Source organism: Lepidochelys olivacea, assembly GCF_965140295.1.
Source record: "Lepidochelys olivacea isolate rLepOli2 genome assembly, chromosome: 14".
NCBI classification, from domain to species: Eukaryota; Metazoa; Chordata; order Testudines; family Cheloniidae; genus Lepidochelys; species Lepidochelys olivacea.
The window spans coordinates 42,883,621-42,954,999 of NC_140424.1; the positions used below are offsets into that span (position 1 = coordinate 42,883,621).

A 71,379-nucleotide genomic window follows, 5' to 3' on the forward strand; every position below is an offset into this window, starting at 1 on the left:
GGCTCAGTCCCTTTGAATTATGTTTGGAAGGGCATGGCCTATGAATGGCACCCCGGTTCTGTCAGGGGAATGGGAGTTGGGTAATGTTTTTTTGTCACAGTATACGTGTTCCCTGTCTGCTGTTCTCTTGTCTCTTCACAGGTATACCAAGGATTCCCAGCCTCTCCCCTTGGACTCTCCCGTTCACTCCTTACAGCCCGGTGACTCTGTGCTTGTTCGCACCTGGAAAGACGAGCCTCTCCAGGAAAAGTGGAAAGGACCCTATACCGTCCTGCTGATCTCCCATACAGCGGCAAAGATCGAGGGACACAAGAACTGGATCCATCACTCTCGTCTGAAGGCAGTACCTGCCCCCTCGTCAGCAGAACAGTGGACCGTCCAACCTGCTGACTCCTCATCTAGTGACGATCTCGGGCTAAAGCTACTGTTTAAAAGACACAAATAGCGGTCACCTTAATGCTAAAATGGGCCCACCCAGGTACTGGAGACCCTGGGTTGGGAAGACTCTGGTAATAATTAATTGGGTAACATTGTTATTCTTTGTATTGGTATTTCCAAATTGTGCATATCGGGAGCATAACTCCTTTGTTTTGCTTGCGCACCATGTTGCTACTTTAACAAACCAGACTGATTGCTGGGTGTGTGCTCCAACTCCACTGTCCCCCAAAACGGGAATGCCCCTTGACATGCTGCCCTTGACCCTAGCAGAATTAGCCACCACCAAAGAGCAGGAAAGAACGGACTCACTGTTCTGGAACAAGACCTCTTTACAGCAAGCCACCTATCAGGACCAGGAGTATTCAGTTGCAGTACTCACTGAGGGAGTGTTATGTTTTACCCGAAACCAATCTGATCCCTATGGGCATCCTGTGGGAAAGAGCTCCTGTGTTATTACACAGTGGGCTGATGGGTATTGGATAAAGACCAACAGGGGAGGCCAACGGTGTGGGTGTAATGGTTCCTCCCCTTTTAGGGAAACACTTACAAATAATCTTACCACAAAAAAGGGGTTTGGAAATGTAACTTGCCGTCCAGTTAATATCTCCAATGTAGCAAGCCAATGGTGGGTTTGTAGTGGTCCCTATGGCGAGTGTAATTTGAACGGCACAATTAGAAATGCCCCCACTTGTACCCAATCAGGAGGATGGGATGCCCCCCTAGGGGCATATGAACTGTTTGGAAAAGCAGCCTTAAATATCCCAGGAATCCCCTTAAGAAACAGTCCTTACTGGGCCCTACAGGGTCACTATTTTGTATGTGGCCGAAAGGCTTACAAGGTGCTGCCAGCCAACTGGACAGGTAGCTGTTATATAGCTCATGGAGTTCCTCATCTTTCCATAACTGCCACACTGCCCAAAGGAAAGATTAGAAATGCCCGAGACACCTCTGTTGAGTCACGAGAAAAGACCCTGCGGCGACTGACTAAGGCATTGGCGGGCAATATGAAGAATCCCCTCACAACCGAGAAGCTGGTAGGGTGCTCTGTACTGGGAATAGCGCCACTGTTTACCGGGCCAGCCCTGGCATGCATAGGCCGCTATACTGTAAGGCTGCAGATGGTACTTGAGAAAGTGGCCTTAGAGTTAGAGGACTCGGACTCAGTTAGTGATTTAGGGTCAGCAGTAAAAACATTAAATAAAAAGGTACAGCAGCTCAGGACGTTTTCCCTCCAAAACAGGCTGGCTTTGGACTATCTCTTGGCATCCCAAGGAGGGGTTTGTGCCCTTATCGGGCCCCGATGTTGCGTATATGTAAATGATAGCAGTTATGAGATCTATGAAAAGGTGGTACAGGCTGAAGCCCATGCCCGAGCCGGAGCACAGGTTGCCTATACTGCCCCAGAGAACGATTGGTTGCAAACCTTGTTTTCAGGCTGGGGTTTGTCGTCTTGGCTTGGTGGTTTATTTAGCCTGCTATTGTAACTTCTCTTTCCTGTACTGCTTGTATTACTGGTATTATGCTGTGCGGTATCATGTGTCAGGGCCCTTTTGCAAAAGTTAATAAGTCATTCTCTTCAGGGCTATCACAAAGTGCTTATGCAAAGTCCTATTGTAAAGAAATAAGTAGCCCAAGTGAGAAAACTCAGAGCCAAGGCTGTTGAGTGTTCTCAAAGGGGGGAGTTGTTGGGAACACTGGGGCATGGCCACTAGGTAACTCGAGGGGATGGAAGACCACAAGTGTCGATGAAGCCCCCTCGCACTAGGCCCCTGTGTCCTTGCCCCACCCCCTCCTGCCTGGAGGCACTCGCAGCAGCTCTGCGTGATAGGCCCAAGTGTCCTTGCCCCCCCCCCCGCCTGGAGGCATACACAGCAGTTATGCTGAGAATCTGCAACAGTATGTTGCAGAGTCAGACTGCCTGAAACTAAGCAAGGCCAAACAGGGGAGATATGGAAGAACAATGCTGAATAAAGCAGCTTTATGTATAGTTTAACAAATGATACAGAGAATCAGGGAACTAGCTGGGAACTGGATTGGCTGGCTATATGGATACTTGGAGCAGCTTGCTATTGGATAAGTATGCTGGAAAAAAGGATGTATAAAAGCCTGTGTAACTTCCTGCTCTGGTGTGCAGGATTTGAGATTTTATTCTCCCTGTACCTTTTTGAAGCTTCAAATAAACTTTTCTACTTCTCCACCCCGTTGTGATTATTGGGTGTAGCACACCGGGTAACGAACCAACTCAAGCTGTTGTTCAGCCTCTCGGCACTGGGTGCCGGCAACACGGGGACAGGGGCACTTGGCAGTGTGGGCCCAGCCAGCGCTCAGCAGGGGGCAGAGCGGGGGTGGGGATGGGGGGCAGCTTGAGCTCCTGCCACCAGAACATGCTCACCAGGCTCCTGCCACCCTGAGCTCACCAGGCCCTGTGACAGCCTGGCTGGGAGTGCCCAGGGAGGGCACTGGGCTGAGGGGAAGGAGGGATTGTTCTGCCAGCCCCAGCCGGCCTGACCCTCCGGGCTCCTCTCCCAGAGCGTCTGAGGGAAGGAGCAATCGGCAGAACGGTGCATGTTCTAGGGCAGCTCCAGCCCTGGTGCTCTCAGCGAGATGCGTCCTCGCAGCCCTGCCTGACGGGTCTTTCTGTTTCAGAACCTCGTTGTAACTGCAAGAAACATACAGTCAGTCTCGCAGTCACCCTCGCAATTGTGTTCTTAGTTCTCATCATCACTGTTATTGTCCTGGCAGGTGAGTTCTCAGCCCTCCTCTCTGTGCATCCCATTCCCCATGGAGACACCACAGTCAGTCTCTCCTCCTGGCCTGTCTGGCTTCTGCCCCTGGGACAGAGGATTCCTGGGGGATGTTCCTCCAAGATCCCCCTCCTGCTCCCTCCCAGACCCCTGCAGCTGGGCACTCTCTGTGTCGGGACTGAAATTAGCTCCCCCCAGCCCATCTCTGAGCACTTTGGACCCAAGTCTCTATTGCCGGGCCCCAGGCACAGTCACCGATACCTGTGCAGAGTGGGGGAGATTGATGGGGCTGGGTGCAGGGCAGCAATGAGCTGGGCCCTCTGCCTGCAGCGTGTCGCCCTGAGGTACCAGCCTGGCCTTCCTGCATCCCTAGGTCATGCCCAGGGTGGGGCTGGCAGGTGCTGGCGTGTCACTGAAAGGAGCCGTGGAACGCAGTACCGACAGCCCCGTTAACGCAGCGTGAAACCCACCCACTGGTGACCTCGGGAGGGCAGGGTCCCATAGCACTATTGCCTTCACCACCTGCACAGACAGCGTGTGCTAAGGCAGAGGGCGGCTGTTCATGGTGAACATGAACCCTACTGTATCTGCCAATAGTCTGGGGAAGGGGCTGCTGTAAGATTGTCAGGGTTGGGATTTATCTGTTGCCCTGGGATCTGATCACTGGGCCCCAGGAGGGTTTAGCAGCTGGCTGAGGGGCGTGAATCCAGGTCTGTCTGCATTAGGAATCCTCTGTGCAATGTCATGACATTAGTGCAATTGAATTGGTGCCCGCTGCTAACGTAGATGGGCTGCAGTGGTGCAGAAAGGGGCTTCCCCTGGTGCCGTTCACTGCAGTAAGTTACCAGCACATCTGTGTGAGGGGTTTTCGCAGATGTATCTTCCTCCCCATCAATACACGGGTGCCAGCTGCCCTGCTACAGGGGGGCTGTGAGTCCCAGCTCCCTGCTGGATGGGCCGGCTATTGGAATGGGCAGCATTGGCTCACACAGCGCAAGGTGAGATCTGAGAGCTTGGGGTTCCCCACCTGCGGGTCAGGGAGCCCCCAGAATGCAGTGGGGGCAGATGGTGGAGACGGCACCAGTCAGGGGCTCCCAGAACTGCAAGGCTCCTTGCTGTGCCCTACCCCTCCTAGGCAGTTCTGGAAAGGGCCCTGCAGGTCTGGGAGCCTTTCTCCCGGGGTCCTGTGTATTTCCTGTACAGGGTGTGAAACGTGAAATTGTGGCCCACACAGCTGCAGCCGCTCCCTGAAATGAGTGACACATCACACACTGAGCAGGACTATAAAGCGTCATACGCACTGAGTGCCCTGCTCCGTTCTGTGTGTGAGCAGTAATGTGTACAGCACACTGCACCCATTACTCATCTTTCCCCCCAAAATCCCCCCAAGCCCTACACCCCCTTTCCTGGGGAAGGCTTGATAAAAATCCTCACCAATTTATATAGGTGAACGCAGACCCAAACCCTTGGATCTTAAGAACAATGAAAAATCAATCAGGTTCTTAAAAGAGAAATTTAATTAAAGAAAAAGTAAAAGAATCACCTCTGTAAAATCAGGATGGTAAATACCTTACAGGGTAATCAGATTCAAAACATAGAGAATCCCTCTAGGCAAAACCTTAAGTTACAAAAAGACACAAAAACAGGAATATACATTCCCTCCAGCACAGCTGTTTTGCGGCATGTAGGAAACTCCGGGAGGGAGGGGGAGGAGCAGGGATGGTGTACGCTTGGGGGAGGTGGCAGGAAAGAGCGGGGATGGGGCAGAGCGGGGGCTTGGGTGAAGGGGTGGAATGGGGGCAGAGCGGGGCGGAAAGAGGAGGGATGGGGGCTGGGGCTTGGGTGGAGTGGGGGCTCAAGCACCCCCCAGCTAAAGTGGAAGTCGGTGCCTATGCCGGGAGCCTCAGTAAGCGCTGCTTGGACCCCAAACCGCCTACCACACCCCAACCCCCTACCCCAGCCCCTTCCTGCACTCCAAACCCCTCATCCCCGGCCTCACGCCACAGCTCACACCCCCAGCTGGAGCCCGCACCCCCTCCTGCACCCAAAGCCCGTGCCCCAGCCCAGATCCTGAACCCCTCCCACACCCTGAACCCCTCATTTCTGGCCCCGCCCACAGCCCGCATCCCCAGCCCAGTGCCCATAACCCCTCCCAACTCCCTGCCCCATCCCAGTGAAAGGCAGGGAGGGAGGGGGAACGAAGTGAGAGAAACCCCTCCCATGTGTGCAGGGAACAGACAGGTTGGGCCAGCGCAGTGTGTAGCAACCTCCCAATGCAGGAAAGGACCCAGGGGATCACACCTCAAACCAGTGTCTAGCCCCATCCTGGGCAGAACTAACCTAGCACTGAGAGGGCTGCGTCTCTGTTACATTGCACTGAGCTGCACTGTGCCTGGGTTTAACCAGCCCCCTTATAGAAAATCTCTTTACTAAGAGCCAATGGTAGTGTGAGCAGGGCAGAGGAGAACTTCCAGTTCTATCTAGCTGGAAATCTCAGGACACTGCAGGAAGTTGGGGTGTAGCATGTCAGCGAAATGCCCTTTCTTTCTCCCACATTTTTTATTTTGACCTCTGAACCTCTTGACCTGCAGAAGAGCTCTGTTGTATCTCCAAAGCTTGTCCCTTCCACCAACAGAGGTTGGTCCAATACAAGATATTACCTCACCGACCGCGTCTCTGTTTTCAAATTCTTTCTTTGGATTTGACACTGAGGGCTTGTCTACAGTGGTAATTTGCAACACTACAACTTTCTCGCTCAGGGGTGTGAAAAAACATTTAAGCATTGCCAGTGTAGACTAGCCCTGACTCAGTGTGACATTCTGTACCGCGTGGGACCACTCTACACCCCCATGTTCATCTTTATAAAGTGATTGTGTGGTATCCAATGCAAAGTTTGTTGGGTGTCTTTGGAAGGCTCATAATGCACTGAGCACTGTTGTTATAGTGATGTTATAGTAATTGTTGTTACAGCAGCGTTATAGTAATGTTATAGGTTATAATTTCATGTATGTAGTTATGAGGCTGAAAATGTTTCTTCATGGCTTAAAATAAGCCCAGGAAAAAACTCTCCAAGAGCAGAGAGGCAGTTCACACCTCATCAGGGCATGTAAGGGACAAACCCAGCCCAGCCTCACAGGAACAAAGGACGCTGGCCTAGGCAGCAACAAAAGGATCTGTTGGACTCTCCAGTGAGTCACCCCCCCTTCTGTTGGTCAGTTTGGGACTGGGATGAGGTAATGCTCACCTGACTCTGAAGGGGGTGGGCAAAGCCAAGAGGGAAGAAAGAACATGATAAAAGGAAGGGACATTTGCCATGCTCTCTCTCTTCCACCTACATCTACAGACACCACCACCAAGTGACTGAAGCGCTGATCAAAGTGGAGAACCTGGCTGAAAAGCAACCAGCCAGCCTGTGGTGAGAAGCATCTAAGTTTGTAAGGGCACTGAAAGTGTTAAGATCAGCTTAAAATGCGTTTTGCTTTTATTTCATTTGACCAAATCTGACTTGTTATGCTTTGACTTATAATCACTTAAAATCTATCTTTATACCTAATAAATCTGTTTATTTATTCTACCTGAAGCAGTGCATTTGATTTGAAGCGTGTCAGAGACTCCCCTGGAAATAACAAGCCTGGTGCATATCAATTTCTTTGTTAAACTGACAAACTCATATAAGCTTGCAGCATCCAGTGGGCATAACTGGACACCGCAAGACGGTTCCTAGGGTTGTGTCTTGGACCGGAGATTTTGGCTAGTGTAATTTGGTTGCACAATCCAAGGAGCAGCTTACATGCCAGAGGCTATGTGTGAACAGCCCAGGAGTGGGGGTTCTCACAGCAGATCAGGGTAAGGCTGGCTCCCAGAGTCAAGGATTGGAGTGATCTAGCAGATCACTGGTCCAGATAACACCAGGGGAACGTCACACTCAGATCATGGAGATTTTTAGCTGACATCCCAGTCAGGCGTTTTCTCCCTCACGCCCATAAAATGTTGGATTCTGAGGATGGAGGGAGAAAATAGCTCCTTATTCTTATTTTATTTTATTTTTTTTTTTTTTGCATCCCTACTAGGGTGTTTCCCTGATTTAACTAAGCTGATTTTGAAATTGATTTAGTTAAACCGGTCCCAAGTCCGTCTGGGGACCAGAACTGAAAGTGTCTGATTGTCCTCCCAGTCACACTGGTGTTACAGCAGTGTAAACTACTGACATCAGTAGGACTACACCCTATGGAAGTGTGAGTCAGAGCAGGTTGTTAACAAAACTAGCAGTTGCTAGAGCTTTTCTAACTGATTAGATTTCAAATTGACGGTGTCCTTTAAAATACCGGTCTCTCCCCAAAATTTGCACATATTCTGCCATCAGTGATAAAAGTGAAGCAACCAATGGGCAATATAGTGGAGTCTCTCTCCTGCCATTGGTGGGAAGTTTTAGCCACTCCAGGAACGATGCTGTAGCCATTCTTTTTAGGTGACAAATCTGAGGAACTGTCCCAGACTGAGGTGTCAATAGTGGAGGTTTTGGAATTTGCCCAAGAGTTCTGAAGGAACTCAAATGTGAAATTGCAGAACTACTGGTATATAACCTATTGTTTAAATCAGCTTCTGTACCAGATGACTGGAGGATAACTAATGTGATGCCAACTTTAAAAAAGGGCTCCAGAGGCCATCCTGGCAATTACAGGCTGGTAAGCCTGACTTCAGTACCAGGCAAATTGGTTGAAACGACAGTAAAGAACAGAATTATCAGACACATAGATTAACATGATTTGTCAGGGAAGAGTCAACATGTTTTTTGTAAAGGGAAATCATGCCTCACCAATCCACTAGAATTCTTTGAGGGGGTCAACAAGCATGTGGACAAGGATGATCCAGTGGATATAGTGTACTTAGATTTTCAGAAAGCCTTTGACAAGGTCTCTCACCAAAGGATCTTAAGCAAAGTAAGCTGTCATGGGATAAGAGGGAAGGTCCTCTCATGGACCAATACCTGCTTAAAAGATAGGAAACTAAGGGTAGGAATAAATGGTCAGTTTTAGGGATGGAGAGAGGTAAATAGTGGTGTCCTCCAGTGGTCTGTACTGTGACCAGTGCTGTTCAACATATACAAAAAATGATCTGGAAAAAGGGTTAAAGAGTGAGGCAGCAAAATTTGCAGAGGATACAAAACTACTCAAGATAGTTATGTCCAAAGCTAACTGTGAAGGAATTACAAAGGAATCTCACAAAACTGGGTGACGGCTGGGCAACAAAATGGCAGCTGAAATTAAATGTTGATAAATGCAAAGTAATTAGCACATTGGAAAATATAATCCCAACTATACATATAAAATGGTGGCATCTAAATTAGCTGTTATCACTAGAGAGAGATCTTGGAGTCATTGTGGATAGTTCTCTGAAAACATCCACTCAATGTGCAGCGGCAGTCAAAAAAGCAAACAGAATGTTGGGAATCATTAGGAAAGGGATAGATAATAAGACAGAAAATATCATATTGCCTCTATAGAAATTCATGGTACGCCCACATAGAATCATAGAATATCAGGATTGGAAGGGATCTCAGGAGGTCATCTAGTCCAACCCCCTGCTCAAAGCACGACCAATCCCCAACTAAATCATTTCAGACAGGGCTTTGTCAAGCCTGATCTTAAAAACAACTAAGGAAGAAGATTCCACCACCTCCCTAGGTAACCCATTCCAATGCTTCACCACCCTCCTAGTGAAAAGTTTTTCCTAATATCCAACCTAAATCTCCCCCACTGCAACTTGAGAACATTACTCCTTGTTCTGTCATTTGGTACCACTGAGAACAGTCTAGATCCATCCTCTTTGGATATTGCATGCAGATGTGGTCACTCCATCTCAAAAAAGATATATTGGAATTGGAAAAGGTACAGAAAAGGGCAATACAAATTATTAAGGTATGTAACATCTTCCATATGAGGAGAGATTAATAAAACTGGGACTTTTCAACTTGGAAAAGAGACAACTAAGGGGAGATATGATCGAGGGGTCTATAAAATAATGACTGGTGTGGAGAAAGTAAATAAGGAAGTGTTATTTACTCCTCATAATACAAGAACTAGGTATCACCAAATTAAATGAATAGGCAGCAGGTTTAGAACAAACAAAAGGAAGTATTTCTTCACATAACACACTCAGCCTCTGGAACTCCTTGCCAGAGGATGTTGTGAAGGCCCAGCATGGACGGCAGGTATTAAAGGCCAGGGTAGGTTAAGCCAACTGAATCTTATCTTGGATGATGTCTTGATAAAGGTCCCGGTGCTTTAAATGTCCTTTATCTGCATAATTTTCCTTGATATAGGCATGGAAGTGCTTTATTTCCCCAGTGAGGTTAACATCAACATCTTCAGGATAGTTTTTCATCAGGAGCATTACTCTTTCATTTGCTGTTTCTCCAAGGCATCTAAATCAACCAAAAATGAAAATTTGTTTGCAACATTTTCATATACGATTTCTCTTTTCTTCAAATTGGTTTCAAGTGCATCTGTTACAGGGATAAAGGATTTCACCCGAAATTTGTCTCTTGAAGAAAATGTTTCACCAGCATTAGGTGCATCACCATCATTGACTTCTTTTTTTTTAACTCTTCTGGGTTTATCTACACATTTGTAATCTACATCAGACAGGTTTTCTTTTGCTTTACGTTCAAATTAGTCTTTCACGGGTTTCTTTCAAGAAGTGGGGGAGTGATGTGTAAAGTTTTGCACATGAACTAAGAGCTCTCGGTGCATCCTGTAGGGCCTTGCTGGTTTTGTGGAACTGATTCAACAGACGATTTCAAAGTTCTAACATGAACACAAACTCTAATTCCTCCATATTCTGGTTAACTAAGAGTTATAATTATCAATGGAATACCAATTTTCAAAGAATGAGAATACAGTAAAATGAATAAACTATAATATAGTAGACAGGTACTCACCAATCCAACAGTAGTACTGCACTGCAGAGTGGTTGGAGTCTTGAAGTACTTAGGTGTGTACAGTAAAGTTTTCTATACAGTAGGTTATCACTAAAAATACACTTAACACTAAAACCCCACTGAACGTAATTTAATTTTTCTTTGATGATTCAGAAGGCACTTCAGGATCTTGCAGTGCCTCAGGGTCATCATTATCAACATCAATTATCGTTGTAGATGTAGAAGGTGTAAGAGATTGGGCTGAACCTGTACTTACCCTATAACACACCCTGGAAGCTGCTTTTTTAAATAAATCCCTGATATCAGCTTGCTGACTTGTCTTCTGCGTCTTTTGCATAAAAGCAGAATGCAGCATGTGCAATTGCATAACCTCTGGGGCAGTATACTAGTCCCGGTTACTAGATTGAAGATTTGTATTGGGAGATATCAGAAATGCCAGTTAATAGAGCTTTCCAGTTAATAAAGTGCCGGATAATACAGCTTTTACTGTATCACCTTTTTCACCGTCATCAGTATGAAGATGATTAAGCACTTCAATAATTGAACCATAACTATCTGCTGTAGCCTTTGCATGTGCTTCCCATCTAGTGTCAAAAAGACATTTTTGTACGGTGAACTCAGGACCCAAAAATGATTTGAGCACTGCCCAGCAATGTGACGAAGCAGAAAAGAATGTGTATATCTGTTGCACAATAGCAAAAAAATTAACTGCATCAGCAATCAGCTGCAGCACGGCCAACAAGAGCAAGTGAATGTCCAGCACATGGAATATATATAGCATGCTTATTTTTCTCTAGAAGTTTTTGCAGCATGCCATTATACCAACCTGCCATGTTAGCTGCATTGTCATATGACTATCCTCTGCACTTACTGAAGTCAACTTTGCAGTCATTCCATGGATAATCCAGCACTATGTTGGCCATATTTTCACCACTATGATTTTTCAGTTCAAGGAAAGTTAGAAAGCACTCAGTGGGAAAAACCATCATCGGGTGACACATATCCTACAATAACAGTTAGTGATCTACGTGTGAAAGATCTAGTATAGAGTCGACACACAAACTGAAATATCCTGCTTCTCTTAAGTCATCCAAAATGGATCCTCTCACTTTTTTAGCCATAAACTGGATGAATTCATCACATATTGTTTTAGACAAGTATGAAGGTTTCCCATATCCTCTGCTTCCATAATGTTTTATATGGTTAGACAGAAATGGATCAAACTTAATTTTTTTCTCAGCCCTGGCCTCCTGCCTGTCAATAATGAACAATTAGTGAAGGGTAAGGGTAGGGTAAGGGTATTTGTGTAGCTAGATGTGTATATTTTTGTCATATTTGAACAAAAATCTCTATATTTAGAGAAAATCTTCTTTTTCCCATACCTCCTTTATTTATCAACGGATTTTGATAAAATTTAAATGGAGTATGCTTTTTCTTTTTTAGAGGCTTCGCAGATTCATAGACTCATAGACCTGGAAGGGACCTCGAGAGGTCATCTAGTCCAGTCCCCTGCACTCAAGGCAGGACTAAGTATTATCTAGACAGATGTTTGTCCAACCTGCTCTTAAAAGTCCCCAATGATGAAGATTCCACAACCTCCCTTGGCAATTTATTCCAGTGCTTAAACACCCTAACAGTTAGGAAGTTTTTCCTAATGTCCAACCTAAACCGCCTTTGCTGCAATTTAAGCCCATTGCTTCTTGTCCTAACCTCAGAGGTTAAGCAAAACAATTTTTCTCCCTCCTTCTTGTAACAACTTTTTATGAACTTGAAAACTGTTACCAGGAGGGGGGTGGGTGGTGAGACCAGGCCAGGGTCACATTCTCTCGGGTTTCCATTCAATAGGGATGCAGCTGACAAACAGCTCATGCCATGAAACCCAGCACAGAGAGCTGGGCCCAAGCCCAGTGTTACAGCCGGGGGTGGGCAGGGAGCTGCAGAGGGAGGGGACAGTTATTGGGGGGCCTGCAGGACAATAATTAATAGATAAGAGGTCGAGTTCAACACGATTTGTCAGGTCTGTTACCTCGACGACTCCTGCTAGCCTGGGCCGCTGCCCCCCTCTCCCTGCTCTGCGCTTGGCTTCCCAGGAGAGGCAGGTTGAGATGAAGATGGAAACAACCCCTAGCGCATAGCGCTTTACCTGCAGGCCATGTGTTTACTTAGCGCTCCTAGAGTGGTGTGGGGGGGTAGGGGGGAGCAGAGAGAGGTGCGAGCCCTTGGTTGGGAGCCTGGGGGGAGGGGCTGGAGAGGCGCGATCGTGGTTGGGAAACTGGAGGGAGGGACAGAGCAGAGATGAGAAGAGGCAGCGGGAAAGGGGAAGTGGAACCAGGAGCTCAGGGTGGCTGGCCGAGGGGGTGGGGAGCTCAAGTCACCTCTTACTGAGCTGCTTGTTTTCAGGCGGCTTGGGCTTGTTTTTGAAAGGCAGAGTCACATATTTATCTCGTGAGACTTGGCAACTTTCTGTATATTTCAGTCCAGCAGCAAGCACACCACAACAAACACAAACACACACACACAACAGACGACAAAGGGATGCAGTAGATTTTCCATCACTTTAAATCAAGACTGGATGCTTACGTCACTGGGTGAAATTCTCAGGTCTGCGTTATGCACGAGGTCAAACAAGACTAACACAAGGGTGCCTAGTGGCCTTAACATCTATGACAGCTTTAATGCCCTTTGATATCCATTGAGAGAAGCTGCCCAGAGGGTCAGAGGCTTCTTTGAGACTTGAAAACAGAGGAGTCCCACTGCTAGGGGGGTGGAAGCAATCGCCCAGGGGCCTAGTTCTGAGGCGTGTTGCTAGGCCCTTGCTGGGGATTGTGGGGCCTGCACTGAAGAACGCTGTATGTGCTAAGTATGGATTCTGTGGAGATCTGGTGAAGGACAGTATGGAACATTTCCCCCTTTTACACTGAAGTCCCCAAATGGAGACTGTAAAGTTCAGAATTCTGCGGCTGCTGCCACCCCACTCTGCGGCCCGTATTCTCCTTCTCATGCCTTTCCTGCTAACTCCATTGGTTAGTCCGTAGGACGAGCTCATGGGCAATACCGAGCCAACAGTTACACTGGAAGCAGGGACTTGCCTGAAGGACAGCTGGAGCTCTGCAAGGCATCGGCAGCCCTAGCTCCACTCCCAGGGCCTATAGTCGGCCCGCACAGCCCACCAGCCGTATTGGAGCCTTGTGCATTATTGCCTCTCCAGACAGCCATCAAGAAAAGCTAAAGTTGCGAGTGTAACGCAACAAGTGTCCGTATTGCATCAGGCGTCACCGTTCTGCCGCAATGTTGTGAAACCCCGTTGTGTCAGCATTACACGCTCCGCATTGCAGCAGGGGGCGGGGAGTGTCTGCAGCAGCCTGATGAGCAGAGGAGATACTGATTGTCCGCGAAAGGGCAACGAAATGGTTCTCCTGCGGCTCTGCAGCATTTCAATGTCGGCAAGCCCTAGCTCACCCAAGGGCGCTGTTAGTTCTCTGAGTCCGTACAGAGCTGTCCCCCGCCCAGGCCACAGGAGAGCCAGGCTGGCCCCGAGCTGCAACCGGCTGAAGGGAGACGCCATTTTGGGACAGGTGAGCACCCTGAACTGATCAGCTCCCCCAGCTGGCAACCCACAGACAGCCCATGGGCTGTGCCCTCGTCCCCCGCCCCCAGCGCGTGCATGCAGCCCCCCAGTTCTATCCTACTACTCGCTAGAAGCAAACACAGCCGGAAGTTACCCTGGAACCCCACCCACCACCACAGCGGGTACTGGGGGTGATGCAGCCCTCCCCTCGCAGCGTGTCACCCCCTCACCCCGCGTCCCTTCTCTCCCCCAGCTCCCTCCTCCCCACCCCATTTCCCCTGCACCCCAAGATGGGTCTCTAAGTCCCCACCCCACCCATCTTCCCCCATCCCCTCCCCTCAGTATCTCCCTTCCCCAGGCCGGTCTATGGGGCTGGGTCTCTCCCCTCTCCTCACTAGCCCCGGAAATCAGACACTCGCTGGCCAGTGTAGTGTTGGAAACTGCTCCCCATAGGAATGTGCTACCTGGAGCAGTTACTGATATGTAATAGATTGTAAGAAACTGCTGTCTGATGTAGCAAATGCCTGCGGGTAGCACTTTTTCCCCTGCACTCCTTTGTTGTCCCCTGCACTCATAGTAGGACAAAGTATTATCTAGACCATTCCTGACACGTGTTTGTCCAACCCGCTCTTAAAAATCTCCACTGATGGAGATTCCACAACCTCCCTAGGCAATTTATTCCAGTGCTTAACCACCCTGACAGTTAGGAAGTTTTTCCTAATGTCCAACCTAAACCTCCCTTGCTGCAATTTAAGCCCATTGGTTCTTGTCCTATCCTCAGAGGTTAAGGAGAACAATTCTTCTCCCTCCTCCTTGTAACAACCTTTTATGTACTTGAAAAGGGTTATCATGTTTCAGTCTTCCCTCATAGGTCATGTTTTCTAGATCTTTAATCATTTTTGTTGCTCTTCTCTGGACTTTCTCCAATTTGTCCACATCTTTCCTGAAATGTGGCACCCAGAACTGAACACAGTACTCCAGGTAAGGCCTAATCAATGCGGAGTAGAGCGGAAGAATTACTTCTCATGTCTTGCTTACAGCACTCCTGCTAATACATCCCAGAATTATGTTCCTTTTTTTTTTTCAGCAGTGTTACACTGTAGACTCATATTTAGCTTTTGATCCACTATTACCCCCAGATCCCTTTCCACAGTACTCCTTCCTAGGAAGTCATTTCCAATTTTGTATACATGCAACTGATTGTTCCTTCCTAAGTGGAGTACTTTGCACTTGTCCTTATTGAATTTCATCCTATTTACTTCAGACCATTTCTCCAGTTTGTCCAGATCATTTTGAATTTTCATCCCATCCTCCAAAGCACTTACAACCCCTCCCAGCGTGGTATCAGTCGCAAAAATTATAAGTGTACTCTCTATGCCATTATCTAAAGCATTGATGAAGATACTGAACAGAAACGTATCCAAAACTGATCCCTGCAGGACCCCACTCATTATGCCCTTCCCACATACTGTGAACCACTGATAACTACTCTCTGGGAACAGTTTTCCAGCTAGCTTTGCAGCCACCTTATTGTAGCTCCATCTAGGTTGCATTTCCCTAGTTTGTTTATGAGAAGGTCAGTGCGACACAGTATCAAAAACTTTACAAAATTCAGAATACCATGTCGTCCACTTCCCCCCATCCACGAGGCTTGTTACCCTGTCAAAGAAAGCTATCAGGTTGGATTGACACAGATTTGTTCTTGACAAATCCATGCTGAGTGTTACTTATCATCTTATTTTCTTGTAGATGTTTGCAAACTGCTTAATTAATTATCTTTCCAGGTACCCAAGTTAAGCTGACTGCTCTGTAATTCCCTGGGTTGTCCTTATTTCCCTTTTTTATAGATGGGCACTATAATTGCCCCTTTCCAGTCTTCTGGAATCTCTCCCATCTTCCATGACTTTTCAAAGATAATTGCTAATGGCTCAGATATGTCCTCAGTCACTTCCTGGAGTATTCTAGGACGCATTTCATCAGGCCCTGGTGACTTGAAGACATCTAATTTGTCTAGTCATTTTTAACTTGTTCTTTTCCTATTTTTGCCTCTAATCCTACCTCATTTTCACTGGCATTCACTATGTTAGACATCCAATCACCACCAACCTTCTTGGTGAAAACTGAAACAAAGAAGTTATTAAGCACTGCTTCCAGTTCCACATTTTCTGTTTCAGTAACTCCTCACTTAAGGGTTCATGTTATTTTGTTGCTGATCAGTTAGGGAACATGCTCATTTCAAGTTGTGTAATGCTCCCTTATAACATTGTACGGCAGCCGCCTGCTTTGTCCGCTGCTTGCAGGAAGAGCAGCCCGTTGGAGCAAGCTGGTGGGGGCTTGGAACCAGGGTGGGCCGGCAGCCCCCCATTGGCTCCCCTACGTTCCCTGTGGGGCAGCCTTCCAGCAGGCTGTCAATTGCTGGATAGTTCAGCTGTCCCTCCCCCCACTGCCCTGGGCTGCTCCTGCCCTCTGCCTTGGAGCTGCTCCCAGGAGCCTCCTGCTTGCTGTGCAGGGGGGAGGGAAGAGGGGTGCAAATGTCAGGGTGTCCCCCTCCCCTGGCTCCTGCCCCCCATCTCCACAGAGTGGGGGAGGGAGGGAAGACACAACAGGCCTCAGGACGGAGGGAGCTTGCAGGTAGCAGCTGCAGTCTCAACTTGCTGATCTACTTAAAAGGGCAATGTACTTAGAGTGGGGTCAACGTACTTTAAGGGGCAATGCACGTCTCTCTCTCTCACACACACATTCACACACACGGTGTGTGTCTCTGTCTCTCTCTGCCATGCTGTGCCTCCTCCCTCCATTTGTGCAACCTTGTAGAGTGTGAGGCTACATTAACAACAACGTGTTAACCCTTGAGGGCTCAGCCGAGTGCTGGTTCATCACTTAGCAGTAAGGCATCCCCTGGGAAATATCCCACCCCCTTCCACCCTCTGACTCCACCCCCTCAACCAAGCTTCACACTCATCACTGCTGTGCACAGTATTAAATTGTTTGTTTAAAACGTATACCAGCGGTTCTCAAAACTTTGTACTGGTGACCCCTTTCACATAGCAAGCCTCTGAGTGCGACCCCCCCTCATAAATTAAAAACACTTTTTTATATATTTAACACCATTATAAATGCTGGATGCAAAGCGGGGCTTGGAGTTCAGGCTGACAGCTCAGAACCTCCCCCGCCCCCCCATGTAATCACCTCATGACCTCCGCTGAGGAAGGAAACGTCTTTCCCCCCAACACCCCCTACACCCCCTTTTCTGGGGAAGGCTTGATAAAAATCCTCACCAATTTGCATAGGTGAACACAGACCCAAACCCTTGGATCTTAAGAACAATGAAAAAGCAATCAGGTTCTTAAAAGAGAAATTTAATTAAAGAAAAAGTAAAAGAATCACCTCTGCAAAATCAGGATGGTAAATACCTTACAGGGTAATCAGATTCAAAACATAGAGAATCCCTCTAGGCAAAACCTTAAGTTACAAAAAAACACAAACAGGAATATACATTCCATTCAGCACAACTTCTTTTATCAGCCATTTAAACAAAACAGAATCTAACGCATATCTAACTAGATTGCTTATTAACCCTTTACAGGAGTTCTGACCTACATTCCTGCCCTGGTCCCAACAAAAGCATCACTCAGACAGAGAGAACCCTTTGTCCCCCTTACCCCCCTCTAGCTTTGAAAGTATCTTTTCTCCTCATTGGTCATTTTGGTCAGGTGCCAGCGAGGTTATCTTAGCTTCTTAACCCTTTACAGGTGAAAGGGTTTTTCCTCTGGCCAGGAGGGATTTAAAGGTGTTTACCCTTTATATTTATGACAGCTTGTCTCTGCATCACCCGCTCAGGTCAGGAACATGCTTACTTGGTTAGCTGACACTTATTGTGTTTGTATTCTGCCAAGGCCTACTCTGGATCATACTTAGCTCCAGCAAGGATACATTATGACTAAAATAGTGTGTAAGGAGCGGTGCTAGGGGTCACTCTCCTGAGTTAGCATTAATAACAGCAATGGTAAGGTTCAGCCTACCAGTCCGTGCTTCTCCAAATTATTAGTAATTTGGGGGATAAAATTACTTCATGCTCAACACCTTAAAACAACCTTTTCGTTCCAGGTTGCATCCAAAAACACTGCAGAACTCCTTCCAATGGATTATTTGACGTGATCCTCAGAAGATGCGTCTATCACAGGAGTGGGTGGGTAAGGTTTTGTGGCCTGCGATGTGCAGAAGGTCAGACTAGAGGATCATGATGGTCCCTTTTGGCCTTGAAGTCTGAGCTTTGCTTAACAACTTTCTGTTACTTCCTTTGCAGGAACGTTCCTGGGGCCTATGGACAGACTCTCACTGAGCACTGACTGATCAGATAAGTATTATCCAATCACTCTCCAATTGCTCAAAGAAACTCTAATCCCACTCTTGGTTCTCTGTAGAATACAACTGATTCTTAGAGGATCTTTCTGATCTCTCCCCTCAGGTTCGGCTCAGAAACCAGCTCATCATTTCTCCCAGTAAATGACAATCAGTTTATTTGACTACTGGGGAGGATTAGGCTGCCCATCATTGGCTGGGATTTCTAATAGCTATGAAGGGGTCAGGAATCTCAGAAACAGGCATGAATCAGGTGAGTGGCTTCCCTTCTGAATGACCGCAGGGGATTCAGGCCTGGCTGCTCTGGTGAAGGTTGCAAACCAGTTTACTTTATAGCTCCCCTGTTCTCAGATGCTCCTAAGTTTGTTGATTTCCCAGAGCCGGGAGGGAGCAAGGCCTAGATCTCCTCAAAGGTATTTAGGTGCCTAATCCAAAATCTGGAGGACTGTTTTAGTTTGATCCAAGCAGTGTGCCTGCCTAGTAGATGGAGTGGGGCCCTCCAGTTGTAAAGAGGTTCTTTGGCTGTGGGCTCCTCTCTTCGTGAGTAGCTGAGAGCATGATGTGAAGCTACAGCTGGTTTTACGGTTCAAGTGTTTTCAGGCAAGGAGGGTTGTGAATGGGTGTCAAACAGCTGCATTTGTACCTCCCCAATTGAGACTGGGGTCCCAGCTAGATGGCAGGTCTCGAGGATTGGGGGCCCTGGTATGGAAAAAGTTGTAGACCTGTCATGGTTATAACTATGAATCTGTCCAAGTACTGAGACCAGGAGTGAGTCTATTTGTGAGTGGGATTGATCAGAGCCAGATTAAGGCATAAACATTATTGACCCTGACCAGGGCCCTGGCTCCTACCTGGAGTCATGTGATTACCTCAGACTGTTTTGTTGTTGTTGTTTGTTTGAAAAGTTTTGAGTCCTTAGGAAGAAAAGACCAGAACTGTGACTTGACTGTAAGCAACACAGAAACATCTGCGTGAGTCTACAGAGAGCCTGAGACCATTCTCTGAATTGGGAGGAGCTGCTCCATGCATCTCAATGGAGTGTTAACCCCAAAACCATCAAGACCATTCCAGTAAAGGACTCTGCATTTGGCAGGAGCAGAAGAATGCAGTGGGCCCAGTTCCCCTGCCCCCACCCAAGTAAAGACACCAGTCCCGCACCATCTCCTTGCCTCCTTCGCTCCCTTGCATCTTGGGAAGAAGGTGGTGTGGAGATGCTGGAGTGGGAATTGTGGACTTCTGTGAACGCTGCAAGTAAGGGGAGATGCTGGGGAGAGGACTGTGGGCGAGGAAGGGCTTGTGTTATTTTGTTTGGATTCTCACTTACCCTGGAGGAGGGAGGACACTTGTTGGCATGGTGACTGTGGAGAGCTACATTGAAGTTTCTACCCAACTGCTGAGGGGAAACTGAGGCATGGCCAGAGGTAAACTGAGGAACAGACCGACTGGATGCCAGGCCAGGTAAGGGCCTCTTACAGAACCCATTCTTTGGTAACTTGTGGCTGTTTGGAGTTTTTGACGCACAGGTTTATGCTGCTTTGGAAGGTGGTGGTGGTGATTTTTGTTACCTAAAGCTATTTGTAGCATGAAGCTCTGATTTCATATGTGGTTGTTCAGGTTTATACCACACCTTCCCCATGGTATCCAAGTGCTGTCCAGTGCTTTAGTGGTGTGACTAGCATCAGTCGTGCATGGTTCTGTTTTCGGGTTTTGTATTGCTGCCCATCCCCCACAATATCTGAGTGTCCTCCATTGTAGCTCAATCTATATATATATATATATATATATATATATATAATTACTTAAGAATCCCCAGTCATCATTTTGAGGGTTGACAGGTTCTTGTCCCAAGATCAGGCCCAGTATTATTCAAATTATTGTATAGATAGGAATGGGCCTGTAAGGTCCTTGTATTCATCATCATCGTGTTCCCATGATGCCTCTGGCGTTTAGGGCAGCAACGAAGTTCCTCCACTCCTGTCTGCTTCTGGCAAGTCTTTCAATGGTTCCCCAGCTGTGCCCCAGGTTTTTCACTTGGCTTCCCCAGCTCTTCGCCAGGTTGTTTTCAGGCGGCCTCGTTTTCGCTTGCCTTCAGGTGTCCATCTTATTGCTACTCTGGTAATGGAATCAGTTTCCATCTGACGCACATGGCCGATCCATCTCCAACGCTTCCTGGCAAAGATGGTGCTCAGATCCTCTTGGCTGCACTGTGTCAATAGATCTTGGTTTGAAATTGTTCTGGGGCAAAAAGATATGGAGGATTTTTCTGAGGCAGGTCATATGGAATGAAGACAGTCTGGGCATGTGATACTTTCTTATTCCCCAGCATTCTGCACTATAAAGTAGTGTTGAAAGCACAGCTCTGATAAATCTTGAGTTTGGTTTTGGTGTTGTAGTTTGATGATTTCCAGACTGTATTTAAGCTCCTAAAGGTATTCCTGGCTTTACTGATTTTATTCCGGATGTCCTGGCTTGTTCCACCACCCAGACTGATGGTGTTGCCCAAGTAGGTGAATGTTTCTATGTTGGTCAGAACATAATCCTCTATCCATACTGGTGATGGTGAGGCAATATTAAAGGTCATGATATTTCATAGAATCATAGAACTGGAAGGAACCTTGAGAGGTCATCTAGTCCATTCCCCTGCACTCATGGCAGGACCAAGCACCATCTAGACCATCCCTGACAGGTGTTTGTCTAACCTGCCCTTAAAAATATCCAATGATGGAGATTCCATAACCTCCCTAGGCAATTTATTCCAGTACTTAACCCCCCTAACAGTTAGGACATTTTTCCTAATGTCCAACCTAAACCTCCCTTGCTGCATTTTAAGCCCATTGCTTCTTGTCCTGTCCTCAGAGGTTAAGGAGAATAATGTTTCTCCTTCCTCCTTGTAACAACCTTTCAGGTACTTGAAGACTGTTATCATGTCCCCTCTCAGTATTCTCTTCTCCATACTAAACAAATCCACTCCTTTCAATCTTCCCTCATAAGTCATGTTTTCTAGACCTTTAAACATTTTTGTTGCTCTTCGCTGGACTTTCTCCAATTTGTCCACATCCTTCTTGAAATGTGGTGCCCAGAACTGGACACAATATTCCAGCTGAGGCCTAATCAGCGTGGAGTAGAGCGGGAGAATTACATCTCGTGTCTTGTTTATGAAACTCCTGCTAATACATCCCAGAATGATGTTTTAAAGTCACTGTCAACCCAGTGTTGTGTGCAGAGCAATACCCACTTCCCCGCATCGATGACCTCTTCGCAGGCCTGGCTGGGGGACAAAAGTTCAGTAAGATTGATCTGAGTCAAGCGTATATACAGATGCACGTCGATGAAAAGTCCCAAGAGCTGTTGACTATTGTGACGCATAAAGGGCTTTATTGATACTGTCATCTACCCTTTGGAATAACGTCTGCTCCTGCCCTGTTCCAGAGGGCTATGGACCAGATCTTGTGTGGCTTGCCAGGAGTCCATGGTCACTGGAAGGAATGAGGAGGATCACCTAAAGAATTTAGAGACTACCCTACAAAGACTGGAAGAGCATGGCCTACGAGTCCGCAAAGACAAGTGTGAATTCTTCCAGCCCCCTGTTGAATATTTGGGACACATCATTGATGCTACAGGTCTTCATAAGGCCCCTGCAAAAGCTAAGGCTATTGTGGAGGCTCTCCCTCCTCAAAATGTTAGCCAGCTTCGCTCGTTTCAAGGACGATTAAACTATTATGGAAGGTTCATCTCACAGTTAGCCACACTGCTAAAACCACTTCACCAACTCCTTGGGCAGAACAAGGCCTGGAAGTGGACTGAAGCCTGTGATGTTGCATTTAACAAAGCTAAGGATGCATTGCTAAATTCTGACGTTCTGACGCACTTTGATCCATCCTTACCCCTACAGTTGGCCTGTGATGCCTCCCCTTATGGAGTGGGAGCAGTCGTGTCACACATTATGCCTTCTGGAGAAGGGAGACCTATTGCTTTTGCTTCATGCACTCCAAGCAAAGCAGAAACTAACTATGCCCAAATCGAACATGAGGCATTGGGAATCATTTTTGGAATTCGGAAGTTTCATTGGTACCTGTTCGGACGGAAGTTTACTCTTCTCACAGACCATCAACCTCTGACTTCAATTTTTGGACCCCACACAGGCATTCCCCCATTAGCTGCTAGTCGTATGCAATGTTGGGCATAGTTGCTTTCCGCACACACGTATGAAATCAAATATCGGAAATCCACTCTGCACAGCAATGCGGATGGTCTCTCAAGGCTGCCTCTGCCATCAAACGTCAACATATTGCCCAGAAGGAAATCTTTTACTTTGAACAGGTAGAGAATACACCCATCACCGCTACTCAGGTAAAGGCGGCAACTCGAGTTGACCCAGTATTGTCCTAAGTTATGGACCTGGTGATGCATGGAACATCTCGACAAACCTCTCTGATCTCACCCTACCTTGTTACCTACATGTCCAGGAGGATGGAGTTATCAATCCAAACTGGTTTGTTGTGGGGGAGACATGTCATTATCCCACCACCACTGAGATCACAGATGTTAGAATAGCTACATTCCGGTTACTGTGGAATAGTGCACATGAAGGAAATTGCACAAAGCTATTTTTGGTGGCCTCGATTGGACAGTGCTATTGAAGAAAAGGCAAGAGCTTGTATGTCATGTCAGGGTGTGAGGAATGCACCCCAGTGGCACCCCTACACCCATGGGACTGGCCTGAAAACCCATGGCAAAGTATTCACATTGACTTCGCTGGCTCCCTTGAAGGAAGCATGTTCTTGGTGGTGGTAGATGCCCATTCTAAATGGCCAGAAGTCTCTATAATGCAGTCCACTACTGCAGAGAGTACTATCCAAAAACTACGGGGACTCTTTAGTCGTTTCGGTCTGCCAGAACAACTTGTGAGTGACAACAGACCGCAGTTTGTCTCTCAGGATTTGCAAAATTTTATGAAGGCAAATGGGATACACCACGTCCCAGGCTTTCTAATGATGGGACGACAGCTGTGCACTTGCCTTGATCTGCTGAAACCTTCTGAACCCCGACAAACTGTGCAAAGTCAGCAGCAAGATCAAGTTACCAGGCGTGCACCCAGAGCAAAAGACCGAACCTGTAGCCTGGGACAGCCAGTTTGGGCTCGGAATTATACTTCTGGAGCTAAATGGGTCCCTGCCACTGTCATCGCTCAAACAGGGCCTGTTTCTGACACAGTCCGGGCTGCAGAGGATCTCACCTGGCGGCGACGTGTAGATCAGCTGCTGCCAGGTCATGCCAGTCCTCAGGACATCTTCAGCTGAGTTGCCTGACTTCACCGCTTCTGGCAAGACACCGAATCAAGAGTCACCTGATCCTGACTGTCCCCCTCCATTACTGCTGGTGGCTGAGATACCGCCCTGCCCAGAACGAGCTGATACCACATCCTCACCCATTCGCCCTAGGAACCCTGAGCCCATTGTCAGGCCTGCGCCCAAGACACTTTTGGGAGCAACAACACCAGAAGTCTGCCGTAATCCACCGAGAGACAGAAGGCCTCCTCAATGGCTGGATCTTTAGCTAGGGTGAACCCATGGTTACGGGGCAAAATAATCTCCAGGGTTTAGCCGGGAACGGAGGCAGTCTACCCTCCTTCTCTAGTTTAGTGTCTGTTTTATTTAGGGGATGTTCTTATTAAGGGGGGCAGGAATATGTTGTGCATTTGGTTGTCGTGGTAATAGACCCTTGTTGTTGCTATGGCAACCGAGTTAGATCATTAGGGGATAGCCCAGCCAGTTTTGGCTGGTTTTTGGTTAGTTCAGTGTGTGGCAATAAATGGCTGCTTTCAAGGTTTACAGCTCTCTGTGTCTCCAGTGATTTCTTCCTAAAACTGTTGCCCCCAAGGATGTAACAAGCCGCAGGGGAGATGTGTGTGTGGGGAAGGGGGGGGGCAGAGGCGGCGATGGCCCCTGCTGGCCCCCCCATCGTGGCCCCCGCTGGCCCCTCCCCTTTTCCAGCATCGCTCCCCATGCCTCCCCGGAGCACCAGTCACCACTGCCTAGCCCTATGGCCTACACCAGGGGTCTAAAACTCGCAGCCTGCGGGCCATCTGCGGCCCGCGAACCTCCCCAGTGTGGCCCACGGGGCTCCAGCAGTTTTGGGGCCAGGTCTCTCCCTTGGCCCCACCTACTGCCCCCGGGCGCTCCCACCCCCCAGGTGATTTAAAATGGCCCAGGGCCCTGGCAGCGCAGTGGAGCAAAGTGGCATCTGCCTGCTCGCTCCACCTGTCTGCCGGCTCCTCCCTGCGGCCCCGTGGTGGGGAGTGGAGGGCTGTCCCTCCGAACGCTGCCCCCGCCCGAAGCGCCCCTGCAGCCAATGGGAAGCTGCAGGGGCGGTGCCTGGGGGCAGCAGTACATGGAGGCCCCCCAGCCCGCCCCGCCTTGGTGCCCCACGTAAGCGACGCACCCCCCCCCAACCCCCTCCCAGAGCCTGCACCCTCTTCCCACACATCCCCTCCCATCCACAAACTCCTTCCCAGAGCCTGCACCCCTCCCCCTGCCCCAGCCCAGAGCCTGCACCCAGCACCCAAACTCCCTCCCAGAGCCTTAGGCAGGTGGGGGGTGGAGTTTTTTTTGGGGGGGCGGGTTATTATTGGCTCCGTTGGGGGGATTTGAGGACTGGCACTGGTCCCAAGGTAAATTGAGTTTGAGACCCCTGGCCTACACCATGTAAATAAGAGTGTTTTCCTTTGTCTCAGTTCCTAACCCAGAAGGAGAACTGCCTGTCTCACTTTACTGTTCTATATTGACGCTCTTCACTGTGGTGTTGAGGCACCTTCCATGTACAATCAATAGCTAAGCCCCTAGTGGTCTTCATGGTGTCTCTGGCACGTCTTTCTTTTCTGGGTAAAAGCTCTGCTTAGAGTAAGGTGTTCAGAGTTTGGGGGCTGGTTGGCTGACTTGTGTCAGGGTCTTTGTGAAGTTGGGGAGCATTAGGGCAGATGGAGGCGTTCATGCTCTGAGTATCAATCTTGTAATGGGGAAAGGCGTTTTTGAAAAGGAACTTTTGGCCCCCATTGTTACCCAGATGTTTTGTAACAGGGCCAGGTTCTTTGACTGGCTACCAGCATCTATTGTCTGGGGAATAACCTCCCTCAGTCCACCAGGTAAACAGAAGACTTAACAAGGAAATATCTTCCAAAACAAACAGGGCTTATTTAGAGAACTTAACAATACCAGGGAATGCAAAGGGGAAAGGAAAATAAAAACAGTAAATAACTCAGTGGTTTGCCCCAACAGTGGGCCTGAAGCCAGGTCCCCAAACAGCCCTTGGCAATAACCAAAAGTTTGTACTTGCAGGTCCTCAACGAACCAAGGTCCCAACGGACCCACGGGATGATGATGGACACAGAAGCGGTCGTCTGCGACTGGGCTTGGTGGATCCTGGACCTACCACTGCCTCCAGCGATTGCCAGGGACAGGAGATCAGGAGCACAGGAACAGATGGTAAGTTCACTAGGTCACACACGACAAGTCAGTCAGTCCCAGGTGAGGATGCTCTGTGGTGAAGGAAACCTCCTGAAGCTGGCACAAATAGTCCGTTACTGGCTGCCTCGCTAACGGACAGCAACTGCTGACGGGCGCGCAGCCCTTATAAAAGGTTCTGTGTTGTGAAAGTTCCTCAGAGCCTGTCCCTTCTGGAAAGTTCCTAGAAAGATATAATTACTGGAAGGGACCTCGAGAGGTCATCGAGTCCAGTCCCCTGCGCTCATGGCAGGACCAAGTTCCAAGTCCTTTACATGTGCCATACACACAACAGCATCCACAACATTCATAAACATGAAAATAAACACAAGGGAAACAGCCCCATCCCCATCCGAGGGTCTGGGTGTCTCCCATGTAAAAGCAATAGTAGGTTTGAAGCCCCTTGTGGTCTTCCTGGACTCCATAAGAACATAAGAGCAGCCAGACTGGGTCAGACCAAAGGTCCATCTAGCCCAGTGTCCTGTCTCACCAATGCCAGGTGCCCCAAAGGGAATGAACAGAACAGGGAATCATCCAGCGATCCATCCCCTGTTGCCCATTCCCAGCTTCAGGCAAACAGAGGCCAGGGACACTATTCCTGCCCATCCTGGCTAATAGCCAGTGATGGACCTGTCCTCCAGGTACTTATCTAGTTCTTTTTTGAACCCTGTTAAAGTCATGGCCTTCACAACATCCTCTGGCAAGGAGTTCCACAGATTGACTGTGCCTTGGGTGAAGAAAAACTTCCTTTTGTTTGTTTTAAACCTGCTGCCCATTTGTTTCATTGGGTGACCCCTAGTTCATTGACACTCCCACCCTGACGGTTAGGTTTTTTTTTTTTTTAAATGGCGCTGCACACAGTGGCAAGTTTCAGAGTAGCAGCCATGTTTATCATACACATTGTAAGGGGAGGGATCACTTTAGATAAGCTATTGCCAGCAGGAGAGAAAACCTTTTGAAGTGATAAACACCCATTTTTTTCATGGTCTGCGTGCATAAAAACATCCTCACTGCATTTTCCACTTTTATGCATCCCACGGAGCGAGCTGTAGCTCGCGAAAGCTGATGCTCAAATAAATTGGTTGGTCTCTAAGGTGCCACACGTCCACGGTGGCAAGTTCTCTAAAAACATCTGCTCAGTGACCCCCCCAAGGTCTTTCTTGAGCCCCCACAGCGAATTGACACCCCTTCTCTCCTACGCCGAGCTGGGGTTGTGTTTTCCCACCTGCCCCCTTCCCGCAGAGACCCCCCCCCCCCGCCCCTCTTTGGCTGGGGGGCGGAATCCGTCAGCACTTCCCGGATCCCAGCAGGGCACGGGGTCCTTGCTGCGAGCGCTGATAGGCCCCACGTCGCGCCCGCGGGGCGGGGTCGCCGTCTCGGGGCTGATCCCGCAGGTGTTTGCGCCGCGCCGAGCTCCGCCAGGCTTTGGCTCGCAGGTGAGGGTGGCGCGTGTCCCCGAGCTGAGTCCAGGGCTGCGGACACCCCCCCCCCCCACGGAACCTCTGGCTCGGGCTTTTGGTGCCCCCCCCCCAGCCCCGCCTGCTGCTGGGAGCCGCGGGGCAGGGGCCGGGGCATGGGCCGCAGGTGCCGGTTCCCCGGTTGGGGGGTGCAGCAGGGCCCGGCCGGAGACGGGGGAATGGGAGGCTGCAGCAGCTGGCGGCCATTCCCCCCCCCCCACACACACACACGGCGGCAGTGAGCGGGGGGGAAGGAGGAGACGCGCTCTGTGGGGGGCCCCCGGGATTTCCAGAGCAGCAGCGGCCCCTGGTGCGGGAGGGGAGCAGCCCCCGGGAGCTCGGAGGGTGGGAGCAGCACCTGGGGCTGTAGCCCTGGGTGTGCGGAACCAGGTGCAAACAGCCCCCCCCACCGCCTGCACGACGGGCTCGGGTCCCCTCCGCAGCCCCACACAGTCCGGTGGGGTTGGGTCCAGGGTCCCAGCTGCTGCCCGGCCCCCCCACCCAGCCCTCTGCAGGTCCGGAGCCTGCTCTAGCTCCGACCCCCTGCTGAGGGGCACCCGGACTTTTATCGGTCTGGTCGGTGCTGCCCACCCCAGCTGCCAGGGTCCCTTTTCCACCAGGAGTTCTGGTGGGAAACTGGATGCCTGACAGTCGTATGGCGAGGTAAGAAAAAAGGGTTATCAAAACAAGTTTTGCATTTAAATCTGATGACTTAAAACAGTGCTTCTCAACCAGGGGTCCGGGGCCCCCAAGCAGGTTTCATGGGGCTGCCAAGCAGGGCCGGCATTAAATTTGCTGGGGGCCCAGGGCAGGGAGCCGAAGCTCCACCCCATGGGGCTGAACCCTGAGGCCCCGAGCCTCGCCACTTGGGGCTGAAGCCGAAGCCTGGGCAACTTAGTTTCATGGGGGCCCCTGTGGCATGGGACCCCGGGCAATTATGTTGTTTGCTACCCCTAATGCTGGCCCTGGCTTTTATATGCAGAAAAAAGGAGTTTTTGTGGCACAGGTAGGCCTTGGAGGTTTTCACAGTGTGTTCTGGGGGCCTCTGAAAGAAAAAGGTTGAGAACCCCTGACTTAAAAGTCCTGTATCCTGGTGATGACCAGGGATCGTAGGTAATAATACAAATAGAAGAGCCCTTGTCTTCTATATAGAGCCTATGAGGCCATTTGGAAAGTCAACGCAACTGTTTGTGGCTATAGCCGAACGCATGCAAGGCCAGTTTACTCACAGTGCATTTCCTCCTGGATGACAGCTTGCATCCGTGCTTGCTGTGATCGGATGGAAGTTCCCCCACCTCTTCAGCTGCATTCCTGGCTCATGTTCCGCTTCGGGAAATCTGCAGGGCGGCGACGTGGTCCTCTGTTCACACCTTCACGTCGCACTGCGCCATGTCCATTAAGCTAGGGGTGACGTTGCGTTCGAAACAGTAGTTCTTCAGTCAGTGACACATTGTCTCTGACCCCACTTCTGAGGTAGGGCTTAGGATTCACCTAACTGGAATTGATATGAGCAACTGTAAGCCACACACCTTCTGGGTGTGGTGTACTGTCCCATGTAATGACACTGAGACCACTTACAGAGAGAGGTCAAATGAGGAGAGGCTGAGGGAAATGGGATTGTTTAGTCTGCAGAAGAGAAGAATGAGGGGGGATTTGATAGCTGCTTTTCAACTACCTGAAAGTGGGTTCCAAAGAGGATGGATCTAGACTGTTCTCAGTGGTAGCAGATGACAGAACAAGGAGTAATGGTCTCAAGTTGTTACGGGGGAGGTTTAGGTTGGATATTAGGAAAAACTTTCACTAGGAGGGTGGTGAAACACTGGACTGCATTACCTAGGGAGGTGGTGGAATCTCCTTCCTTAGAAGTTTTTAAGGTCAGGCTTGACAAAGCCCTGGGTGGGATGATTTAGTTGGGGATTGGTCCTGCTTTGAGCAGGGGGTTGGACTAGATGACCTCCTGAGGTCCCTTCCAACCCTGATATTCTATAATTCTGCTCTACAGCCTTAGGTAAGAGCCAGATGGCTTTTAGCTCATGCGGGGTCGTCGTTGGGCAGGATCGAACTGGGGACCTCTGGAGCTTAGTGCATGAGCGTCTACCGCATGAGCTTGCGCCACTACATGGGACAACACACCGCACCCAGAAGGTGTGTGGGTTACACAACCACTCGAACAAAAGTCGGTTGCTCACCTTTTTGTAACTGTTGTTCTTCGAGATGTGTTGCTCATATCTATTCCATACCCACCCCCTTCCTCAATGTCGGAGTAGCCGGCAAGAAGGAACTAAAGGGGGGGTTGGGCCGGCAGGGTCATATATATAGGGCACCATCCTGGCACTGCTCCAAGGGGCTCCACTGCCAGCCTGACAGGTAGTCTCTAGGGAAAACCTTCCAGCAGTTGTGTACGTGCCGAGCACGCACCCTAACTAGCATTGAGCCACCACCAGAAAGAAGAAGTTATAGTGGCATCTTTGGCTTTTGTGGTCACCAGGCTGTAGACCGCAGAAAGGGATTAGGGCTCGTTGTGGACCACAATCTAAATATGTATCAACTGTTGGGGAAAAAAGGGAACATCATTCTGGGATATATTAGCAGGAGTGTTGTAAGCAAGACACAAGAAGTAATTCTCCCACTCTACTCTGCGCTGATTAGGCCTCAAACTGGAGTATTGTGTCCAGTTCTGGGCACCACATTTCAGGAAAGATGGGGACAAATTGGAGAAAGTCCAGTGAAGAGCAACAAAAATGATTACAGGTCTAGAAAACATGACCTATCAGGGAAGATTGAAAGGAGTGGGTGTGTTTAGTCTGGAGAAGAGAAGACTGAGAGGGGACATAACAATCTTCAAGTACCTGAAAGGTTGTTACAAGGAGGAAGGAGAAACATTATTCTCCTTAACCTTTGATGATAGGACAAGAAGCAATGGGCTCAAACTGCAGCAAGGGAGGTTTAGGTTGGACATTAGGAAAAACTTCCTGTCAGGTGGTTAAGCACTGGAATAAATTGCCTAGGGAGATTGTGGAATCTCCATCATTGGAGATTTTTAAGGGCAGGTTAGACAAACACCTGTCAGGGATGGTCACTCTAGGTGCTTGGTCCTGCCATGAGTGCAGGGGACTGGACTAGATGACCTCTCGAGGTCCCTTCCAGTCCTATGATAAATTTATCATCAGAGGAAGTGGGCTCCAGCCCATGAAAGCTTTTGCCCAAATAAATGGGTTAGTCTTTAAGGTGCCAGAGGACCCCTCGTTGTTTCCACCTACCATGCTGGCTCCCCGTTGATGTTATAAGCACATGTGTGCCTCAGTCAGCTTCGTGGATCACAATGGTGTTCCTTGGATTTTCTAGCCACCTAAAAGCTAGGAGCTGTGATGCAGTGCTTGAGTCCTTTGTGGCTCCCACGCCACCTTCGTTAAGACTTTTGAGCAGTGGTCCTCAACCTATTTACCATTGTGGGCTGCATCCAGTGTATGGCCCTGCTGAAGTCTCATGGGCTGTAGCTGCGTGCTGATTGGGCCGCAGGTTGAGAACCATGGCTATAGAGCTCACCTTGTTTTCATCCATAGATTAGAAGGGCAAAACAAGCTTTGCTGCTTTTTCAACTCCCAATCGGTTTCTTTGAATAAACTGAAAAGAAGAGAATACTCTCTGTACCTGCATTAGAGGCTGCTGCTGTCCAAAGCTGCTTTAACAAACTATCACCAGTGCGTAGCCAGTGACTGGCACCCGCTCAGCGGCTTGACTTTCTTCAAGACTTCATCAGCAAACGTGTTCTGCTGGAATAGTATTCTTTTTAATTAAATGTAAATTATTTTAATTGGATTATAGTAAATTTAGGCCTTAACATAGGTTGTTATAATAAAAAAAAAAGTTTAATTTTAAGTTGGGGGTTATTTAAAAAAAGTATTTAAATAAAAACACCAAATTTTAAACCACTGATTTTTAGGCAATCTCGGGGTTGGGGAGGCTGAGTCCTGTGTCTGTGCCCCTCCCAAACTCCTTCCCCTCCACCTCCCTAGAGTTGCCAGTGTAGGGGGAGGCACTACACACAGTTCTGTATTGTGCACACTTGCCTTTTATGTCTGGAGTGTGCACATCCCTGTCTGCACCCCCATCCAGCCTCAGTGCGTCCCTCCCCTGCTGAATTTGGAGGGGGAAGGATGAGAGGAAATGGGAAATCTTCAGTGAGGGGCTTGATGACACCGGAGGGTATTGGTTACTACGCTGTTCTTACCTCTGGGGTTTGTTCTGAGGGATGGGGGAATGGGACGCCATAAACAAACCCACTGACCCTTGTGTTGTCCTGACTGTGTCATTTCAGGTTCTAGGTCAGCCGGGAGGGGAGCCAAAGCCGTGGAGGATTGTGTAGCTGACTCTGCCACGGCTGCATGAAGCTGGTTCTTGCTGCTGGTGAGAGGGGTCCAAGTTGATGAGAGTCTAGCACCCACCACTGCCTCACTGAGAGGAGAGATGAGGGAGGGAGAGGAAGCAGATCCCTCTGAGCAGCCTCTTAACGGCTCCAGAGACTTGAAGAGCAGAGGAAAACCAGGTAACTGGAGTTTTCCTGCCTAGCAACAGGCTGAAGAGAGATGCTGACTTTCAGTGGTGGGTGTAACTGCCCCCCCATCCCACCCCGGTGCGGCAGGGGCTGTATTCCTTCAATGGACTCCGCTTGTTTCCTGCCGCTGCTCTCTCGTGTGGTTGTTGTTACACGTGCATTTTTAGGACGGCACATGTTGTCAAGGTTCCTACCCCACTCTGAACTCTCGGGTACAGATGTGGGGACCTGCATGAAAGACCCCCTAAGCTTATTCTTACCAGCTTAGGTTAAAAACTTCCAACGTACAATCTTTGCCTTGTCCTTGAACCGTATGCTGCCACCACCAAGTGTTTTAAAGAACAGGGAAAGAGCCCACTTGGAGACGTCTTCCCCCAAAATATCCCCCCCAGGAAAGGGGGTGTAGGGCTTGGGAAGGCTTGATAAGAATCCTCACCAATTGGTACAGGTGAACACAGACCCAAACCCTTGGATCTTAAGAACAATGAAAAAGCAATCAGGTTCCTAAAAGAAGAATTTTAATTAAAGAAAAGGTAAGAGAATCACCTCTGTAAAATCAGGATGGTAAATACCTTACAGGGTAATCAGATTCAAAACATAGAGAATCCCTCTAGGCAAAACCTTAAGTTACAAAAAGACACAAAACCAGGAATCTACATTCCCTCCAGCACAGCTTATTTTACCAGCCATTAAACAAAAGGAAATCTAATGCATTTCTAGCTAGCTTACTTACTAACTTAACAGGAGTTGTGAGGCTGCATTCCTGATCTGTTCCTGGCAAAAGCATCACACAGACAGACCAAACCCATTGTTCCCCCTGGGCTCCAGATTTGAAAGAATCTTGTCTCCTCATTGGCCATTTTGGGTCAGGTGCCAGCGAGGTTACCTTAGCTCCTTAACCCTTTACAGGTGCAAGGATTTTGCCTCTGGCCAGGAGGGATTTTCTAGCACTGTATACAGAAAGGTGGTTACCCTTCCTTTTATATTTATGACAACATGGTCTATCCCTTTTGGCTCACATCTCCGTGGATACGTCCTGTCACTGCCCTTTCCTTCCGTTTGTTTGAAAGGGTCAGATCCTCCCTTCCGTGTGTGAGCAGCAGGCAGGCTGAGGTGTGCACACTCCTAACACACGCAGAGCCCTGCCTCTTTGCAGGGCAAGGAACAGGTGTAGCTGCCTGTGGCCACAGCACATTCACTTGTGTTTTGCCAGTGCACTTACTGTGCCCTCAGATGTGGCTCTGGGCACTAGGGAAGAGGATTTGCTAAGACTGAACTCCCACAGGGGTTTTGTGGATTTACTCTCCGTGGTACATAGGCTCTCTTCCAAATTTCCTGCCAACCTTTGGTTATTAATTATGGCAATTCTCTGGCTATTCTTTTTATCCATATAAATGGTTAATCTCTTTTTTAACTTTCCTAAATTCTTGTTCTCAATTTCCTGTGGCAGTGAGTTAGAATCATAGAATTTTCAGATTGGAAGAGACCTCAGGAGGTTCTAGTCCAATCCCCTGCTCAAAGCAGGACCAACACCAACTAAATCATCCCAGCCAGGGCTTTGTCAAGCCGGACTTTAAAAATCTCTAAGGATGGAGATTCCACCGCCTCCCTAGGTAACCCTCCAGTGCTTCACCACCCTCCTAGTGAAATAGTGTTTCCTAATATCCAACCGAGACCTCGCCCACTGCAACTTGAGACCATTGTTCCTTGTTCTGTCATCTGCCATCACAGAGAACAGCCTCGCTCCATCTTCTTTGGAACCCCCCTTCTGGTAGTTGAAGGCTGCTATCAAGTTCCCCCCTGACTCTTCTCTTCTGCAGACTAAATAATCCCAGTTCTCTCAACCTCTCCTTGTAAGTCATGTACTCCAGCTCCCTAACCATTTTTGTTGCCCTCCGTTGGGCTCTCTCCAATTTGTCCACATCCTTTCTGTAGTGGGGGGACCAAAACTGGACGCATTATTCGAGGTGTGGCCTCACCAGTGCCAAATAGAGGAGAATAATCACTTCTCTTGATCTGCTGGCCATGCTCCTACTAATACAGCCCAATATGCCGTTGGCCTTCTTGGCAACAAGGGCACACTGCTGACTCATATCCAGCTTCTTGTCCACTGTAATCCTGAGGTCCTTTTCTGCAAAACTGCTGCTTAGCCAGTCGGTCCCCAGCCTGTAGCTGTGCATAGGCTTCTTCCATCGTAAGTGCAGGACTCTGCCCTTGTCCTTGTTGAACCGCAGATTTCTTTTGGCCCAATCCTCCAATTTGTCTAAGTCACTCTGGAACCCATCCCTACCCTCCAGCATATCCACCTCTCCCACCAGCTTAGTGTCATCTGCAAACTTGCTGAGGGTGCAATTCATCCCATCACCCAGATCATTAATAAAGATGTTGAACAAAACCAGCCCCAGGACTGACCCCTGGGGCACTCTGCTTGATACCAGTAGTCAACTAGACATCAAGCCATTGATCACTGCCCATTGAGCCTGACAGTCTAGCCAGCTTTCTGTCCACCTCATAGTCCATTCATCCAATCCATACTTTAACTTGCTGGCAAGAATACTGTGGGAGACCGTATCAAAAGCTTTGCTAAAGTCAAGATATATCACATCCACCGCTTTCCCCATATCCACAGGCCAGTTATCTCATCATAGAAGGCAATCAGGTTGGTCAGGCACGACTTGCCCTTGGTGAATCCATGTTGACTGTTCCTGAACACCTTCCTCTCCTGAAAGTGCTTCAAAATGGATTACTTTAGGACCTGCTTCATGATTTTGCCGGGGACTGAAGGGAGGCTGACCAGTCTGTAGTTCCCTGGGTTCTCTTTCTTCCCTTTTTAAAATATGGGCACTATATTTGCCTTTTTCCAATCGTCTAGGACCTCTCCTGATCGCCATGAGTTTTCAAAGATAATAGCCAATGGCTCTGCAATCACACCAGCCAATTCCCTCAGCACCCTTGGATGCATTAGATCAGGACCCATGAACTTGTGCATGTCCAGCTTTTCTAAATAGTTCTTAACCCATTCTTTCACCACTGAAGGCTGCTCACCTCCTCCTGTAGCAGATCAACGACTCACCGCAGTGGCACCTCCTGCTGGTTGCCTCAGGAATTAGCTCTTTTCTAGCACTTGGAGTGCCCCCTGCTGGCTGGTGTCTTGCCTGCCTCAGGCCCCGGGTCTCTCCTGGACCCTGGTGCCCCTTACCTTGGGGTTCTACCCCCAGCAGTACCCCCACACTCTGGGTCTCTCCTCCCAGGGGAACCCCCAACCCTCTATACCTACCTTGCCTCAGTGGCTACTGCCAGTTGTCATCTAGCCCCAGTTCTCTGGGGCAAACTGCAGTCTGTAATGGCCATCATTGGCAAGGGGTTTGGACCAGCTGCCTCTGCCTGTACCTCTGCAGCCCCAGTACCTGCTTTGGCCTTTAACAAGGCCTCGGTCTGGGGAGTTGCCAGGCTGGAGCTCCCTAGCACTTCTTACCCTTCCTCTGGTCTGGTCCTCCAAGGCTGGAGTAAGACTGACCCAGCTCCTCCCTTAGCCCTTCTTATACTGGCCCAGCCGGGTCCTGATTGGCTGCCTCCAGCCCGCTCATGATTGGCTCTCAGCCCCAGTGCTCTCTAAGGGCTGGCCTTTAACCCTTTCAGGGCGGGAGCAGGGTGACTGCCCCGCTACACCTCCCCATACTGTGTTGCCTGGTGCAGCAGTCTGGGAGCTGACCTTTTCTGCTTCAAAAAAAAAAAAGGCTGAGGCAAAAAAAGTATTGAGTACTTCAGATTTTTCCACATCATCTGTCACTATGTTGCCTCCCCCATTCAGTAAGGGTCCCACACTTTCCCTGACCTTCTTCTTGTTGCTAACATACCTGTAGAAACCCTTCTTGTTACCCTTCACATCCCTTGCTAGCTGCAACTCCAATTGTGTTTTGTCCTTCCTGATTACACCCCTGCAGGCTCCACAGTCTAATTATATGTTGCTTGGAAAAAATAGTTCCTTTCCCACCTTTTTAATCTCATTGAATGTCCCCTTGTTCTTGTGTTATGAAAAGAGATCACTGGGAAGGAGTGAACTACCCCGTTAAGGGACAGGCAGGAGGCTACAGCTGGGACAGCCTGGGGTGTAATCAAGGCAGCCGTGCCCCCGCCATAGGCCTGTGCTTTATAAAGAGAAAGAGGGAGCTGAAGGAGAGAGGGGAATAGAAGCTAGGCAGGCTGCAGCAGTGGTTGTTTCTCTCAGGCTCTAGGAGACCAACCTCATGAGACTTGGTTTCACAGATTAACTCTGGGATCCATGACGCAGGGTCCTGAGGTGAGCGCCGTATGAACTGTTTGTTGTAATTGACCCTGTCCTGAAGCCTTATTGAAAAGGGAAGTGCTATTTTCTTAATTAGTATTGGCATCTCTTTGCCCTGGGCTGTTAACGCAAACCTACTGCTGCCAATCAAGGGAAATTGTGGGATGCACCCACAGTGCCACACCAGGCCACACGCGGGTGTGCAGGGACTGCCCACACCTTTACCAACAAAAGCTCCCAGCTACCTTCTGTCCCATCTGTATTGCATAGACAGTTTATCCTGGTCCCTCTCATTTACCTCCTCTCCATGGCAAAACCATTCCAGGCTTGTCAATCTCTTGTGGTAGTTTCTCCAGGCCCTTGATCATCCTCCAACCTCCTCTGAATCCCTCTGAATTCTGCATGGTCCTTTCTGGGGATTAATTGGTTAATTAACCACATAGTGGTGTTTGCAGGAGCGATGTTCTCCTTCACAGTCTGGATGGGAGTTCGAGTTAATATTTGTGTCCAGAGCTGGGACAGAACCATTTTAGAAATCAAAATAAATACCTGGTGTGTGTCAGATCAGAGCCTGATGGCAAACAATTCTGGTTTCCGTAGCCCCAGGAGCATTAACGGGTTTTTATCTTCCAGATGATCCAGTTTACGGCAACTTGAGGAAAGCGGCTTTATCTGAAGGTCGAGCTGTATTCATTGCCATAGTCGTGGTCTTGGTGGTAATCACCATTGCTTTAGCAGCAGCTTTGGGAGGTAAGTTCAGTCTCTGAGTGTGGTTCTCTCTGATGGTTCAGTTTCTGAGTGTGGGGGAGTTTGTTATCCTTAGTGGCTCACAACTCTGTGTGTTCTCCTCCTCGCCTCACTGCTTTAGCAGTCAGGTCAGACAGGATTCTCTCTAGGTTCTTTTATGGTGTCCGTCACTGAGAGCATCATAACATTGATGGATTTCTCCTCACAGCCCCTGTGAGGCAGGGATGTGTCCTTGTCCCCATTCGGTGGCGTGGGAGCCAAGGCACCGGGGCTGGTTCCACAGGGTGCTAAGGCACCGAAGTCCCAGTTTCAGGCACCCCTGTGATCTGCCAACCCCCTGCCCGGCTGCCACTGAACCCTGGGGGTGCCTACCTGGCTTACCTGGGGATGGTGCTTTTGCTGTAGAAGTTCCCTGAGCTGCTGCTTGGCCCTCGACACCCAAGGCCTGTCTTACCTGTGGGGTGGGATTGGGCAGGTGTGCTTAGGCTGCCTGCCTCTGTGAAACAGGTGCGGGGCAAGGACCCTCCCACCTTAACCCTGCCCCAGTGGTTAGGGCCCTCACCTCCGATGTCAGATCCCGGTTCCAGTCCCCTCTGTGTGAGGGGAGACGGGATCTGAGCAGGGGTCTCCCACCTCCCAGGTGAGAGCCCAGCCACTGAGCTGTGGGCAGTCTGAGGTGGGGCGGGGGGAGGGGTGTTCTCAATATTTCCTGTTGAAGTTGTTCCACTTTGATTGAATACTTAAATATTAATTGTGCCAGAGAGTTAGAATCCCTCTATAATCTAGTGCTTAGGGCACCCACCTGAGAGGTGGGAACTTCCTGTTCTCCAATCCCTGCTCCTCAGGGAGAGGGGGACTGAAGCAGGGTCTCCCACATCGGGGGCAAGAACCCTACAAGTTAAAGGTTATCAAGGATGTCATCTCTTCTCCCCACCCTCTGTCCCCAGCTATTTTCAGGGGATGTGACACCTGGTGAGCTCACTATCACAAGAAGTGACGTGGGTACCTGACTCCAGGAGGGGGATTTCCCACTGCAGGTTGTTAGCAGGGCTGGGCCCCTCCCTGCAGACAGGGCTTGGGGGCTGAGCTTTGAGAGGGGCAGGGCATGGGGCACAACCCTGATCACTGTGTTCTACTGGCTGGTTTGGGCAGCCCCTGTCTGGCATCCTAGCTCTTGTGGATCCTGTACTTAGACGCCCCTCCCTCCCTGTTCATCGCGTGGGGCACCCAGGCACCCAGCTCAGGCCTTGTAGATCGCATTGTTCTTCCAGTGATTTCCTAGGCTAATAAAAGTTTGGCGTTGCAAGGCTGGACGTCAAATGCTGAAGTCCCTTTGTGGATCCAGGCCGAAGTGACTCGCCCTGGGTCAGCCAGGGAGTCGGGCTCAGCTGGGAATTGTATCGGGATTTCCTGAGTCCCAGTCATCCAGGGCAGTGAACACGAGACACTTGCTCTTTTCTGGCTTCCAGCCCGCTCTGTTGCTCCCTTTTGTACCCAGGGACTCTCCCTTACACGCATTTGAATTTATGGACTGACAGGAATCCCCTGTCTGATCTTCACTGAGCAGGGTAACTTGTCTGCAGTTTGGTGATTTGAGGTTACTAATCTGGCCATTTTGCCTCCCTCCGCCTGGTTGTCCCACAGCAGGGCTGACAGGGGTAACAGCATCCCTGGGAGCTATATTGCTGTGGGGGGAAGCCCCATCCCTGTTGTTGAGAATTTTACCCCATGGGTCAGCAATCTCCAAAGGGAGGGCTCCCCAGGGACAGTGTGTGCAATTACAGAATAGTTCCCTGCAGTGTGAGCCTTTTGGTAATGTGCAGCCCTACACGTTCCTGCAGGGGATAAGTGGGGTGCAGGAGGATCTAGCAGTTGGGAGCAGGGTCCAAGTGCGGCTTGCCGGGGTTATTAGAAGGGGCGCTCACTGCTCCCATGTTCCACTCCAGTGTAGTGAGCTCTGGGGTCAGGCTGCAGACTCCAGGGTATCTGATGCTTTGATACGTGAGATGGGTGAGGAAGGAAACCCGCTCAGAGAGGCTGTCAGAACTGAATGGATCTGAGTGCCCCTTGTCTTCAAGGTGGCATTGGCAGAGCCCAGCAGGTCTGGCAGCCTCTCTGCTTGTGCCTCTGCCTGTTGTACCTGTTCCCACAAAACTAGTAGCTGAAATGACATGCTCAGTATTCACCCTGCACTGCCTCCTGGACTGAGCTGCCAAGCTCCATAGATGTGTTCACACCTTTTGTAGCTGCACAAATCGGAGTCAAAGCCCTTCCCCCAACTCAGGAACTTTAAACGTTTCCAGTGATTACTTGTAGGTAACTTTCTTTGCAGCAAAAGGGTTAAATTTCAGGGAGGGGCTTAAAAGTGGTTTTGTGTGACCCTCTCCCTGCTGCTTGTCCTCCTGAGGGAATTCTGTGTCAACAAATGAAAAATTCTGCACACGATATTTTAAAATTCTGCAGATTTTATTTGTCAATAAATGTGGAGGCTCCAGCCTGGCCGTGGAGAGCCCAGGCCACTGGCTGCATGGAGGTGGGAGATCCCTGCAGCCCCCTACCTCCCAGGACAGGGACTGAATGACGAGGCTGCATCTGACCCTGACACAGCGCATGGCCCGGCTGGCCTGCCCCAGAAACACCCTGAGGGCCAGGGCCCTGCCTCTCTGTGTCAGGTGCACCAGGTGGGGACAGAAGGCTCATCCTGACAAGATTCCAGTGTGGAGCGGCCTAATGTGGGGGATCCAGGTTTGGGATGAAAGGATTCTGTGTGGGTCAGTCTGAGGGTGGGGGCCTGGGGTTGTGGGGGGGAGCTGGATGCACAGGAACTCATTGAGGGTGTTCTGGGTGCAGGGGCAATGGGACTTGGGCTGAGGAGTCCAGGTAAAGCTGAATGGGGCTTGGTGTGGCCATTCTGTGGAATTGATTGAATTATCGCACCACTCTTAAACTTCTTTCTCTGAATCCTGATGCATTAAATACATAACTGGCAGCCTCAGGCTCAGGGTAACTCGCTGCCGCAGGATGTAACTGAGGCCCAGAGCTCAGCTGGATTCATCAAAGGACTGGACCTTGATGTGGATAATGGGACCATCCACAGTCATACTGGAGAGGGTTCAGTGTGGAAGGGGCACAAACCCGCCTGCTTCAGGCCAGGAGCCAGCCACTGGCAGACAGAAGTGTCCTCCTACCCTTCTTGGCAGGCTATTCTCTCGCCGAATCAGGGTACGAATAGGAATATAAATCTTCCCGCTTTGGGGTCTAGCCAGCCTCTGAGGGCATTTGGGGGAAATGTTCCCTGGGGCCGGCTATCCCACCACTGCCCACTAGGGGGTGCATTGCCCTCCCTCTGAAGCAGCTGGTGCTGGTGGCTCTCAGAGATCAGTCGTCAGCCCCACTAGTCTGATCCAGTCTGGCCGTTCCTGTGTTGCTGTTCCTGCTTGTTCTCCACAGAGAGATGAGAAAAGGGACGGTCTCTCACCCTGGGTTCTCCCTCTCTCTCTTTTTTAGTGGAAAAATCTAAGCAGCCTCCTCCTGGCCCCGCTGCTGCCTCCCAGTGCCCGGACGGCTGGTTCAGGAACCGAGGGAAATACTTCTATTTTTCTAAGGCCGAAGGGAACTGGACCTACAGCCAGAGCTTCTGCTCATCGCACGCTGCCTCCCTGGCTGGGATTGAGAGTCTGCAAGAGCTGGTGAGAAGCACAGATGTGTTGTGCCAAGCCCAGCGATCATCGGCACCACAGATAGGGCTGGAGTCAGGCTGGGCTCAGCCCCTGTAGGGCAGAGGGGAGCCCGGGTGCCTCCCAGGCTGGGCGGCCAGAGTCAGTGCGGTTCTGGCAGTTGAATCCTGGCTGGACTTGGGGCTCCAACTTCCCCAACTTTGCATCTGCTCAGAGCCCCAGGTGGGAGACTCCTGCTGTGCAGGACAGGGCCACCTCAGTCAGGTCCCGGCCAATGGGCTGTCTGGGGCCTGGAGGGGGTGAAAAACTGCCTCCCCAGCTCAGCCCCAGGGTTCCCTCATGGGTGAGGTGGGGGAATCCCTCTGAAGGTGAGACCGGCTCTGTGCCTGCATCCCTCAAGTGCCCTGCCCTGGTGGCAGGGGTCTGTCTGCCCTCCCCCTCCTGGCCTTGCTGTGCTCTGAGAAGGGGCTGCTGGGTGAACAGTGACCTTGCAGCTCAATTCCTGCTTCACCCAGTGGATGCCACAGCAGCCCCAAAAAAGAGGACGGGGGAGGGTGAAGGGTTAATACTTATCTGATCCCTTCACCCAATAACAATGGAAGAGGCCTATAGAAATCCCCTACTGCCCAGGGCTCTGTGAGGTGTTGGAGCAGCACAGAGTCAGGGTCTAACACAGCTGTTTGCTTATATTGCATTTGTAAGGGTTCCCTGCTGCCCTACAAAGGCAAACTGGACCACTGGATCGGCCTCTGGAAGGACGCGGGCCAGATCTGGAAATGGGCCAACGGGACTGCGTTTGACCATCGGTGAGTCTTTTTCCTTTGTGTTGGGTCAGAGGTGATGGAAATGTCCCACTGGCTGCTTTAACTTCCCCTCCTGCCGGGAGCGGGGCCTGGTGCAGGAAGGGGGGATCCGGAGGGTCTGTAAGTTCATCAGCTCCTCTCCCTGACCTGGGGTGTCTCCCCCGGTCTGTGCCTGGCACACACTGATTCTAGCTCCAATTGTCTCTGGGTTACAGATTTGAAATACAAGGTGGAGTCAACTGTGCGTACCTGGATGAAGACCTCAGAGTCATCAGCTCCAGCTGCAGCACATCAAGAAAATGGATCTGCAGTAAATCTGATACCCCTACGAAGGAAGAGGAGCGTGTAGTGGGAGGGGACTCGTGAACCAAAGGCGACATGTCTGGTGGTGAAAAATTCTGTGCTGTTTCTTCTCACCTGTTTCCTGAAATGCAGATTTTCCCTGTCTCCTGTCTTCCTCCTCTCGCTGTCTTACAACTTAGAAGTAAACTGAGGGGAAGACACTCCTTTGTTTCAGACCTGCTTGACCAATGCTGCCTAATTGGGGCTCTGTCCGTTTGAATGTGTGCCAACAACATCATTTGGGGAAATTTATAACTTTACATATAATGTTACTATGTCCATTTCACCATGATATTATTGACCAGCAAGTTATTAGTTTTCAAGTGATGCCTTACAAGGTGTATTTTCTATAAAGATTATTACAATAGGGTGTAGAGTGTGACTACGGAAGTACATGCTGTCACAGGGTGGTACCTCTCTGGAGTTGTTTAGTGACTCAGCTTAATCAACCTGTACTGTGTGTAGTTCCCGAGGAGCTGTGGTCGCCTTCCCCCATGGAGTAGACCACAAGCAGAGAGAAGCCACTCATACATTTTAACACAATGGTCCCCAAACAGATTGCAGGGCAGGAGGTTGCAATATCCCAGATTCTCAGCCTCCCTTATTGCTGGGGATAGTCTCCTCAGCACCAGTCGGAAAATTTCTCCCTTGCACAATTCATCCCATTAGCTCCAATTGATCCCTGGTGCCTTTAATAATTTCTTGCCATCTCGGGGTTTGCACCCTTCAGACTGGGACATGGTTCTCATGGCTCCTTATTGTGTCCCCAAACTGTGACAAATTAGGGTAACCTAATCATTAGGATAACCTTCCTGCAGACAGCCATCCCTGCAACCCCTTGGATGCCATAGAATGTCTTGGGCCTTGGGCCCAGGTGGTCGGGTTCCATGGGGTGGTGGCACTTCCGAGCTCTGTCCGCCTTTGTTGTTTACAGCCAGCCATGCAGCTGTGCTGCCCTGTGAGATATGGAGTGTGGGTGTCGTCATGCAAACCCAGCCTCTGAATTTGTGCCTGGGAGCCTCGTTTGGTGAAAATGTGGCACGGGCCTAGAACCAGCTTGACACGCTTGCCCCCCTCTCCAGGAGGCTCCTCTTTCCCCTCCCTGCCCAACTTTTGTGCTGCCCCTGTTCACTGACTGCCAATTTTCACATCCGCAGGCTGCACTTCAGGGACAGATTTCTTTAAGGCACTTTTTCATGTAAAATATTCTTACGTGTCTTTTATAAAGAAACTGCAGTGCAACAACGTGTAGTGCTGGAATGTCCAGGCTGCTAATTACACAAATGCTAATTATGCCAAATTCCAGAGGGCAGATTGTTGCTGCTTGAGTTAGGTGCCTTCTCTGCAGCTCTTTAGGTTCTTGAAGGTGTCTGACCTGTGTAACCTTGGTCTGCAATATATTTGCCTTACTCATATCTGTTTATAAGGTATGATGAGCTCTTTCCTGGGAATGGATTATGTTGCTGACAGAAAACGGTCCTAAAATAGCACAGCCATGTCTAGATGTCCCTTTGTGAATCTAGCCTGAAATTTTTTAGTATTATTATTATTATTATTTATTATTATTTTGGCTGAAACTATTCAGTGAATTCAACACCAGTTTGTGAATAGTCTTGTTCCTTCCAAAACTGCATTTTTTGGCAAATAAACTATTCAGTGGAAAAATGTCTCCCAGCTCTACTTGTGATGTCATTTCACTAGTTCTCCCTTCACCTTAATCTGCCAGCCCAGACAGGACCTGAATTTCAAATGCAAGAAAAGCCTTTCAGGCTGTCTTTATCCACCTTAGAAAAGTGGGAGGGCACAAGCCCAATTTTTCCCTTTGAAGCTCATCTTCAATATTCATCGTTCATGTGACAGACTGAAACTAAAGAAGAATTTATAGTTCATACTTAGAAAATACACGTAATTAATGTCACTGTCTAATGAGGAGAGCGTCTTTTTCACAAATCCATTTAGAGACTGTAGTGCAGGGTTCACACTGAATCCCATCTGCTTTTATCACCCCGCATTTCCCTTCAGCAGGATCCACTAACTTGAACCTGGGAAACAAAATAAATAAATCCCTGTTTAGAATTTTTGAACAAGATGTTTAGCAGCTTTTCCTCATTCGGACACACCTCTCAAATTTCTTCCTTAACTGCTGAACTCTTCCTACAGAGCCCTAATTGATAAAACGCTTCCGAGCACATGACCCTTTTGTAGCAGCTGGTTGGCCTTGATCTATTTCTGAAAACACTTGTCCATATTACAAAACCCAGCCCTCAGGATGCGAAAGCCATCGAATGAGGCTCAGGACTCAATTCATCTCCTCTCTGTGCAGAGTGTCATTCCTAGCTCTGAATATCTCTTGCGACCATATGTAGCCTCTGCTGACACCAGTTCTGGAAAGCAACAACCCTGTGCCCCCTGCTGTACATCTTACATGGACTCATGGGATAAAAACACTCACAGTGTTTGATTGAACAGGGAGCCGTCCACCCAAGTCCATTTCCTCGCACAGGATGTAACAGTAAGTCCAAGCCAGATCTGGTTTGTGTCTTTGGAAGTAGTTTGTATGAAAGTCTGTAAATGACATGGAAGAATGAAGTGACGGGGAAGGAGGGTTAACGTGGTTAAGGTGCTAGTTAGAGACTTTGGGAACTGGGTTCAATTCCCCACTCCACCACAGCCACCCTTTGTGACAGTGGGCCAGTTCGTATTTTCTGTCCTGACTGGGGAGAATTCAGGCCTTGGTACAGTCTTTGTGGTGTCTGGGGGTCATGCTATCGGTGAGGTGTCCACCGCTGGGTAGCAGGGCACAGGTTATGTACTGTTGCTGGCCTTAACTTTTCTTTTCCTTGCTTTTTAGTGTGTGTGGGTATGTATAGAGCAGGGGTGGCCAAACCATGGCTTGTGAGCCACAGGAATCTCTTTACAGTTAAAGTGCTGCTCCCAGAGCCCCCTCCCACTCCCATTCTCCACCTACCAGACTTGGCGGGGAGCTCAGGGCTTCTGCCCTGCGGTGGGGTGGTGGGGCTAGGAGGGGCTTCTGCTACAGATGACTGGTGCTTGCTGAGAGTAGGGGGGGGCACAATTTAAAGGTTCCCTCTCCCAACAGCTTGAGTCAAGGTCCCCCCAGCTGCCTTCCTTCTTACCCTCAGTGCCCCCACCCTGCATCTCCCAGGTGTTAGCTCCGAATGGAGAGGCAATGCCAAACAGCTGGGAACTGCAGTGAGGAGCTCCCAGCTGATTGTCGCTGCCTCTCCCCACAGCCGCAGCTCCCAGTGCAGGGAGTTGGGCCCAGTGGCACCATGTGATCGAGCTGGACCAGCAAACCTTGGGGAAAACTGGGGGGCACATGCCCCCTCACGCATCAACTCTGGCTTCCTGCCAGTGTGGAGGGGGGCATAGGCACCAACTCCGTGGGTGCTCCGGGGCTGGAGCACCCATGGGGAAAAACTGGTGGGTGCTCTGCACCCACTGGCAGCTCCCCGCCCCACCCCAGCTCACCTCCGCCTCTGTTCCGCCTCCTCCTCTGAGTGCACTGCGTCTCCGCTTCTCCCCCTAGCTCCCAGCGCTTGCCACCGTAAAACAGCTGTTTTGCTCGGAAAGCACTGGGAGGGAGGGGGAGGAGGGGGAACGCGGTGCGCTCGGGGGAAGAGACGGGGGCGGGGATTTGGGGAAGGGTCCAATAGGGGCAGGGAGGGGGTGGAGTTGGGGTGGGGACTTGGGGGAAAGGGTTGGAATGGGGGCGGAGTCAGGGAGGGGCCGGAGGTGGTGGGGGGCTCGAGCACCCACTGGCGCTGGGTAAAGTTGGCGCCTATGGAGGGGGGGCTCTCAGGGCTATAGTCCTGCAGGGCACACCTCTTGGGGCTCAGAGCTTCAGCAGGAGCAGGGCTGAAGACTTGAGCCTGGGCAGGTGCCTCCTGTGGGGCTTGAAGCCTGAGACCCCTGCCCCTGCAGGGCCAAAGCCCCAAGCCCTGGCAGATGCCTCCCACAGGGCCAAAACCCTGAGCCTTGTCAGGTGCCTCCTGTGGGGCTGAAGCCCTGAGACACCCCCCCACCTCCGCCCCCCTCCTTGCAGGGATGAAGAACTCTAGAACTTCCGAAGATTGTTGTATGTGGCTCAGAGGGTCGGTAAGTTTGGCCACCCCTGATATAGAGCAGCCTTGACAGACACATAGCACAGTGGTTTTGTGTATTAATTATTACTAGTGATGTTCATATCTCCAGGACTAGTTTTATTTACCATCTCATCCTGGTCCCGGATCACCAGCAGCCGAGAGCTCCTCCTTGAACAGTCATCGCGGCTCTCGTTCCAGGGATTTTTTTCTTTTGACACCCAGTAGCACTTGTCCCTGTGCAGCAGCCAGTTTGGGGGGCAGAGCTTACACCCTGATCCCTCTGGAGGGGGAAATGGAAATGTTTAATGGAGCTGAAGGTTCTGAACTGCATTAAACTCCTGCACAGACCTCCAGACTCAACATTTTCAGCAGAGCTATGCCTTGGCTTTGTTTGAGGACAGGTCCAACACTCCACTCGCCGCAGGTGCTGCAGGCCAGGAGGGAGGGGTATTGGTGAAGCTGTGAGTACCTCAGTCCTGAAATAGCACGGGCTAACGCAGGTCAGGCTCTACTGGGATCCTCCTTCACTTCCTCCCCTTTAGTGTAGTGTTCCTGTGCACTGCTTAACAGCCATTGCATTTCCCCTTAGAGATGGCTGCATGCCAGTTGGGGGGAGATAATACTACATATAAAAGAGTTAAAAGAACTTTATTTAGGTTGCAAAGTCAAAATTGGAAATGCCACATTCATGGTTGTCCATGCAACTGTAATTCAGCCTCAACGTGAGGTCATCCAGTACACTGAATGCTTGGGGAGCCATCATGGACCTGGAACCAAATAGGCCTGTGCACTGAATGAGGCAGCAGCCCTGAGATAAAAATAGTAGATAATCCTGCAATAAAGACCGTATCATAAGGCACACACAAATGGGGGCTGAATTAGGTTGTGCGGGTAACTGAATTAAGGTTGTACAGATAATTTGGCATTTCCTAACTTTTGGGAGCTTGACTCTGTAATCTTTGTGTTCTCTTAATCCAGTATTGTGTTTAATTTCCTAGTTTTTAAAAAAACATAAAAAAATTCTGTGACTGGAACAACTGCACCAGCTTGAATCAGCAGCAGCGTTTGGACCCTGGATCTTCAGTATCACACCACACTGCTATCGCTCCAGCAACAGGAATAACTCTGCTTGCTGGTTACAGGAAAAGTCTGTGATCCTGAGGGATGGGGGCAGGGAATAGGCCTGAGTGGTCAAAGGGAGCCCAGCCAGCTCTCTGCCTTCCCCAGGAGGAGCTTCTAACCCATGTGGTGTTCCTGGGAGCAAGGGGTTGATAGACCACTGGGGCTATGTGCTGAGTGAGGGGGAGCCTGGCCCAGCTCTCACCCCTCCCCACCTCCACCTGCATCTGCTCGGGTCACTCCCAGTGCAGAGTGTGCTGCTATGGCAAGGTGAGCCCAGCACTTTTGACTGTTATTTTGTCATGCTACAGAGTTTTCCTGAGGATCACAAGCAAGGAGGGAAATGGTGGCTCTTCTTCCAAGGTTCCCATCTCAGCAAAACCTGGATGAAATTTCATGGGCCAAAGAAAACATGAAGGCCCCTCGGCCCCCTATTTCAAAGGCCTGCTTCGAACAAGGGAAGTGTGAGAGCTCCTCAAAGATACCACAAGACCCTTTTACAATGGAAGCGTTAGGGACCCTAAACAGGAATCGCTACCAGATGCCCTATAAGTAGTTATTGAAGTGGTTTGTGTCCTGCACTGGGTTACCCGAGCTAACCACTAGATGGCACTACAATACAGGAAGCTGCGGAGAGAGAAGGTGCTGAGGTTACCTGCTGAGTTGTTGTGAGATGATTCACACACAAATTGTTTCAAGTGGAAATGGAAATCTTTTAGGCCAGTGCTGCAGTTGGATTGATGGATGATTCCCTCCCTGGTACTGTTGTTCTCCGGTGTATTCAGACATCCTTTGAGCTGAGAAACTTCAGAAGAGCATGAGAATGAGCGGCAACTACCACTTAGGGATTAGCAAACTGAGAATGAGGGTGTGTGTAATAAACAGTTACATGCTGTAGCTATCAAACTGAGAACTGGGACAGAGAGAGAGAGCATGACAGAGAAAGAGAGAAAATCTAATTTATTACACATTATAAGGTGTCTTCCACTTTTCCCTGTGCACACTGAACAGTGGCGTTGTGAGAGCGGGATCACATAGGGCTCATGTATCAAGTTCTAACACTAGCTTCTTCATGTGATATTGTTCCCTTTGTGATGATAATGAAGAGTCCAGGATATTATTCACAAAAGCGTTGGAATCAGAAATGTGCAGGAAGGGGGAATTTCAGAGTGCCGCATTTTGCACAAATTAATTTTGAACTGCTTACCCCAAACACTTATCGCTATCACAGCTCCCAGCAGGATGAGGATCCCAGCTGCTCCAAGCCCTGCAGTGATCCAATGACAGCGGGGACGCTGATGTAGATGATGATCTGGAAGAGTCAGGATTGAGTGAAATATCTTCAGCACATTGTGCAAGAAATAATAATGGCCACCTGCTGTCCTGTGGAACCCGTGCAGCATCCTTGAATGGGCATTTGTGTTCCCCCTCAGTCCTCACATAATACTAGGAATATTTTTAAACCTGTCAGTTAAGGGCCACGTCACTCTTAGGGCACCCCATAAAGAAACAGAGCAAAATACTGCAAAGGTGAAGACAATACTAACAGATTTCTACTGTCAATTATTTAGCAACATGGTTCTATCCCACTTAGAGTGGTGCATATTTGACCATGCTATATGGCGAGTCTTTGCATCAGCCCCCTCAGGCTTTGTGTTGACCAGACAGTGGTTCTTAACCTTTCTGGGGTCAGGACACATTTGTAAACCTCAATGGCTTGTCACGACACAGTAAATAGCATTAGTGCAAAAGCCAGACGACTTACTAAATATCTTACCCACAACACACAATATGCACGTTAGTATTGGTCCCGTTCGTCTTTACAGACGTTTGGTATTGCGGATGTGAGGTCACAGTTGGTGCTGCAGCTTTTTTGATAACTATAAAAACCAATTCTGGACAAACATGTTATCGCATCGAGTGCAACGAAAGGTGTTTTCCTGTTGTCCAAGGCTAGTCACTTGTTTTTTACATTGACTTTTTGTTTTGAGTGTAGAGAGCCACTGTTTATCACGTTCTGTGATGCCTGTCTCCAGACTGGATTGCCAACTTGAATGATCTTTTGTACTTGGGCTTCCTAAGTCTGTGACTCAATACCAAAGCATTGGGAGGGATAGCTCAGTGGTTTGAGCATTGGCCTGCTAAAGCTACGGTTGTGAGTTCAATCCTTGAGGTGGCCGTTTGGGTCAAAAATTGGGGATTGGTCCTGTTTTGAGCAGGGGGTTGGACTAGATGACCTCCTGAGGTCCCTTCCAACCCTGATATTCTATGATTCTATTTTAGGTCTCTTTTGCAGGCATCTCAAAACCTACGTTTTGGGTGTCCTCTCTGTCTTTGACCCTCCTTTAACTCACCATATTATAAGATGTCTTTAGGAAGTCTTCCATCTTGCATCCTATGCACATGACCTAACTAACGAAGATGGTTGTGCTTGATAATAGCTCTCAGGCTGGAGATTTGTGCCCTCATTAGCACTTCTTCATTAGTAATTTTACCTTGCCAGGTGATGTCTAGAATGGATCTCAGGCACCACAGATGGAAGCTATTGAATCTCTTTTCTTGCCTGCTATATGAGATCCATGTCTCGCTGCCATAAAGGAGGATACTGACTATGCAGGCTTTATAAATCAAGATCTTAGTCTTTGTCATAAGCTTCTTCAAGAATATACACATTAGTGTAACTAGTGCTTGTATACCATACATATCACAGCAGCAGTATCTGCATTTCCTATCCCATGGGGCGGGCTGGGCTCGGCTCCCCACTCTGGTGTTGTGACTTCCAGGGTCACAGTGCTGGTCAGGTTTGGCCTGGCCTGCCTGACAGGGGCAGCTGATCCGAATTTGTGTGAGTGGCATTGTGACCCAGTGCACAGGTTCGTAGTGCGACTCACGCAAATTTGACCTGTCACCAGCCCTGTCATCATGACTGAGGAGAGACTGGGCCAAGCCTGAATGAAACCACTGTGTTCCTTTGCAGCAGATCACAATGCCCGGAGCAGCTCCAGCCTTGCAGACTGGAGCTGCAGGATCCACGGCTGCGGGGTGAATGCAGGATGGACTCGGCAACCCCCAAGTCTTTCCTTCCTTTCTGCACAAAGGAGTTATCTGTGTTCAGTCTGTTACACCTCTGGTCAAGGACAGCCAGGTCGGTATTTTGTAAGTAAACAAGCTTCACTAAGAAAATAGCTTGAGACCGGATCACTAATTTCACCTCCAATGGGAAACTGACCTGCCAGGCCCAAAGTCTGCTAACGCTTGGCAAAACAGCAACAATATCAAGGAAGTCAGAGTCACTGGATCTATACCAAATAGGTGCACATTTTCATAGTGACATAGAACAACTGAATATAACCAGAGGCTCGCACACGTTGTAGCATCTGTCAACCAAGCTTGTTGAACATGCCAGGGGCTCCTTCCCTCTATTCCCCCCACAAGCTCCCTGGGTGCCCCCTTCCACCTTCCTGTACTGCAGGGATTCCCTGCAACTCCCTCAATCTCCCCCTGCCAGGAGATCTGTGCCCTCCATTCCCCTATCTCCCATACCAGTGTCCCCTTTTCTTTCCCCCATGCTGTCCTTCTTCTAAACCAGGGTCCCCCATTTCACCCCATGTCAGCAGTTCTGTGTTCCCCTCATTTCTCCCTCCTTCCCATTCCAGGTCCCTCATTCTCCCCTCATGACAGGGATGCTGTGTGCACCTGCATGCCCCCTTCCCCCCACTTCCATCCATGCCAGGGGCTCTGTCCTCCTTCCATTTCCCCCTTTCTCCACTCATGTTCCCCCAATCTCCCACCGGGGTTCTGTGTGCACCCCCTTTCCCTCTCCTCCCGGACCAGCAACCCCCATTGCCCTCCATGTAGGACTCTACATGTGCCCCCATTTCACCCCTTTCCCCTCATGCCCCACTTTCCCACATTCTCCCCTCTATGGCAGGGGCTCGGTCTGCACCCCATTTCCCCCTGTGCCCCATACAAAAGTCTCCCATTTCCTCCCAGGCCAGAAGCTGTGTGCACACCTCCTTCCCCCATGCCCCTCCATTGTCCCCTTCACACTCCCCTCCAACCATCATTATGTCTCTTCTGTCTAGGGTTGCCAAAATTGTATTTCAAAAATAAGGGACTGTTTTCTTAGCACCCCTGCCCCACCCCTCCTCCCAATATTATCATTATTATTAATAAATAACAACGATAATCGGCACTCAACCGCATTCACCAGGGGTATTTCTTGCTACTTTTTTTCAGCACTCAGCAACTCCTGATCTTGTACAGAGATGAAAAAATAAGGGCTGTCCCTTGTCATAAGGCCATGTTGGCAACCTGTTCTGTCTGTCTGGGACATGAGTCATGCAAAAAGAAAAGGAGTACTTGTGGCACCTTAGAGACTAACCAATTTATTTGAGCATAAGCTTTCGTGAGCTACACCTCACTTCATCGGATGCATACTGTGGAAAGTTTAGAAGATCTTATTATATACACACAAAGCATGAAAAAATACCTCCTCCCACCCCACTCTCCTGCTGGTAATAGCTTATCTAAAGTGATCACTCTTCTTACAATGTGTATGATAATCAAGTTGGGCCATTTCCAGCACAAATCCAGGTTTTCTCACACCCCCCCCCCCACACACAAACTCACTCTCCTGCTGGTAATAGCTTATCTAAAGTGACCACTCCACGGTATGCATCTGATGAAGTGAGCTGTAGCTCACGAAAGCTCATGCTCAAATAAATTGGTTAGTCTCTAAGGTGCCACAAGTCCTCCTTTTCTTTTTGCGAATACAGACTAACACGGCTGTTACTCTGAAACCTCTCCTTACAAGGTGTATGATAATCAAGGTGGGCCATTTCCAACACAAATCCAGGTTTTCTCACCCCCCCCCCCCACACACAAACTCACGGAGTTTTACTTTAACTTTAAGTTTCACGGAGTCTGCTTTAACTTTTACCAGCTCTCTTTTCTTTTTTTGTTAATAAATCTTTAGTTAGTTTAATAAGGATTGGCTACTAGCACTGTATTTTGGTAAGATCTTGAGCAGCCTGTTACCTAGGGTAAGTGACTGATCCTCTGGGATTGGAAAAACCCAATGTATGTGATTTTTGGTTTTAATAACCTTTTATCATAAAGTCCAGTTTGCCTGAGTGGTAAACAGGGACTGTAGAGCCTAAAGGGACTGTATGTGGCTTCATGATAACTAGTATAGTATTTTGGAAGCACATATTTGTTATTGTCTGGTGAAATCTTATGATAGAATAGGGTGACCAGATGGCAAGGGTGAAAAATCGGGACAGGAAGTGGGGGGTAATTGGTGCATATAGAAGACAAAGCCCAGAATATCGGGACTGTCCCTATAAAACTGGGACATCTGGTCACTCTATGATAGACTATACCACCAGTCTGGGGTACTTGCCCTGTATTTTGACAGTCTGATCTGAGATTGGCCCTCTCAGCTGTGTCCCTTACCAGGCAGCGTGACAGTGACACTCTACAGTTATTGCGTTACAACCAGACAGACAGAGAAATGCCACCCAGTTGAGTGTAAGGCCTTGCAAGTTTGGCCAATTACAGTACAACATTGACATGTTCCATATGCCCTATGTAACAGCATAGTTGGGATATTAATATTTATTTAGCAACTGCAGTGTTAGTAGAATAAAAATAGAGGCTGACGACATAATCATCTAAAATTTTCTCACATATATCCATAAGCTCATGTACCTATAGAAGTTACACCCCAAAGATATCTGTTTTGTAAAATAACTTGTATAGTTACATTTCAAATACACCGAGCCATTTTCAAGGGAATCCTTTAAGAAAAAAGTGTCCATCCTTTATATTAAAATTTAATTCATGATTTCTTGTTTCCTCGTTATTTTAGAAATACTGATGCATATTCACTGCCCACCCCCAATCTCCTCTCATCCTTACCACGGGTTCCCTCCTGTCTGTTCTAAGTCACAACTTCCCAAACTTTGACTGATCCACAAATACCGAGTCTTATAGCTTATCTCTGCACTCAGGAAATGTGAACACCTCATCCCTAGCCTTGGAAACGTCCTTGGCATCCTGTCCATTTCAGAATCGAGGAGAAGATATCCCTTTGTGCCTTCATCATTCCCCCTCGACCAGGCTTCCCTCCTTTCCTCCTTTTCTCCAGCCCCATTTCCTGTATTCCTCAGATACTAGATTTTATTCTTGTCTGCACAGATATTAGTAGGCTTGTCCCGCTCCACACTTCGCCCATCAAGTGGCACAAGCTCCACAACACCCTGCACTGAATTGGCTCCCCAACTATTTTCAGATCCCATCCTTCCTCCTTGGACTGTGAGACTCCCACACCTCTCCTAATAGAACAATGAAGTTCTTAAATTGGTTAGTCTCTAAGGTGCCACAAGTACTCCTTTTCTTTTTTTAATGAAGTTCTGCTAGATGCCTTCTGCCCAGTCATTCCTCTCAAGACTCACCAAATGTACGGGTCCTTACCATTTGCCTTGCCCTGCTATAGTATCTAGATAGTTCAGTTACAGCCTCCAAACAGGTTTATGAAATATATGATTTATTTGTATTGTGGTAGCACCCAAAGGTTCCAGTCTGGAGCAGTAACCTATCCGCTAACTAAGGCCAGATCTACACAAGGAAATAGACCTGCCCTAAGAGACTGTATCATAAACTTCTCATGCCAGGGACGTTCTCACTGAGTACAGAACACAATGGGAGAGAGGCTGAGCAGAACAATAATAAGATCAGACATTACAGAGATTAGCTGTGTGCACAGTTTGATGGTGAATTTAATTGTATAATTATGTTAGGATACCTGGAGACTTGGGTAAAAATCTTTGTTATTTTAAATCTAAATAAATAAATAAAGTAATCGGAAATTTGTTTCCTCCTTTGGTAAAGTTAAATCAGTTGCTCCAAACTATCATTCAACTTAGGCATCATTGATTGCCTGATTTTTCTGTAGGTATCACAGCAGAGATAGGGCTTGAGGAATTTGAAGGAAAAGAGGGTCATCAAAATATAACAGCATGGCCCTTGTATTTGTATGTAGGGCCTGTCGCTGACTATGACATTTTCTGAGACAGTTTGTATTTACTCTGAAGTAAAGTGCACCACAGGGCATTAAAGAAATTCAGTACCCAGCTCCAGGAGTGGTAAAGGATTCAGGTTAGCTAAGTCCTGCCAGATACATGGTGCATAGAACACATAGACCTGTCCTTTGTTGCTAGAAAACCAGTGTCTAAACTACCTGACTGTGCTTTGAGTTACCTATGTGGGGTAACTATTGTGAGCTCCCTGTTGCACCTTTAATATAGTTGGTGGATTGCTGGTGATGTCAGGGGTTCGGCTGATCACCATTTTGGAGGCTGGAAGGGATATTTGCCATATGGCAGAATTGGCAAATTGCCGTGTGGGTTTTTTCCACCTTCCATTCAGCATCAAGGTGGTCTGGGTTTAGATTATAATTGTTGCAACTTTGACAGGTTCCCATGTGGCTGGTAGTTTAGAAAGGGTTTGTTTACAGGTTCCTGTAACCCGGTGGTCTGCCTTGGCCATGGTCCTGAGCACAGTATTAATTGGTGCAGGGGTTTGTCTATGCTTTGAGCTGGGGGAGCAGTTCCCCGTGCTAACTCTGATTGAGCGAGTGCCCTAAAAATCACACGTAGCTGCAGCAGCAGCAACGTGACTAGTAGGAGGGTGTTAGCCACTCTGAGTAGGTGCCTGTGGTCTCAGCTGGGTTCGTACTGATGTACTCAGGGTGGTGAGCCCGTCCTGCTGCTCAGTTAGACACACTATTTTTTAAAATACACTCTAGTTTTAGCACACTAGCTAGATCAGAACTAGTGCGGGGTTTGTCTGCTCAAGGTGGGTATCTCACCCCAGCTCGAACTGTGCACATACCCTATGTCTCATGCAGCTTGTGGCTCACCTCATCTTGTCTCTCCTATCTTTAGCATGGAGGAAGGGTTGGGACTCTGGCTTACCAGTCAGGGTGAGGGTGGAGAGGGGGCATGACTTTCACATTTACCCTCTAGTCTGTAGTACACCAAGGCCATTCGTGCCAACTGGAGAGCCGCACTGGAACAACCTTTCTGGGTAGTTTGGGTAGTTACCCTAGTTAGGTAATAGTTTTAAATAAAGTTCCAGCCTCCACATTTAACCATATAATGGTGTCTATGTCTCATTGTCTTTATGTCCACATTAACGTCTAATTGTACTTTGTCAAGTGGCTGAATTTTTAATTGCAATTTAAAAGTAAAGCAGGCAGTCTGAGCTTAGTACATGTGGAGCACTGACAGGAGAAGAGATGTTCCCTAACCTGATCAGCAAATAGCCCCCTTCTTCCTCAGCAACACTCACAATTTCCTACTGCGTCACATACCATACAGCTGTTTCAGGATGCTCTCCCATATCTCAATGCTACTGTTGGCAACCCCTTGGAGGCCTCCCCCGCCTTTCTGTAAGGGGAAAAATTGGATTGTATCTTACCCTGACCCATCAGCTTCCCTTCTGACCCAATGTAGGGAGCCTGTCAAGCTATCAGGACAGGTAAGGCAAGGAAGGTCCTGCATTAAGGTACAGAGACCTCTCCAATATTATGGTAGAAAAACATTACACAAGTGAGGATTGTGTGACAGTCGAATGTGCCAGGTTCTTTTTGTAAGAGGCATGTCCTGTGAATCCTCTGCTGAAAACCCTCTGCCACAATAACGCTATGTCTGAAACACTGTGTTGTCTTAACTCCTAAAATCCTCTGTGGGAACAACTCCTATTCCGGTAACAGAGTGTCTTCTGAACTTTTGTGCCAAAAAGCATTACATTATCAGCATCAGACTCCAGGGTTCTCTTTTTGTCTTTAACACCCACTATTTGAAGAAAACATTGAGCTCAGAAGTAGATATTTATAATTGTTATTGTATTAATTCAATTGCCATGTGGAAAATAATTTGCAAGGCAAAAACACAAAACAAACAGTTCAAAAAGTCAGATTTGTTGCCAAAGAGCTCTGAAAAAAGGTAATACACCTCATTAATTTTATTTTTTTTCTGATAATTGGAGGTGGTATAAACACAGATTAATCACAGAAATGTAGGGATGGAAGGGACCTTAACAAATCATCTAGCCTATCAGCTGTGCTGAGGCAGGATTAAGTATATCAGGTCCTAGCCCATCCCTGACCGGTGTCTGGAAGAACACTAAGCCAAACCACACGCCAGAACTTTCAGAACAGACAAAATGCATCCAGACGTGACATTAGTGTGTAGCAAGCTGGTGCTCTGTAGAGTCACACCCTAGTTTAACGCACACAAGGGCTTGTAAAGTTCCCAAATAGACAAGCTCGTACATTGGACACTCCTGTTCATACAAACCCGAATGACATTAGCCTGTTTTTGCAGCAGTATCACACTGTTGACTCATATTCAATGTGTGATCCACTATAACTACCAAATCCTTTTCTGCAGTACTAGTGCCTAGCCAGCTATTCGCCATTTTGGAGGTATGCATTTGATTTTTCCTTCCTAAGTGTAGTACTTTGCACGTCTTTATTGAATTTCATCTTGTTGATTTCAGACCAATTCTCCATTTATCAAGGTCATTTTCAATTCTAAACCCGTCCTTTAAAATGCTTGCACCACTCCTAGCTAGAAACTGTCATTCACAAATTTTACAAGTCTAGTCTCCACTCCATCATCTAAGTCATTAATGAAAATATTGAATTGTATTGGACACAGAAAAGCCACCCATGGAATTCCACTTGATACGATCTCCCAGTTTGACAGTGAAGCATTGTTAACTACTCTCTGAGTATGGTCTTTGAACCAGTTGTACACTCATTTTTTTAGTAAATTCATCTAAGCCACATTTCCCTTGTTTGCTTATGAGACTATCATGGAGGACTGTGTCAAAAGCCTTGCTAAAATCCAGATATATCGTGTCTACTGCTTCCCTCCAGCCACTAGGCCAGTTACCTTGTCAAAGAAGGAAGTTAGATTGGTTTTGTATGATTTGTGCTTGACATTCCATGCTGCTACTAATTATCACCTTATTCTCCTCTAGGTCTGAACAAATTGATTGTTTGATAATTTGTTCCAGTATCTTTCCAGGTATCAAAGTTAGACTGACTGGTCTATAATTTCCTGGGTCTTCCTTTTTCCTCTTTTTGAAGATAAGTACTGTGATTTTCTTTCTCCAGTCCCCTGGGTCCTCACCCATCCTCCATGAGTTCTCAAAACCAATTAATGGTTCTGATATTGCTTTGGTTATTTCCTTAAATACTCTATTGTGAATTTAATCAGGCCCCGCTGACTTGAATGCATCTATCTTATCTAAACATTCCTTAAGCTGTTCTTCCCATATTCTAGCCCAAGATCCTTCCCCCTTGTTGTTAATATTGTGTTACGTATCTGCTCTATATTAATCTTTTTAGTGAAGACTGAAGCAAAAAGGGCACGAAACACCTCAACTTTCTCTGTGTCATCCTTTATTTGCTCTCTTTTCCTGTTAAGTAATGGACCTACATTTGTCAAACTAACAGGACAAATTCAAATATCAGTTTTAATTTGTGTTTTGTTCATTGCCACTTTGAAATAATTTTTTAAAACTAAAGGCTTAATACTCCTATTAAAAGGTTAATTGCCACAGTCTTACTGGGTTATCACTCCACCGTACTACCCTGAAAAGAGATATTTAACATCTACACTATTTATCAGTTCTAAAAGAGCATCATCAAAATTTTAAAGTTTCAAATAATACTAATTTTCTGGCAAATCCTTTAAAAATTGCTCTATAATTTTTATGCTTGCATTTTGCATCCTTTGAAGTCAAGGATTCTTAGCCTCAGTGGGGCATAAACAGGTTTCAGGGGGTTGTGACCACACTCACTTTCTTTTTGGATACATGGATGGGTGCCCTAAAACTTGTAGTAATATGGAATCACAGTATGGAAAAGCTTGAGAACTTCTGCCTTAAATTAACATTTAGCTCAGTTTCTTATTTCTTCATTATTCTGATATTCATTTTCCCTCTCTCCTTTCATCCTTGCTACTATGTTCCTCCTTGAGAGTCTCCTTTAAGTTACAACTTTTCAAAATTAATTTGGTATGAAACATGTCCACTCCTGTTCTGCACTCAGAGATAGAAGGGAAGGTGGGAATATGTTCCCATTTCAGAATCCTGTGCAAAATCCCATGGTTGCTTGTAATTTTCTCTATTAGCCAAATTTCCCTTTTTCTCCAGCCCCAGGTCCTAACCTCCTCAAATAAACATTGGGTCTTTAACCAGAGGCCAGTAAATCCTTTTCTTTACTCTGCACTTCTTAGTGACACAGGCTCCATGACACAGTGTACCTAAATATCTCCCCACCACTTTTCTTCTAATCCTCTCTAATGAGACAATGAAATCCTTCCTGTTCTTGGAGCCTCCCAGGTTCCTTCTGTTCTGTTCACTCTTCCCAAGACTTGACCATTGCCCTACTCCTTATCCCTCTGACTTATCCCACTATAGTAAATTGTAGATTCACTAGTTTACTTCAATCCTCCTAATATGTATGAAAGATGGCATACAATAACGTATTGTATTTGTATATATAATTGTAATTGTATATATATATAGGCTGCCAGCGGCTACTCTTGTAGTGATGTGGCTGTTTTAATACTGACATAATGCTTGCTATGATAATGCTTTAAAGAAATTCCGTATCCAGTTCTGACAATAGTAGGGGATTTCACATTCTCAGAAGTCCCACTCTGTGAACATAGCATATAGAGCTGTTCCTTGGTTCTAAAGACCTTCTTTCTAAGCTATCTGTGCTGCAATTCAAATAATAAAAAAGTACATTAGGATTCCATTTTTCTAATTGAAAAGAGAGATCATACTAGCACAAAAACTAAGAAATTAAAGACTTACTGAGGTGCCGAGCTGGATGCAATGGTTTGGAAGAGGCTTTCAAAATGTTTAAATCAGCATAAACTATTTCACCTGCCATGATAAGCGCAGAGGAGGGAGAGCACGTACAGAAGAGGATGGAGTCTAAGAGCAGCCTCATTTATATATGAGCTAATGTATCCAAAATCAGGAAGTGTCTGTCATCTATTTGAAGCTTTTTTACTTCCTTTTCCCCTGGTGATTTGAGAAGTCCAGGCACCCAGGCTAATAAATTAATGCCTATGTGCTAGCAACCAGTCTGAGTTGTGCTTGAAAACACTCAGGACAGGAGAGCTGTTCTGCACTACGGTGTTTAGGATTTTAAAAGCACAATTATTTTTCAGTAGTACAAGTAAGCTGAGTCCTGATGCATTTAGCATGGCAGCTCTGAAAATTCACATGGCAAGAAAGTCTTGTTAAAGCATAAAAGAGGGAAATAGTCAATTGGCATTTCCCTAACCTTTCAGTGGAGCAGCCATCTTTAATATATGCCTTTCACTCTAGTTCTCTCTCTGTTGTTGCCACTCAACTCTTGTGTGAGTGAAAAACTCTTTTTCATGGGGTGGCTGAACTGCCTTCTCCAGGGAAAGGGGGCTCTGCTGGATCAGGACCTGAACGCGGGAGTTGTGGTGCCACTTCAGCTCCCACTGAAGCCAATGGGAGGCCAAGGAACTCAGCACCTCTCAGGATAGGACTCCATGTCTGAGGACCAATAATGCCAGAGTCAGTTCAATAGACTGCAGTACTGCCAGCCCCAAATGTTCAAAAATCATGAGTCAGGCTCACCAAAAATCATTAGATTGGTTTTAAAATCATGAGATTACGTAAAAATAATAAGAAAAGGAGTATAAAGACTAACACGGCTGTTACTCTGAAACCTGTAAAAATAATAGTTGATGTTCTTTATTTGCCTTCTGCTTTTTCAGCCCTTAGCTTCAAAACTTGACCCCAGTGCACCCTTTCTCCACAGCCATGAGGGCTAGAAACTTTTTCTTTAGGCATGAAGGCTGAAATCATCACATCTCCACTTGACTCCAGGAGCTGGGGCTTTAAGGAAAACAATAATTATCATGAGATGCATGACAAAATCCTGGGAGTTGGCAGCACTGAGACTGGTTCAATAAAATTCGTGCCCACAAAAAGTAAAACTGTTAGGTTTGCATTCACACAGTGTCATGTCAAGTGGGAAATAGAGTTGGAGGACACTGGTCATATGCTGGTACCCTGCATCTTCTACAACACTCACTACCATTCTCAATTCGTTAACTAGCAGGCTGATGGTACAACTATAAAGTTTCAAGTCTCAACTGTACAGAAAGCCCACCATCTTATGTACAACAAGGAAATAACTCCCCCACAAAATCTGTCTTAATTTATAGGTAAGGCTGCTGAGTGCAATTCAAAACAAGATACATTAAACATCCATAAATGTTCAGGTTGAAAGAAGACACAAGCTAAGGTTACATCAACAATCTTGAAGGGAAGCAGCGGAAGGCATTTTAAAAAGGAAGTACTTATGCCTCTTAGCTGTGCTGGCGAGTGGTGGCTACAACTGTTCTCATGCAGCTTTACTGAGCTGTCCAGGTTTGGGGAACTGCCAGGGAATTGTTTTTGGGAACTGTGAGGTTTTGAGGAACTGCCCAGAGGGGAGTAGCAGAACCTCCCCTCTTGTAAGGAGTTCAGCTACATGGTGACTTTTAATGGCAGGAGCCAGGAAGGGGAAGCATGGAAGAGATGGAAATGGAACCGCTTTAAATGCTCTCAGAATTTTTATACTTTACATAGTTATATATATGTGTGTGTGTGTGTTCACACATGTCAAGGTTCCTCCCCCACTCTGAACTCTAGGGTACAGATGTGGGGACCTGCATGAAAAACCTTCTAAGCTTATTTTTACCAGCTTAGGTCAAAACTTCCCCAAGGTACAAAATATTCCACCCGTTGTCTTTGGACTGGCCGCTACCACCACCAAACTAATACTGGTTACTGGGGAAGAGCTGTTTGGACACGTCTTTCCCCCCAAAATACTTCCCAAAACCTTGCACCCCACTTCCTGGACAAGGTTTGGTAAAAAGCCTCACCAATTTGCCTAGGTGACTACAGACCCAGACCCTTGGATTTTAAGAACAATGAACAATCCTCCCAACACTTGCATCCCCCCTTTCCTGGGAAATGTTGGATAAAAAGCCTCACCAATTTGCATAGGTGACCACAGACCCAAACCCTTGGATCTGAGAACAATGAAAAAGCATTCAGTTTCTTACAAGAAGACTTTTAATAAAAATAGAAGTAAATAGAAATGAAGAAATCCCCCCTGTAAAATCAGGATGGTAGATATCTTACAGGGTAATTAGATTCAAAAACATAGAGAACCCCTCTAGGCAAAACCTTAAGTTACAAAAAAGATACACAGACAGAAATAGTTATTCTATTCAGCACAATTCTTTTCTCAGCCATTTAAAGAAATCATAATCTAACACATACCTAGCTAGATTACTTACTAAAAGTTTTAAGGTTTCAGAGTAACAGCCGTGTTAGTCTGTATTCGCAAAAAGAAAAGGAGTACTTGTGGCACCTTAGAGACTAACCAATTTATTTGAGCATGAGCTTTCGTGAGCTACAGCTCACTTCATCGGATGCATACCGTGGAAACTGCAGCAGACTTTATATACACACAGAGAATATGAAACAATACCTCCTCCCAGCCCACTGTCCTGCTGGTAATAGCTTATCTAAAGTGATCATCAGGTTGGGCCATTTCCGTGTGTGGTTTTTGGGAGGGGGGTGAGGGGGTGAGAGAACCTGGATTTGTGCAGGAAATGGCCCAACTTGATTATCATGCACATTGTGTAAAGAGTTGTCACTTTGGATGGGCTATCACCAGCAGGAGAGTGAATTTGTGGGGAAGGGGGTGGAGGGTGAGAAAACCTGGATTTGTGCTGGAAATGGCCCAACCTGATGATCACTTTAGATAAGCTATTACCAGCAGGACAGTGGGCTGGGAGGAGGTATTGTTTCATATTCTCTGTGTGTATATAAAGTCTGCTGCAGTTTCCACGGTATGCATCCGACGAAGTGAGCTGTAGCTCCCGAAAGCTCATGCTCAAATAAATTGGTTAGTCTCTAAGGTGCCACAAGTACTCCTTTTCTTTTTAAAAGTTTTAAGACTCCATTCCTGGTCTATCCCCGACAAAGACAGACTATAGACAGACACACAGACCCTTTGTTTCTCTCCCTCCTCCCAGCTTTTGAAAGTATCTTGTCTCCTCATTGGTCATTTTGGTCAGGTGCCAGCGAGGTTACCTGTAGCTTCTTAACCCTTTACAGGTGAGAGGAGCTTTCCCCTGGCCAGGAGGGATTTCAAAGGGGTTTACCCTTCCCTTTATATTTATGACAACACAGATAGAGAAAAATTCTGGTGGGTTTCCTGCCAGTAGCTGATTAAGAGGAAGAGAAAGTTTAAAAAGTCCTGATCCATTCTTATAGTGACCAAAAGCCTTCTCTATTCCTCAGTGGGAAGCAGTGTTGTCCACTGGCTCTGCTACTAAACTTGCACTCAGGAGATCTGAGTTCTGTTCCGGCTTCTACTATTAGCCTGCTGGGTGACCTTGGCAAGTCACATCAATATCCCTGTGGCTTGGTTTCCCCATCTGTAAAATGAGGATAATGATACTGGACCAGATTTTCAGAGATATATTGGGGCCTTTGAAAATCTGGCTAACTGACCACATGCTTTGAGATACATGGATAAAAAGTGCTGTATTATAGGTGACACAGCTAGTGACACGTAAACTTAACGTTGCTTCACACTTTTGATTATAACTTTCAGTTGCTTATAACTTTGCCAGATTTAACTGTTCATGCTGAAATTTCTGGCTGTGTATCTGCCTCAGGCTGAATTTTTCTTTTGGAAAGTTTCAGCAAAAATATTCAGCCATTTCAGTGAGATTAGGGAAAAACATATTGTTCTACCCATGTTAAATACCTGGTTATGAGAATTTTCTTCAGAAGCTCTAGCATCTCCAGGCTTTGGAGCAGGGACTTCAATTTGACATTGCGGGGTGGGAGAAATCACGCTGGTATCAGGGAATGGCTTTAGCTGTTCCAATGAAAAACCACCCAAATTTGGCCAAGTTATGAGCCTTTAACAAATTGCATTTTGCACAGTTTCAGTAGAGACTTGTTAGAGCTTCACTGCTAACCCCTCAAATCACTGAGCATGCTCCATCCCATCACAGCCCCTATATGTGACAGGACTTCACATGTGCCATCCCAGAAAGCAACTGAGCAGGAACACAGCCAACGGACTCAGCACATGCTGAGAGAATGGCAATGTCACCCACCATCACCAAGACTGGTTTGATGAGAACGATGCTGAGATTCAGGGCCTGCTCGACCAGAAAAGAAAAGCTCATTGCATATGGCAAAACGACATATTACACCAGCAGAAGAAAGAGTCATACAAGCAACTCAAAGCTGAACCTCAAAGGAAAATCCGTGACATCAAAAATAAGTGGTGGCGAAAAGAGACCAAGGAGATTGAGCTTTATGCTGATAAACATGACATCAGGAGCTTTTTTCAAGGCAATAAGGGCCATTTATGGTCGATGCTCCCATGGTCCCACACCACTCCGAACCCAAGACAGGTCGACGTATTTTTTAAGGACAGCAAAGCCATCAAAGTCAGATGGAGGGAGCATTTTGAGTTACTCCTGAACCGTGAGTCAACTGTCTCTGATGCCACTATCAAATCTATACCTCAATAACATGAAAGAGAATCTCTTGCTGACCCCCCTGCCCTTGAAGAAGTAATAAGAGCCATTATGTATACCAAGAACAACAAGGCAGCAGGACCAGATGGCATACCAGCTGAAGCCTACAAGTCTGGAGGAGAAGAACTGGTAAGGAAGTTCCACAAACTTTTTCTTCATATCTGATATGAGAAGATTCCAGAAGACTTGAGAAATGCCAATACTGTTGCAATCTTTAAGAAAGGAGATCAGTCAGAGTGTGGAAATTATTGAGGCACTGGCCTTATTATCTACAGCAGGGAAAATTCTTGCCTGTATCCTCTTAAAAGGATTACTTCCCCTTGCTGAGGAAATACTGCCAGAATCTCAGTGGTTTTAGACCATCCCACAGGACAACAGACATGATCTTTGTTACCCGCCAAATCCAGGAAAAGTCTCAGGAGCAAAATCAGGATCTGCACATGGGCTTCATCGATTTGACAAAGGCCTTCGACTTGGTCAATCGCGAAGCCCTGTCGAAGGTGCTGGCCAGATTTGGATGCCCACCAAAATTTATTAAGGTCTTAAGGTTTCTTCATGATCAGATGACTGCCACAGTTCTCTGTAATGATCTTGAGACGGACCCTTTCATCATCAAAACTGGGGTTAAGCAAGGATGCGTTATTGCCCCAACCCTGTTCTCCATTTATTTAGCAGTCATTTTGGTCCTCATTAAAGACTGTCTCCCCCATGGAGTTGACATTCAATACAGAATGGATGGACGACGTTTTAATCTTCGCTGTCTCTGCTCGAAGTCTAAAGTCCTCAGGGCGTCCATTATTGATCTTCAGTAAGTTGGTGACTGTGCCATCCTTTGCACACTGAGAATGACCTTCAGTCCACACTGTGAATTTTTTGTACAAGCTTACCAAAGCCTAGGACTCTCACTCAATATTGAGAAGACTTAAGTGCTCTATCAGCCTACTTCAGACCTTGCATATGACCCACCACAAATCACTATCAAGGGACAGACTTTGGAGACAGTCAGGCACTTTTGCTACCTTGGTAACCAACTCTCTCAAAATGCAAAAATTGACAGTGAGATCCAGCACAGGATTCAGTGCACAAGTGCTTCCTTTGGGAAATTGCTCCAATGTGTTTTCACGGACCATTACCTATGGCAGGACACCAAGATCCAGGTCTATAAGACAATTATTATTCCTACACTCCTTTATGGATGTGAAATCTGGGTGACGTATTGACAGCACCTCAAGAGTCTGGAGAGGTACCACCAACAATGCCTCTGGAAGATCCTTCGCATCAAGTGGGAAGATCACTGCACTAACGCCAGCATCCTCACTGAAGCCAATATCATCAGCATGGAAGCAATGATCCTCATGCACCAACTCTGCTGGGCTGGACATTGTGTGCAGATGCCAGACTCTTGCCTCCCAGAAGAAGTCCTCTGCTCTCAGATCACCCATGATCAGAGTAGCTGATCACATAATTAAAGACAGTAACACAATGTATGCACAAAGCGACAAAATTAAGGTTGCACAGGCAACCTTAATTCTAGCATTTCTTAACTGGAGTGCTTGACTTTCCAACCATGATATTCTATTAACAATTTTTTTAAAAATGTAATACAGCTAGAGATTATTAGCTGTAGGAACTAGGAGACTGGGACCCTTATGACTTAGTTACCTACCCTTACACTGAAATACTTTAATGAAATGCATCAATATGATGCAATTCGCCCTGCTTCCCTGGTAGGCAAATATTACCTCAAACTCTGGCTTGAAGTTTCTTTTCTTTAATGCTATTTTTTCTGTCTGCTCCACTACTGTAGTGGAAATTATCTACCACAGAAGCTTAAACAGTGACAGGATCCTGCCTAAGCAATGATTTACTTTGTGCTTCTTTCCTGTGTGATCTCATGTGTCAGACCATGCTCTGCATTTCAGATTTGTGAAGGGCCTCTTCCCTTACACCTTCTTTATAATCACTGAAGTGCACCAAAATCCTACCACAGGGGAACTGAAATTTTTTAGAGAACATATACAAAAATAGACTTTGAGACCTATGTGCAAATATTCACAATTTGTCAGTGAAACAGATTCCCATGAGAGTGCTGTCCACATCCAAATATTGTACAGACTCGTTCTGTGTACTCTACACAGTTCTGCAAGCATACTTCAACCACCACCACAAATCCCTAGCTATTCCAAACTTGAACATTTATAGAAAAGTTACTAACTTGTATAGTAACTGGAGTTCGAGAATCGTCTATTTGTATATTCTACTCTTGGTGTGCATGCACCCCAGGTGCTTGAGATTGGGGTGTTTTGGCCAGCATTGTTTGTTCGGACCACATGTGCCCTGGTTGCCCTCCTGCCCCTGTATCAAAGCTATAAAGGGCAGTGTGGATCCAACTGCCACTCAGTTCCTTCCCCACCACAGCATCCACGTATGTAATAGAACTCTAAAGTAAGAGGGAAAGAGGACAAGTCATAGAATATAAATATGGGCAATTCATCTTGACAAACTCCAACTACTCTCCAAGTAAGTAACTTCTCTCTTCAAGTATTTGTCCATGTGTAGATTCCACTCTTGGCGACTCACAAACAGAGATCTAAAATAAGTAGTTGGGTGCTCAGACTATCTAAAAAGAGATTGCAATACAGCTCTCCAAAGGAAGCATCTGCTCTGGATGCTTCCACCAAGAAGTAGTATTTGGAAAAGATATGTATGGCAACCCAAGGGTCTGCTTTGCAGATGCCCAGAATGGGAATGCTTCTCAAGAAAGCAGCAGAGGCTGCTTGTGCCCTAGTGGAATGGGTTCCAATATTATCTGGAGGATGTAATCTAGCTGACTCGTAACAGAGTATAATGCACCCCAAAATTGATTTTGACAGTCTTTGGGCAGAAACTGGTTGGCCTTCATCCTCTCAGCAAAAGACAAAAATAACCTTGGAGATGCTCTAAAGGGTTTAGTTCTTTGCAAGTAAAAAACCAGGGCCCTCTGACTATCAAATGCGTGTAATCTTGATTCTCCATTATTAGAATGTGGTTTGGGAAAAAATACTGTTCGATGAATTGTCTGATTTAAATGGAATCAGATATTTTTGGTAGGAATTTTGGGTATGGTCTGAGACACACCTTATTAGTATAGAAGGCTGGATATGGAGGTCCTGACATGAGTGTTATCTCCCCAGTTCTAGATGAAGTAATAGCTTCTAGAAAGGAGGTTTTAATGACTAAGAGTTACAAATAACATGTTGCTAGGGGTTTGAAAGTGGGCCCATCAATCTTGATAACTCTATATTAAGGTCAGGAGGGAGAGGACCAAGTTGCCTAATTAGGATTTTTCCACCAATAAGACCTTAAGGAACCTAGAGCTAAGTGGGGTAAATTGTATAGTCTCCCAAAGAAGGGTGCTATGCACTGATGGTTGCCAGGCATACCTTAACTGAGCCAATGGAAAGTCCAGAGGTCTTCAGACAGTAAATCTAAAATAGTATCCATGGGACAGAATTGGTGCTCTTCCCACCAAACTGTAATTCTTTTTTATTTAGCAGCATAGGTTTGTCTGGTGGAATCTTTCCTACTATTATCAAAATGTTCTGGACTTGTGAAGATCATGATCTCTCTACCTCAGACACCCATCCAGAAGTCATGCTGTGAGATGGAGGGAAGATGGATTCAAATGGAGTGTGAGCCCGTCGCCCTGGGATATCAAGTCTGAGATTACAGGTAAGATCTTTGAAAGACACTATGATAAACTCATCAAATCCTGGTACCAAAACTGTCTTGGTCAGGCAGGAACTAGATTTTATTCTGGAGGCATCTTGACTTATCTTCTTGAGCACCCTCAGAATCATTGGTTCATACATAAGTGTGGTGAGACCACTGAATGAGGAATACATCTGAGAGAGATCCTGTGCTGCACTTGGCTCAGGAACAGAAAGTTTGGCATTTTCTGTTGGTTTGTCTCAAACAGGTCTGATGGATGACCCCAGACTCTGAAAATTTGGAAACCATGGAGTCTGATTGTCCATTCATAGTCTGGTAACAAGTGTCTGCTCAAAGTTGTCTGCCAGCGTGTACTACAGACCTAAAAGGGATTTGCTGTTAGGAGATACTAGATGACTGCACCAGTTCCAAAGTCTAACCACCTCCAGGGACAGTGAGGAATGAATGTGCTTCCTCTTACACATTTATATAAAAGATTTTTAACACTGAGGGTAATTAACCATTGGAACAATTTACAAAGTGTCATGGTCTCCATCACTGGATATTTTCTTAAAAGATATGCTCTAATTCAAAGGGAATTATTGTGGGGCAGGTCTCTGGCCTGTGTTATACAAGAGGCCAGACTAGACGATTATGATAGTCCTCTCTCACCTTGGAATCTATGACAGTCATGTTGTCTGTCATAATCTAGATAGGCTGCCCTTTAATAAGAGGTAAGAACTTGATGCAGGTCTTTCAAACCACTCTGAGTTCCAACACATTAATAAGTAGGTGAGCCTCCTCACAAGTCCATTTGCTTTGTGCTTGATGGTGATCTAGGTATGCTCTCCTCCCCAGAAGTGATGCATCAGGTTGGGAGAGGCAGTAAAAAGAGTACTCTTCTGCACATGTTGCTTGGTTCTTTCAATCAGTTAAAGGAGGAGAGAACATCCTCAGGAATCTGTAGCGGCATGTCTAAATTATATCTGCTCAGCTCGAATGCTGATTTTAGCCAATCCTGCATGCAGTGTAGGTGTAATCTGGCATGCTGCATGACAATAGTGCAGGAGGCCATGTGTCCAAGTAGACTTGGACAAGTCCTTACTGTAGTGTACGGATTCGACTGAAGCTGTTTAATGAGACTGGACATGGTTACAAATCTGCCCTGGGGCAGATGAGCTTGGCCTGCCTTGAAGTACAAAATCACCCATATGAACTCTATTCATTGCGTTGGAGTACAAGTGGATTTTTCTTTGTCGACCTTCAGGCTGAGGTTACTGAAGAGTTGGAAAATCTGAAGGCTGAAACTTTGTACCTATGTTGCGATTTCCCTCTGACAAGCCAGTCGTCCAGGTGTGGATAAACCGCTATGCTTCGTCTTCTGAGATGGGCCACAATCACTGCCAAGACATTGGTGAGCATCCTCAGTACTGTTAAGAGACCAAAAGGGTAGAACCCTGTACAGATAATGGTTTTGTCCCAGTAAGGACCTTAACTACTTCCTATGCACCAAATATATGGAAGTATGTGATCTGGAGGTAGAGAGCCATAAATCAGTCTTCTGAATCTCGGGATGATATTATGGAGGCTAATATGACCATCCTGAACTTGTACCGTAACGTAAGGTGTTTAGCTCTCTCAAAGCCAGGAAGTGCACACTAGTGCAAGTTTTCTTAAAAAGCCAGCCTAGGAAATTAAATGCAAGTGTCTTAATATGCCTAGGAGAGGTAAATCACATTACTCCACACTGTAACAATCAGGGTCCAAACACTGCAAGGGGAGAACAGAGGCTCTGAACCCTAAAGAGTAAGCAATTGAATCAACTGGTTTTGTACAATGTTAGTGTATAAAAATATCAAAAGTAAGGTATTTTATGAAAACTTGAAATGTTCTGAACTTGATGGTCATTATAAATTATGAGTACTTGTGGCACCTTAGAGACTAACCAATTTATTTGAGCATAAGCTTTCGTGAGCTACAGCTCACTTCATCGGATGCATACTGTGGAAAATACAGAAGATGTTTTTATACACACAGACCATGAAAAAAATGGGTGTTTATCACTACAAAAGGTTTTCTGCGATACAACCGAATTTGCTCCAACCCCTCAGACAGAGACAAACACCTACAAGATCTCTATCAAGCATTCTTACAACTACAATACCCACCTGCTGAAGTGAAGAAACAGATTGATAGAGCCAGAAGAGTTCCCAGAAACCACCTACTACAGGACAGGCCTAACAAAAAAAATAACAGAACGCCACTAGCCGTCACCTACAGCCCCCAACTAAAACCCCTTCAACACATTATCAAGGATCTACAACCTATCCTGAAGGACGACCCAACACTCTCACAAATCTTGGGAGACAGGCCAGTCCTTGCCTACAGACAGCCCCCCAACCTGAAGCGAATACTCACCAGCTACCACATACCACACAACAGAACCTCTAACCCAGGAACCTATCCTTGCAACAAAGCCCGTTGCCAACTGTGCCCACATATCTATTCAGGGGACACCATCACAGGGCCTAATAACATCAGCCACGCTATCAGAGGCTCGTTCACCTGCACATCTACCAATGTGATATATGCCATCATGTGCCAGCAATGCCCCTCTGCCATGTACATTGGTCAAACTGGACAGTCTCTACGTAAAAGAATAAATGGACACAAATCAGATCTCAAGAATTATAACATTCATAAACCAGTCGGAGAACACTTCAATCTCTCTGGTCACTCGATTTCTGATCTCAAAGTGACTATCCTTCAACAAAAAAACTTCGAAAACAGACTCCAACGAGAGACTGCTGAATTGGAATTAATTTGCAAATTGGATACAATTAACTTAGGCTTGAATAGAGACTGGGAATGGTTGATTCATTATAAAAAGTAACCTATTTCCCCTTGTTTATTCCTTTCCCCCCTCACTGTTCCTCAGATGTTCTTGTTAAACCCTGGATTTGTGCTGGAAATAGCCCACCTTGATTATCATACACATTGTAAGGAGAAAGAAAAGGAGTACTTGTGGCACCTTAGAGACTAACCAATTTATTTGAGCATGAGCTTTCGTGAGCTACAGCTCACTTCATCGATGAAGTGAGCTGTAGCTCACGAAAGCTCATGCTCAAATAAATTGGTTAGTCTCTAAGGTGCCACAAGTACTCCTTTTCTTTTTGCGAATACAGACTAACACGGCTGTTACTCTGAAAATTGTAAGGAGAGTGATCACTTTAGATAAGCTATTAACAGCAGGAGAATGGGGTGGGGGAGAGAAAACCTTTTGTAGTGATAAACACCCATTTTTTTCATGGTCTGTGTATATAAAAACATCTTCTGTATTTTCCACAGTATGCATCCGATGAAGTGAGCTGTAGCTCACGAAAGCTTATGCTCAAATAAATTGGTTAGTCTCTAAGGTGCCACAAGTCCTCCTTTTCTTTTTGCGAATACAGACTAACACGGCTGTTACTCTGAAACCTGTCATTATAAATTATGTATACAGACTGGGGTTATGAATCTATGTATATCGAATACTATGCTATAACCTGTACGACACTTTCAAATACACCTCACAGCAGGGAAGGGCTCCCCCCAAGCCAGGTGTTTACATAAAACCAGACACAAGTAATGATCGCTGGTACAACCCAGGAAAAGACAAATGATGGACCATTAGTGGTAAGACACAGAAGTCCCAGGTACCAAGTCAAGAGGGAATTTCACCCCCACTCCCCACCTGCTGAATAATTATGAATTACCAGAGTCTGGGAGAAAGAAAAAATGAAGAGCCTGCAAACCCAGTTAAAAGAAGGGAGTTGAAGTGAAAGGTATCCAGAAACTGAGAGACAGCCTCTAAGCTGTCTGTGAAACACCGGATCCCGTCCTTGACAAGGGCACACTGGGAAACTGTTCAGAGGCAACAGGTAACTCAGCGGTTCCCAGACTAGAGGTTGGGACTCCAAGTGGGGTCACACCGTGAGTGTAGGGGGTCCCACTGATCCTGAGTGTACAGAGGATGACCTTTTGCTTTTCACACCATGACCTTGCATGTACGTTGCATGCAAGATTACGCTATGCAGAGGCCACCATTTTGTCAGGGCACCCTCCATGGTGTCTGGGGTTGCAGGAAGCCATAAGGCTGAAAATGGGGTCATGCAGGGAAAATGTTTGGGAATTGCTGAGGTAACATATTAGAAAAGGGAATTTATCTGATATAGAAATGCAAAGCCTGAAGTTGCATCTCTATGTTTATTTTCTGTGTAACTTGGGTTTGCTTTTCCTTACTCTTTCATTTATTGAATCTGTGATTTTTCTCTGGTGTACAAACTTTGTGGAGTGTGTGTGCCAAAGCAAACTGAT

General features: G+C 47.3%; 2 protein-coding genes and 1 long non-coding RNA gene across 3 annotated transcripts; 2 read left to right on the forward strand and 1 right to left on the reverse strand.

Moving 5' to 3' along the window:
• The first annotated feature begins 13,590 nt into the window (after window positions 1–13,590).
• Window positions 13,591–18,066, forward strand: LOC311530770. The gene is made up of 3 exons (XR_014714091.1): window positions 13,591–13,697; window positions 17,798–17,879; window positions 17,997–18,066. It is a non-coding gene; the product is annotated as an uncharacterized lncRNA (long non-coding RNA).
• Window positions 18,067–26,852: 8,786 nt separating this feature from the next.
• LOC311530764 (C-type lectin domain family 2 member D-like) lies at window positions 26,853–43,086 on the forward strand. Its single transcript, XM_084647645.1, has 6 exons — window positions 26,853–26,987; window positions 31,327–31,554; window positions 36,482–36,598; window positions 40,103–40,284; window positions 40,975–41,078; window positions 41,291–43,086. Exons 2-6 carry the CDS (start codon window positions 31,476–31,478, stop codon window positions 41,439–41,441), a joined length of 633 nt encoding a protein of 210 aa, XP_084503771.1. The 5' UTR covers window positions 26,853–26,987; window positions 31,327–31,475; the 3' UTR covers window positions 41,442–43,086.
• A 246-nt stretch (window positions 43,087–43,332) lies between these two features.
• On the reverse strand, window positions 43,333–58,682 carry LOC311530752 (killer cell lectin-like receptor subfamily B member 1B allele A; the record flags this gene model as incomplete). The annotated part of the gene is made up of 6 exons (XM_084647621.1): window positions 43,333–43,459; window positions 43,870–43,982; window positions 45,649–45,803; window positions 47,298–47,447; window positions 47,850–47,954; window positions 58,544–58,682. 6 exons carry the CDS (start codon window positions 58,680–58,682, stop codon window positions 43,333–43,335), a joined length of 789 nt encoding a protein of 262 aa, XP_084503747.1.
• Window positions 58,683–71,379: the final 12,697 nt, after the last annotated feature.

Coding starts and splice junctions, on each gene's coding strand:
- LOC311530764 (XM_084647645.1), top strand. CDS start 31,476: ATGAGGGAGGGAGAGGAAGCAGATCCCTCTGAGCAGCCTCTTAACGGC. Junction 31,555..36,481: donor GAAGAGCAGAGGAAAACCAG/GTAACTGGAGTT, acceptor TTTATCTTCCAG/ATGATCCAGTTTACGGCAAC. Junction 41,079..41,290: donor GGGACTGCGTTTGACCATCG/GTGAGTCTTTTT, acceptor TCTGGGTTACAG/ATTTGAAATACAAGGTGGAG.